The 72,089-nt window shown below is 45.8% G+C and overlaps 1 protein-coding gene across 4 annotated transcripts; it reads right to left on the minus strand.

Moving 5' to 3' along the window:
- Nucleotides 1-540: 540 nt before the first annotated feature.
- LOC147885394 (MICOS complex subunit) lies at nt 541-58,730 on the minus strand. Of its 4 annotated transcripts, none has more exons than XM_087396862.1 (12): nt 58,462-58,729; nt 58,157-58,326; nt 40,823-41,638; nt 40,461-40,619; nt 40,195-40,356; nt 39,996-40,073; nt 11,620-11,712; nt 11,407-11,526; nt 11,125-11,202; nt 10,563-10,742; nt 1,334-1,435; nt 541-952 (listed from the first exon to the last, which is right to left on the minus strand). In XM_087396862.1, exons 2-12 carry the CDS (start codon nt 58,319-58,321, stop codon nt 713-715), a joined length of 2,193 nt encoding a protein of 730 aa, XP_087252988.1. In that variant the 5' UTR covers nt 58,322-58,326; nt 58,462-58,729; the 3' UTR covers nt 541-712. The 4 variants fall into 4 exon arrangements, with proteins under 4 accessions (XP_087252988.1, XP_087252991.1, XP_087252990.1 ...); XM_087396865.1 differs by lacking the exons at nt 58,157-58,326; nt 58,462-58,729 and adding exons at nt 50,322-50,433; nt 50,639-50,764; XM_087396864.1 differs by lacking the exon at nt 11,620-11,712 and having other exon boundaries at nt 58,462-58,730.
- Between the last annotated feature and the right edge of the window lie 13,359 nt (nt 58,731-72,089).

A 72,089-nucleotide genomic window follows, 5' to 3' on the forward strand; every position in this document is an offset into this window, starting at 1 on the left:
TATAGGATCCCGTCGTGCAGAGAATTATACCCTAACCTTTCTCCAATAGTTGAATACAAAAAGAAAACTTAATCTTACACTCCGAAATCTAAAATGCATACCAAAAGTCAATCAAGGTAGGATTTATTTCTCTGCAGTTTCAGGACAAGCCCTTCTTGGAGTGATTTAATTCAAATGGGAAAAATGTGTTTGGAGTCAAAAACCCTAAAAGATCTAGCTTGATATTGGGTAAGGTATAAAAGGGGACATATATATATATATATATATTGGGTGGGCCGCGGGGGCGGGGGGGGGGAGAGAGAGAGAGAGAGAGAGAGAGATTTAATTAGAGGGGTATGGTTGGGGGGGACAATGCTAAGTTTTACTCAACAAAGAACTAATGGAGCAGCAAGCATTTTTGCCCTTGACTACTTTACTCTCATTAAAGCTTCATCCCCCTTTAATTCTATTAAATTATACCTGTCTCAATTAGGCACTGCAATTAGCCTTCAGCAAAAGCCTGTGCTCTAAACTAGTCTCCAAAGGAAATAAGTTGGTTGTGGTAGGAAATGACCAAAAAAGACATGAACTTGGATGGTTCCTCTCGCTGAAGGCAATTCTCATGAGGACAGAATTTCACTTTAATTTCACTTGAAGTACATCCTTTGAGAGCGAGGATGTACTTCAAGAAAATAGGCTCCGTCATCTTCTTGCTGAGCAAAGTTTCGGTCTTTTATGCCATACTAGACGCAACAGCAGTCGCATGAGCTTGCAACAATGATAGTACCTGCTCCATTGCTGCCCGATCTCGAGCATGCTTTATCCAATCTGCTACCAGATCTGCTGCCTTAGTTCCTTCCACACTTCTCTCCAATACATCAGCAGCATCTGCAAGCTTGCCATCGGCCAAATATCTTTGAACCTGGCTAATAACTGCCTCAATCCCATCTAAATAAATGCCTTGCTCCCTCACCTGGTCAGAAAAAAATTGCAAACATTATTACACAACTCTCTCTCTCCCTCTCTCTCAGAGCCTTGTTTAGTATGTAGTACTTCGTATGAAAAGTTCAACTCTCGGCACACCCTAAAATATTGTATCTGAATCAGTACCGTAAAGTGCTGGTCAAGCCTTGATGGCTTCCTTGATTTGAAGATTACATTAGTTCACACCTGAAATTTCTGAATTTCTATGCTTGACTATGCATGCACATCTAGCACTCAATAATTGGGGATTTGTTTGTTGCATCTTAAAACATTATTAGAGGACGACTTCTTGCGTTTTGCATGGTCGTGTATGAAGCTCCATGTAATAAATACTAGAAGTCAGTCCAGAAAACTTGAAGATAAAAGCTACCTTCAGCGCTGACACAATTTTGGCAGCTGCATGACTTAATAGACCACCACCTGCCGCTGGTATCAGTGACAGCGCCCGTAATGCTCCAGTCATTGTTTCAAACTAAAAAACGAAAATGCAGTCAATAAATCGAAACTCAATAAGAACTCTCTCTCTCTCTCTCTCTCTCTGCTTATTGTGATGTGTGCACACACGCGTGTGTAAATGAAACCAGCCTTCAGACTAACAAAAGGGCGGTAATTAACACTTAACCAGCCAACAACTGTCACCCCAAACCACTCAGCAAACACACAATTCACAGATTGGGAGCTAGATCGCCCCTGCACCAATGCAAAGACAGATTGGCCCCAAATCTTGGCGCACCTTTGGGTATTTCTTTCATTTCTTTATTTATTGGGAAATCTCTTTCAGCCCACTCTTGGCCACACAGTTCCCCACGGCCGCCATCAGTGCCCAGGTAGCCACCTAGCCGCTCAGAACTGAGAGAGGGTACCAACAAACACTTCCCGCATCAATCGGACCTTCAAAAAGAAACGACCTTCCTCTTCGTGTGCTCCATCAAACTGGTCACACAATGATACAAAAAGTCATTCTCCATGAGCTCCGCCACACCAGCCCAGTAAAAGAGAGAGAGAGAGAGTGTTCCTCTCCGAGTATTCCACTCCACCAGCCCGCGTTGAGCAAGAGTATCTCTCTGTGCACTCCACCACACCAGCCCGCAATGAGAAAGAAAGAGAGTGGCTCTCTATGATCAGCCCCGCCAGCCACCCAATGGGAGAGCCAGTAGCTCTCTGCTGCACCAAGACATGCGACAAAGGGATCCCACACGACGTGAAGACCTTGCGTTCCGCCAACACTCCCACAATCTCGAGTAGAGCCCCTGCTCCCTGAAGAAATAGCCACACGATGTGAAGATCGAATACCCCAAAATGCTCATTCCCTATCCAGCATGCACGCATTGAATCCTTGATTAGAATCCTGCCACATGGGCATATTTCACATGCCCCCCTTTTGACCATTCTATGAGCCTTCACAATTCTCCAAGGCACATTTAATTCACCGCAAGGCCCCCACTTAACTTTCCAAGGCCTTGCCCACATGCATGCTAAAGGTATTCACACGTAAATTTCACAATACTGAGTTAAAAATTCAAGTCCTCCTGACAGTAACTATAAATAAACATGTCCGTGACTGCATGTACATAATCATTACATCTATAACTACATGCACATGTTTACATACATATACATAAAAATATAACTCTACTTATCCATGTCCATGTGCACATGTGCGTACACGCACACACACGCGTGCACGAGCATCCCCTCTTGGTTGGGAATTGAAGTACCAATAAAAGCATCTAGATGACTTCAATTACTATTATCAGGCACTTACTCCTTCATAAAGAAAGGTCAGAGGACCATGGGATTGACATCATACCTGGCAATAGTCCACCCAATAGACCACCTTACAGAGTTAGTGCGGCGCAGCAGCAGGAGATCATGAGTCAGGTAAATGAACTTTTGGAGAAGGGGCTGATTCAGCCAAGTTCATCGCCTTATTGCTCTCCAGTTCTGTTGGTTCAAAAGAAGGATGGTTCTTGGCGTATGTGTATTGATTACCGCGCCTTGAATAAAATCACCATTAAGGATCGCTTCCCTATATCCAGGATAGATGATATTTTGGATAAATTGAAGGGGGGAGCTGTTTTCAGCCGCATTGATTTGAAGAGTGGGTACCATCAGGTTCGCATACATCCAGAGGATGTCCATAAGACGGCATTCAGGACTTCTTTTAGGTTGTATGAGTTTTTGCTTATGCCTTTCGGACTCACTAATGCTCCTACCACCTTCAATTGTATGACGGACACGATCTTTCGAGACCACAGAGCCTTTGTGCGTACTTTCTTTGATGACATGATTGTATTTTTGAAAGATGAGGACGAGCATCGGGAGCATCTCGCGATTGTGTTAGCTGAGCTCAGGAAGCAGAGGTTGCTCATAAAACCCAAGAAGAGTGAGTTTTTCATGGCTGAGATTCATTTTTTGGGGCCTATTGTTCCAAGGACGGGGTTCGTATGGATCTAGCTACAGTGGAAGCAATACGAGTTGGCCACAACCAAAGAATTTGCACGAGGTTCGTAGTTTCTTGGGTTTGTGTTTCTACTACCATCGTTTTATCCGTCACTTTGCAAAAATTGCAGCCCCTATGCATGCGCTTTCCAAGAAGGAGAGACCTTTCCAGTGAGCACAAGCGGAGAATGACTCTTTCAAGGAGTTGAAGCGCAAGCTTACAACAGATCCAGTGCTGGGTTTACCAGACTTGAGGAAGTCTTTTCATGTGCATGCGGATGCTTGTGGTAAAAATGGTATTGGAGCTGTTCTCACACAGGATGGGCATCCTGTAGCTTATGAGAGTCGCATTCTACCGCCAACTGAGTTGCCATTTACAGATTTATGAGAAGGAGATGTTGGCTGTCCTTCATGCTTTATCCACTTGGAAGCATTATTTATTTAGAGCTGATTTTACAGTACAAACAAATCATTAGTCTTTGCGCTACTTCTTGACGCAATCTAAGCTCTCGGAGAAGCACATGAGGTGGGCAAACTTCTCAATGTTTCATTTTCAGATTGTACGTGTTGAGGGCAAGAAGAATGTGGTTGCAAATGCCTTGTCTAGGAAGCCACAAGTTTCAGCTGTGACCATTGCTTATCACAATGAGTTGGATGAAATGAAGAATTTCTATGCGGAAGATGAACAATTTGCTGAAATCTATGACCAGCTTATTAATGGACAACGGCACGAGCATTATGTGCTTAAGGATGGGTTTATGATGATGCATGGAAAATTATGTGTAACTAAGCAGCTAAGGCAAAAGGTCATGAGGGAATGTTTACAGTATAGACGGATCATTAGTCTTTGCGCTACTTCTTGACGCAATCTAAGCTCTCTGAGAAGCACATGAGGTGGGCAAACTTCTCAATGTTTCATTTTCAGATTGTACATGTTGAGGGCAAGAAGAATATGGTTGCAAATGTCTTGTCCAGGAAGCCACAAGTTTCAGCTGTGACCATTGCTTATCACAATGAGTTGGATGAAATGAAGAATTTCTATGCGGAAGATGAGCAATTTGCTGAAATCTATGACCAGCTTATTAATGGACAACGGCACGAGCATTATGTGCTTAAGGATGGGTTTATGATGATGCATGGCAAATTATGTGTAACTAAGCAGCTAAGGCAAAAGGTCATGAGGGAATCTCATGATCCACCGTACGTAGGACATCGAGGTATTGATGCTATGGTTAAGGCGGTGGAGCATTTCTTTTATTGGCCTACGTTGCGTCGCGATGTTGATGAGTATGTCCGCACATGCCTAACTTGTCAGAAGGCGATGTATGATTGCAGGAAAACTCTTGGACTGTTACGTCCTTTGCCCATACCCGATGGACCATGGGAGAGCATAGCCATGGATTTTATTTGCCGAGGACACCTACAGGCATTGATCGCTTCAGTTAAGCCTTTTCAAGGTGATGTGCCTACGGATTTGCCTTCGGAGATTCAACCAGAGGTGGAAGACTTGGATGAGATCCTTATACCCGAGCAGATCCCATCACATAGGAAAAGGAAGGTAAAAGGTAAAGTTGTACGATGCTCTTTGGTGAAGTTTTGTAACTATTCATCATTGCATAGGAAGTGGATGGAGGAGGACGAGTTAGCCGATACTCCTCAGGTGTTACAGTTTTATCTTGAGGCTTTCCAATGGAGCCCACTTTACGTGGTACTCATTCAGGTTCAGTAGAGTGCCGGGTGTTTGTAGCATTACCTGATGCACAGGGGGGGAGTTAGCGCTTCCATTCTTGTTGTACAGACCCGCTCATGTATCTTAGAGGACACTTGGTGTTGCATTTTGTTTTACCCGAGGTACCAGTTACTGACAATATCTTCGCCGTGACGGCCTCTATGATTGGTGTGCTAGCCACTTGGTTTTGATGCATCTTATGTGCAATGTATTATGTATTTGTTACCTAGGCTCTACAGATACATATTCATTGTTGGTTTACCTGTTGGCGGCATTGATACGTTGTCCTTTCAAGTTTGGTTGGTCTGGTGGGTCGCTCCCATTTCAGACTTGATTGATCTGTTGATGGCATTGTTGGCTGTCTTTCAAATTCGGTTAATGTCGATTTTCGGTGCAGACAATGGGCAAAGAATCCCTCCAAAGGTTGGGCAGGATTTATATTGTTGAAGGCCAATTTAGAGGCCCCTCTACGAATAGGCGACATACTCCTGAATGGCAACGGTAGTTCGGAAGGTGATGGCTGCAGCTAAAGCTAGTGACGCGGCAGCATATCCTTCCCCCTCCCCAAATGAAGACGTCGAAAACCTGTGGAGGGTGCACACCAGGGCAGAGCAGGTCAAAACCCAAAGAGAGGGCAGCCACCAGCAAGAAACTTATCCATGTCTGAAGATGACGGTTGCAGCAGTAGCTCCCTCACCAAAATGTCAATGAAGAAAGATGTGTTTTCAGCGGACCTGAAACAGCTTAGATCCTGGAGAAAAATCGAGGTGGATGTTGAAGGCAAAATCCATGGGCTTGAACCAATGCTCTGATACCACTGTCGGGTTTGAGAGAGGATCAAGTCAAAGGTACGAACATGGAAGCAATGGATTGATGTAATTGCAAGTGTCAACCACACAAAAAGTACCAGGTACATCAGGTACCCTAGGGTTGTGTACTCTAGGCACACCCCTTCCATGGTTGAACGGTGTGTGCTTACTTAGCACAAATAGGAACAGGCGGAAAACCTCCACCGAGGGGCTTAGCACATGGGAAGAAATAGGATGGGAATGGGAAAAGGTGGTCCCAAGTGGTCCAATGCATATTTCTATCCTATTCCCATCCCACCATGTGCTAACAAAAAAAGAACTAGGGATGGGTTAAGGAGGAAGAGGACACATGGCATCATTTCATGTGTTTAAGAGGTGGGGACCTTGTGGGGACAAGGACACATGTCATCCTTCCATGTTTTTGAATCCCTAAAAAAGGGGAACCCATTTTGGCTGCCAGGGTCTAGAGGCCATGGTCCAGGATGGCAGAAAAAGTGGCTACTCCCATTCTAAATCCATCCTAGACGACTTGGTGTAAGATGGGAGTAATGATGACAAAAATATTCCCATCCTAAACCCATGCTAGCCCCATCCATGTGCTAAGGCCCTAACTGGCGTAAAAAGTGCCCTAGCTAGTATCCTAAATGAGCACCGAGAGCTCTTGTAACATAAATACCTTGTTAATTTTTGAAGGCGCACAGCCAGCTAGGCAGAATCTGAAACCGGCCTTCAATAAATTTAAAGGATAGTAGAACTGACAAATAACCAGCCAACACTGTTATATCAACAATTCAGCAAAGGTATAACTGGCAGATTGGGAGCTAGAGTGCCCCTGTACCAAGACAAAGACATAGATTGGCCCCAAACCTTGGTGCCCCTTTCGATATTTCTTTAATTAAGTGAGAGGCCCAGAATTCCAGGCTACATAAAGGATACATTCTTTCTTGCATCTAAGGCATGCCACATATACCTTTGTAAGAGTAGAATATATCCAATCATACAAATTTAGATTTTTTGTTCTTCTATTGAGACATTTTAGCTGTTAGGGCTTTTGCACCCACGTAAGATAAATCGATATAGTTGAATAGCGGATCACCACTTGGACGAAATTCAAAGAATTTGCATGTCCGCTAAGGTGATAGAAAAATATACCTTTGTAAAGACTAGAATATATCCAATCATACAAATTTAGCTTTTTTGTTGTTCTATTGAAAAATTTTAGTTGTTGGGGCTTCTACACCACGTAAAATAAATCCATATAGTTGAACAGTTGATCACCACTTGGACGAAATTCAAAGAATAGGTGATAGAAAAAAGTACCTTTGTAAGACTAGAATATATTCAATCATAAAATTTTAGATTTTTTGTTGTTCTATTGAGAAATTTTAGCCGTTGGGGCTTCTACACCCGCATAAGATAAATCGATGTAGTTGAACAGCCGATCACCAGTTGGACGAAAATTCAAAGAATTTGCATGCCGGTTAAGGTGATACAAATATATACCTTTGTGAGACTAGAATATATCCAATCATACAAATTTAGATTTCACTGCAAAGCCTTTACTGCTCACAGCTCTCACCAATCCTGGTAATAGGCCTCCATTTATATTCCAAAAAGCTTGCACACAGCGCGAAACTATCACTAGTAACCACACTTGGCCACACAGTCCCCCATGGCTGTCACTAGTGCCCAATTAGTCAACTATCTACTCAAAGCAGAAAAAGAAAGCATATAGGAGCTTTCTCCACTGTCCAGCACTGCCATGACCAACAGTCTCTCACCTTATGGGTTGCACATATCATGATATATCAACTTGTTATTTTTATATTATAGAGTCACAATCCCAAAGCAGGATGTGCTCAAGTCCATCAAGAAAAGATTTCAAGATATGACAAATATACATCATGATCAAAAGTCCCTGTTTGCAAGCAATTAAAAAAAGATTGTTGCAAAGAGTGCTTGAAGACGGAGTATAGGGACATACACTTGCATGAGGCTTGGAGTTGTTACTAGCAGCCCATCCCATACGGGGTCACTCAACTCCCCTCACTGCCATAGGTGTCCACGGACTCCCTGTAGCACCCAAGCAATGGGTAAGCGCATAGCTGATCAACCCACAACAAGGGAAGCTTCCCTATAATAGGAGTGACAGGAGTGCTAAACTCTGGATTTGCCATGCCAGCTTCACAACTCGGATATTCAGTCTTTGGTGGACAGCGAAGACTTCTATATTATGCCTCTCTCCGGTTGTGACGTTTTGTTGAGAATTCCATGGATGCACCGTTTGGATGCAGTGATAGAAGCCAAAAAGAGAAAAATTACAGTTTGTCATAAAGGGAAGACCCATGTAATCGATGCAAAATTGAAAGGGGAATCTGTCCCAGTTGTTAAGGCTTCAGCCATAAATTTTGTAATAAAAACTCATTTTTTTGCGTACATGGTTTTTGCTAGGGAGATTCCTCTAGTAAACGAAGGGCATACTGTTTCTTGTATGGACAAAGAAAGGGCTGTTTTTCTAAATCAGTTTTCAGATTGCTTTTCAAATGAATTGCCTAGTGAGCTTCCGCCAGAAAGGCCAGAGGACCATGGGATTCATATTATACCTAGCAATAGTCCACCTAATAAACCATCCTACAAGGTCAATGCTACGCAACAGGAGATTTTCAGATTGTACATGTTGAAGACAAGAAGAATGTGGTTGCAGATGCCTTGTCTCGAAAGCTGCAAGTTTCAGCTATGACAATAGCTTATCATAATGAGCTGGATGCTATGAAAGATCAGTATGCAGATGATGAGCAATTTTCTAGAATTTATGAACAGCTTACGAACGAGCAGAGACATGAGCATTATGTCTTAAGGATGGTTATATGATGATGCATGGCAGGCTATGTGTCACTTAGCAGTTGAGGCAAAAGGTCATGAGTGAATCTTTTATTGGCCTACACTGCCTCGTGATGTTGAAGAATATGTTCGTACATGCATGACATGTCAGAAGGTGAAGTATGATCGCCGGAAGACTCCAAGATTGTTACATCCTTTGCCCATCCCAAATAGATCGTGGGAAAGCATAGCCATGGACTTCATTTTTTATTTGCCCAGGACTGCTACAGGTAATGATGGAATATTGACGATCATTGATCGATTTAGTAAGCTAGGCACATTTCATTCTTGTGCGGAAGAAGATTGGGGCAGATCATATGGCGAAGTTGTTTATGCATGATATTTTTAAATATCATGTCATGCCTAAGTCTATCGTGAGTGATAGAGATCCTCGCATGACTAGCTTGTTTTGGCGAGGACTTTTTGATAATATGGCCAAAAATGCCAACACTTAGGTTGTGCGTGTGCTCACTGGCACTAGTCTTCAGTTTTCTTCTACTTTTCATCCGCAGTCAGATGGGCAATCGTAGGAGTGCCTTGCCGCTTTCATTCACGAGGTGATCCGACATAGAGAGCATCTCATCAAATCACAGAGACAGGGGCGGTAGGCCTTGTCTGGTCCATCCCAGAGTAAGATCACAGAGTTCTTCTTGCCAGAGCATGCTGCCCACCCCCCCCCCCAAATCACAGATAGCAAGAGAGGCAGAGACCCCAAGACCGAGATGTGACACACTCGACACAGGACAGACGCACGGATCACACTAGCTGGCATCTCATCTATTTTCAGACCTAGAGTGCGGCCAACAGGGGTTATTGTGGCGCTCGTCAGGCGGAGAGTAGCCGCCAAGAGGGCACAACGGACTACTCCCCCAGACAGCAGACACATCTATTACGCATAGGCTTCTTGCCTACATTGCCTAGTCCGTCATCAGGTGTACCTTGACGTTTCATGTGTGCGCTACTCTGTATTGTATTGTATTGGATCAGATTTCATCTATTGTGAGAGATGATGATGCCACAGATGACTATGACTATGGTGACATGCATGATGATAGCATTGACTATGTCTACACAGTTGTTAATCTAGCATGCGTTAGGATGCTCGCTTAGTAGCTCCACCCTTTTGCTCATTGTATCAGGTTTTCTATCAGTCCCATAGACCCATCAGTCTTTAGTAGACTTTAATAAACTTTCTTTCTTTCTTTCTTTCTCCCTTCCCAAGAGAGAGGAAGGGAGAGAAGGAAGGAGAAGGGGTAGAAGTAATCTGTCCCCTACCCCTTTTCTACGCTTTGTTTTATGTATGTGCCCAGACTAGGCACATTACAGGTAGGGAAACTAAGATTTGGAAGCATTTTCAAATTTGCCTCTTCAACTCTGGGTAGCAGACGTGTGATATTGCAGTCCAAGCAAATCCTTTAAATTATCATAGAGTACTTTGCTGACGTATGTTCTTCTGAGCACAATGCAGCTTTTGTAACAGATGTTCAAATGCAGAAGATTTCCCTATATATATAAAAGGCCCCATGGACATCCATTTCCATAGTGCAGATAAGTATTGCCTCCACTACTGCCTTGATATGGGCCAAACTGCTTGTTAGCATCTGCGCTTCCATCACTCGGCAATGCAGATTGTGATCTTTCATAAAATTTTCACATATGAAAAACCTTCTCTGCATGAATCACAAACGTGACTATTCTTACCAGAAACAAGGATAAGAATTCAATAAAATAGAACCTACCTTTTGATGCAATTGAGCAGGAGTTCGGGTTCCTTCTTTGATGACCTCCTGTGACAGAGACGATATAGCAGCATTTAGAAGAGGATCCGAAGCAGAGCCTCCCGCTGATGAAAGAATCAGGAAGACCTCCTTTTCAACTGGAGCACCCCTCATCATAGCATCTTCCATGGCAAAAGTCCCCTACATACAACATAAAGGATAATTCAAACCTTGTAGCAAGTCCCCATTTTATAGTTTGCACTATATCTAGAAGATTAAAAAACCAAGATTCTTTCAACAGCAAATCCATACACCTTGTCCACCTGAACATTCTGTACAATCAAGAGTACAGTTAGAGATTCTTTTGAAACATTACGAATCCACAAATCTCAAAGAGAGTGTACAATCATATCTTCATAAAACTAAAGACTACAATGCGCTGACAGACATATACTTCATGTACGAAAGAATAGCCAACATCATGTCTGTTTGCAATGCCACATACAAGTTCGTGTGCCTAAAATACCAAATATATAGACAAGATGATTGAAAAGAACAAAAGCAGCAGTAAGATGAGACTCACCACAGCAAGTTTATGAACTGTATGGCTTTGGCGGGCTTCCTCTGATCGCGTGTAAAAGGCCATGTTTAGAGCCTCAAGCTGGACATATTCTTGACGGGATTCAGGATTCGACCATTAAAATAATTTTAAAAGCCATCCCATCTATATTTATTGCATAATAAAGAAGCTCCGGTGTTCAACAGGAAAAATCTTAGCAAAATGCAGCAAGCCACAACACAAACACCACCTTCTCAATTAGGTTTTGCAAGCAAGACTAAATCCCGTTGAACATATAAAACATACCTGTAGTTTCACATCCTTCATGTCTTCCAAATAAGCTAGCTTCTCCTCTGCAATAGCTGTTGCCAATTGGGTCTTTCCAATCAGCTCTGTTTTGATGAGCTTCAGCTTGATCTCCTCTTCCTGGAGAGGTGGATCAAACAGGCATTCACTGCTGTTCAGTATTAAAAAATGTCCCAACAATAACAACTACATATCCCATAGAAGCCTGCATACCTTATGCTTTAGTTCTTTATTCAGTCTCTCATTCGCCTTTTCCTGTTCTAGCTTTAGCGCCACTCCACCTCTCTCTTTCTCGATTTCGACTTCCTTGCATATTGAAAGAGATACATCAGTCATGTCTTCATCAGATTCAAACACACCACACCTTGCAGATTCAGTGTAACATTAAGAAGGATTTTGTCTAGCCCATATAATAATTGAAAGCATCAAAAGCTCAACCTCAGTGCCTTAAACTCTGTGCAGCTATCATAGAGTGTTGATTCCTTCATTAACACGTAAATAAGAAGTATAAAGATTGCTGTAGAAAGCCCTCAACGATATGTGTGTAGCACTTACAGGTACTGTGTGTAAAATTTTAAAACTATTAGAGCTACAGAGGATCCCTAAGCAAGCCTAACGGAGTGGAGGTTGCCACAAAAAGGGAACAATTAAAACAGTACATTATGCATCAATACTGAAATGACATAACAATAGAGTGTGTTACTGGAAAGTTGAAGGTGTAAAACAAATCATATTTCTGCAAAATGAAGAAAAGCAAGGCTGCTATAAAAGAAAGGGATTAAGGGATTAACTGTACCAGAGGATACCTTTTATAATTAGTGAAGAGCTGTCAGTTTAGCTGTGTAGGGCTGAGAGAATAGATTAGCCTAGGGTACTCATATCTAAAAATCTGTTAGTTTAAGTGGAAGATATCTGACTTTTAGTGTATGTGGGTACCACGTGTACTGCTGGAACTATTGTCCCATATCCAATTGTGTCACAAATGGTGAGCTGAGATAAGCTGCCACATGTACATATACAAACATGGATGCTGATGGTTTCCAGTGTAAAAAGAAGGCATGCCCTACCATTTGTGCTCACCATAGCTTTATACAATTTAATGTACAATTCCAAACTCAGATTTCTTGACTAATCTTCACACTTGTTCCAAGCCTAAGGCTTTTGGCTAGCAGCCCTCCTAGTACTAGCCTATTAAAGCATAAAGCCTAATTCCCATCCAAGAGGTATTTTGGATGTTCAGTTCCTCAACGCAAGTTCTGGTTGCCACCTTCATGATGCTATGCTTTATTTGATCCAAGAACATGCCCAAACTCATCCTCTAAAATCACAATGCAGTGTGCAGTTTCCATCTGATTACAATCAAGGGCTGTGAGAAATAAAAGTATTGCTATTATCAGCTTCACATTGCAATACTAGCAACATTGAGGGATGGAGACTGACTCTAATGGGAATGCTCTCATCTCTCTCCCTTTCGACTTCAACAATGATGCTTCATCAGACTTAGGCAGCAAAAGGGACAAAGCCAGGCTTTGCATTGAAAGCAGAAATTGCTGGTAAAGTCCTGCTCTCCATCCCTCCATCCTTCTTCTCTCCATCCTCTCTTTAATCTTACTTGTAACCTCTCGAGTCTCCATCCTCCTCCTTGAGAGGGAGGAGTGTAGTGGAAGAGAGCAAGAGAGTGAGAGTGAGAGAGAGTGACACTCTAGTGCGGGTGTGAAGAATGATGAGCCACACCACAAACTCACTTATGTTTTATTAGGATTAGGTTTACCCTATGACTGTCTTAAGACAGTCATAGGTGTCCTATCTTTTAATGAAGGGTTGGCAATGTGCCTTTACCCCAACAACCTCCCACCTAAAGGCCAATGTGCCTAAAGGGGAGAAAAGAATAAAAATTACAGCAATATACAGTTACTGTATACAAGACCATAAAATAAGAATGGTCTCATCCTAATCCCATGATGTGGCGGCAATGTGCAAACCGCTCTGTAGGCAGGCTCTTAGTGAGCAAATCTGCAGGATTATCATCAGTATGCACTTTCACAAGCTCAAGTCGCTTGTCTTCCAGTACCTCCCTGATGAAATGATATTTCACTTCTATGTGCTTGGTCTTCTGATGAAAGACCGGATTCTTTGCCAACATGATAGCACTCTGACTATCACAATGCAAAACTGGCATATCTCCTGTAATGCCCAAATCTCCCACCAGCCGAGTAAGCCATATTGCTTCCTTGCAAGCCTCAGTGGCTGCAACATATTCAGCTTCTGTGGTTGACAGTGCAACGCATTTCTGCAACCGAGACACCCATGATATAGCACCTCCTGCAAATGTGAAAATATAACCGGTAGTAGACTTCCGGTTATCCGCATTCCCTGCATAGTCTGAATCTGTAAAACCATGCACCAATGCATCTTGCCTACCATAGCATATGCACAAGTCTTTGGTACCTTTGAGATACCTCAAGACACCTTTCACTGCTTCCCAATGCCGCTTGCCTGGATTTGCCATATACCTGCTGATGACTCCCACCGCAAAAGCAATATCCGGACGAGTGGCAACCATGGCATACATCAGAGATCCAACTGCAGATGCATACGGAACCTTGGCCATTTCAGCCGTATCATCATCTGATCTGGGGCTGTCCTTACTGCTGAGTTTTAAATGTGGAGGCAACGGGGTACTAATGGACTTCCCCCCCTCCATTTTAAACCTCTGCAGTACTTTGTCAATGTACTCTTTCTGTGACAAAAACAAAAGTCCCTTGGACCTGTCACGAGTAATACGCATGCCAAGAATATGATTTGCATCACCCAAGTCTTTCATGTCAAAAGACTTATGCAGTTGTTTCTTCAAAGCACTAATCTCATGCTGAGATTTACTGGCAATAAGCATGTCATCCACATATAGAATAAGTAGCATTAAAGTGCCATCCTTTGCCCGTTTGGTGTACAAGCAATGATCGGTCTCACACCGATGATACCCTTGGGACTGCATGAAGGCATCAAACTTCTTGTACCATTCCCTTGGCGCCTGCTTGAGTCCATACAAGCTCCTCTTGAGCTTACACACAAGCTGTTCTTTCCCTTTAACAGCATATCCCTCTGGCTGACTCATATAGATCTCATCATGAAGATCTCCGTGAAGAAAAGCTGTCTTCACATCCATCTGACATAAATCCATGTCGTCATGAGCAACAAGAGCTAACACTGCTCTCAAAGTAGTCATCTTGACTACAGGGGAAAAAATCTCATCAAAGTCAATGCCCTTTTCCTGCTTAAATCCCTTGGCAACCAATCTGGCCTTATACCGAGGTAAAGCATTTGAATCCACTTTGACTTTGTAAACCCACTTGCATGGCAAAACCTTTCTGCCTGCAGGTAACTGCACCAAATCCCATGTATCATTCTGAAGTAGGGAGTCCATTTCTGACTACATGGCTTTCTCCCACTTCTTTTTCTCTGTTCTTCCCATAGCTTCCTTGAAGCTGGAAGGCTCACCACAATCTGTCAGCATGATAAAATCAGCCACATTATTGGCTCCTGGAACAAACCTGGCAGGAGGCCGTTGTGCACGGGTGCTCCTCCTAACAAAATGTTCCGGATTAGGCTGCTGTCCAGCCTGTTCTTCATGCATGACGGGTGGCTGTACCACCATATCTGGCTGTACTACAGGCCCATCTGTTGGCACATCCAGTGGTGCATCATTGGCAAAATTATCTGGCTGATTTTCAGCCTGTATACCCTCTTGAACAGGGTGATCTGCAGCAGCCTGCTGCTGCATATAAATGGGCATTCTTTGCTGTCCAACATCATCATAAATAACCCTCCTGTATTCTACAGGTTGCACGGGTTCCTTGTGTACACTATCTTCTTTAAAGATGACATCATTGCTGCGTATAATCTTCCGTTTAACGGGATCCCATAACTTGTACCCCATTTCACCTTCGTCACCATAACCCATAAAGATGCATCTGATAGACTTTGGATCCAGTTTGGTGCGTAGATCTTTGCGTACATGAGCAAAGCACTCGCAGCCAAATACACGTAAGTGCTTATATGAGGGTGGCTTGCCAGACCACACCTCCTCTGGCACTTTCAACTCCAAAGCCTTATTTGGTGACCTGTTAATAATGTGAACTGCTGTTTGCACGGCTTCTGCCCAAAAGCCATGGGGTAATGCAGCATAAGACAACATACATCGAACCTTCTCCTGAATAGTTCGATTCATCCGCTCACTTGCACCATTTTGAGATGCATTATGAGGGGCTGTGAGTTCTTGTTTGATGCCCTTAGCTTGGCAAAACTGCACAAAAGCATGTGACACATACTCACCCCCATTATCGGATCTGAGGCATTTCAGCCTACGACCTGTCCGATTCTCAACCTGAGCGACAAACTTCTTGAAAGCATCTAAGGCATCTCCCTTATGCTTCAAGAAATAGACCCACACCTTACGTGTGGCATCATCAATGAAAATAATAAAATATTTTGCACCCCCTAGTGATAACTGTGGCATCTCACACAGATCAGTGTGCACTAGATCAAGTGGTGCTCTATTCTGAGGAGTTCTCCTCTTATGAGAAGTGACAGAGTGCTTGCCAAAAATACAATGATCACAAGTAGGCAAATCTGAGAAAGAGAGAGGCGGCAGATAACCCAAACGTGACAGTTCTTGCATTCCTTTAACAGACATGTGTCCCAACCGGCTATGCCACAATGAAACCTTTGGCAGCTCGGTTATGGCAACAACATGATTACCCACACTGGAAACATAAAGAGGGTACAAGGTATCACTTTTAAAACCCTCAGCCACTACAGTCTGGCCATCAGTAATCACCCATTTGGAATCCCCAAATGTGGTGTGGTAACCACTGTCATCCCCAATAAGCCAGTGCTAATCAGATTTTTCTTGATTTGCGGCACATGGCGAACACCATCAAGCATAAATGACTGTCCATCAGGAAATACTATCTGTATACTACCAATCCCTGCAATCTGACATGCATAGTTGTTCCCAAGATGAACAACTCCATGAGTACCTGTGTAGGAAGTAAACCACTCCCTATGAGGAGTAACATGAAAAGAGGCACCTGAATCCAAGAGCCAGGTGTGCATGTCATGGCCATCAATAACCAAAGCATGTGCTATTACAGCAGAAGAGCATAAAACATCATGTATGTCACTGTCACTGTCCTCTGCTGCAACATTCACTGCATCCAAGTCATCTGCCTTGGCCTTGCCTTTGCCTTTGCTTGCATTTCCTGCATCCTTTGTTTCAGCCTTCTTGGCTTTCTGATCCCGTATGAACTTGAAGCACTTCGACTTCACATGTCCCTTCTTGCCACAATAAAAGCATTCAATGTCCTTTTTGCCACGGGACTGACTGCGGGATTTGGACTTACTAGCAGATCTCCCCTTCTGCTGAGTCCTGCCTCTGTCCTGTACCTGCAAAGCATTTGAAGACTTGCTGCCTGCATTATTCTTCCTGCTCATCTCCTCCATAAGGAGAGAGCTCTCTACATCAGCATAAATAAGAGTGGCATTCGAGTTTGACAGGGTGGTCTTGAAAGTGTCCCAACTCTCGGGGAGGGTACACAGCAAGAAAGTAGCCTTGAACTCCTCATCAAGGTTCAACCCCTGTGCAATCAGCTGTGTAAAGATAGCATTGAACTCACTCAAGTGTGAGGTCATAGCTGTACCTTCCTTCATGCGAAGATCGACCAGCTTCTTCAGCCAATAAACCTTACTGGCTGAGCTCTTTTGGGCATACAATTCTTCTAGTCTTTGCCATAGACCATAAGAGGTCTTTTCAGCCTGTACATTGAACACAAGAGTGTCTGAAATAGTGAGCATGATAGCTGCCCTCGCCGACAAATCAAGCTCTTCCCAGTCATCAGCTGCCATATCAGATGGCTTGACACCCTTCACCCTTATGGGCTTAGCAATCTTCTTTAACAGAAGTACATTCAAGCACTGTTCTGCCCATAATGCATAGTTGTGTGCTCCTTCCAGTTTCTTTATGTTCAGAATTGAAGAATCACCTCCCCCTGATGCCATATCAGATGAGGAAAGTACCTGACTCCCTGGAAGTAAAAAGACTGAATAAAAATTCTGATTTCTCAGAAAAAACCTGCTCTATTCAAGAGCCAGAAGCACTCTCAATGGTGCTGTTTTTACTGTCAGTAAAATCTGCAGCAAAACAGTAAATGACCCTGCAAATACTGTACCTTCTGACAAACTGTTCTGAGCTCAAAGAGGCATAAAAACAGTAACTTCAGACTGCTGCTGCTGCTCAACAAGTGCTTAACAGTGCATAATCATCTGACGAAACCACAAACACTGCTGTAAACACTGCTGTACTGACTGTACTGATCACTTCTCCCACCTCAGATGAGGTATTGCACTGAGTTAAATTGCAGAAACCACTTGACAAACACCCCAAAAAAAACAGTAAATGACCCTTCAGCCTGTCACAAAACCTGCAACAGTAAATGGGATAAATCCCAAGCAATCACCCTTATACCAAGGGGAGAAAAAGCATCTGAAGATCTCTGTCGGTAACCCAAATGCTATCAAACAAAGTCTGGGCAAAAGCCCCTTGATCTGACACCTGAATCAAGTGGAGAACACCTCAACACTGAGGTAGCATACAATATGAAGTCTCTCTGACACTTGTACCTGACAATGTGCAATGCATAGACTGCCCCTGTGTACTCAGTAACAACACAAATCACAAAGTACAAACACCAAGAAGAAAATCTTTTGAGCACTGTCAACGATGGGCAGTTAGGGACCGAGTAAACTCGATGCGCCCTGACCAAGCGTGGCTCAACTGAGATTTTCAAAGTGCGTACAAAGAATGTGACCTGCAACAAATGTCACCAAATGCACTGCGGAAACAAAGCAAATGTGTGCTCCCTGGCTACACACTGCCTCAAGGCATATACTGCAAACACATCCAGGCAAAAGCCCTTTGAAATGGTCACCCAAAACTGAGAATTGCACTCAGTAAATGCATAGAAGCTTCTGCAAAACAAGCATCTGACCTTCCTGAAAGACAAGTAACTGCGCAAACACCACCACTGTGGTACAAGTCACCTCAAGCGTGAGTGACACAAGAGTATCTGCTGTACCTCAACAAATGCATAGTATACAGCTGAAATGCTTCAGGAATGCTTCATGTACTGCGCGTACATGCACAAAACAGAGTGCTTCAGAACTATTCCTCTTCCAACAAAAAAGGTGTGTCTGCTGTACTTTTCAGTACCTGCTGTACTTCTGTCCCTGCAGAGTACCTGTGTACTCTCTGTCCCTGTAGCAGGCACGCTTCCCCCCAAAAAGTCGAGTCTTTGCAGCAAAAACAAGCGAGTCCTGCAGGTGAGTGAAGGAGACACCCGTACACAGTCATACGGCAGCCGTACGGACTGTCGGGGAGGAGTGTAGTGGAAGAGAGCAAGAGAGTGAGAGTGAGAGAGAGTGACACTAGTGCGGGTGTGAAGAATGATGAGCCACACCACAAACTCACTTATGTTTTATTAGGATTAGGTTTACCCTATGACTGTCTTAAGACAGTCATAGGTGTCCTATCTTTTAATGAAGGGTTGGCAATGTGCCTTTACCCCAACACTCCTCTCCATCCTCCACTTCTACCTCTGATCCTCCAGGCTCCTTCCACCTCTCCATCCTCTTTTACCTCTGAGCTCTCCATCCTCCTTCTACCTCTCCATCCTTTCTCACTTGTGACCTCTCCATCCTCCTTCTCACCTCTCCATCCTCCTCAATGCCGAGAGATGCTTATTGGGTCCATGTCTCCCATCTGAATAGTTACAAAGGAGGCGGTGGCTCCAAGAAGTGGAGATGCAACTATTGCGGCATAAGCAAAACGGGGTCTGCCACATGGGTGAAAGACCATCTAGCAGGTGTTCCCAGTAAGGATGTAGGACCTTGTGAGTTCGTGCCTACTCCAGTGAAAGGTGGCCTAACAGAATGGAAGCGTGTGCGTATGGCAGCCTTGGCTGCAAAAAGTGGAGGGCAAGGGCTGCAAGATGAAGAAGAGGCTGCTGACACTGAGCCATTGGATGATGCCAGCACATTGGGTTCTGCGAAGAGAAGTAGAGGGGCATCAACTACATCGAGCACGGGTCCTAGTGCTATAAGAACACCCTTGCCACATGGATCAATTAGTGTGGATGCTAGTGCGGGAAAAAGAGGATCACTGCAAAGGTCTAGCATTCAAGCACGCTTGCAAAAGCAAGCAGTGAAGGAGGCCACTAGTGAGCTCACAAAGCTCTTCATACAATGTGCAATACCCTTTCATGTGGCAAAGACATGGATCTCAGTCGCTGCTCCTGCGAGCTTCCCCTCCCCCCCCTCGCCGTTAGCTCTACCTCCCCCTAGCTCCTCCCCTCGCCGCGACCATCCCCGCCCCCTCCCCCTCCGCCCTCGCCCCCCGCCCCCCCTCCTCCTCACCCGCCGCCCACCTCGCTGCGCCCTCGCCTCGCTCCCGCTCCCCCTCGCTGCTCTCTCGCCATCCGCTCCCCTCCAACCCGCCCCCTCGCTGCTCTCTCGCCCCGCCCCTCCGCTCCATCTCACCTCCACATCGCCGGCCCCCCCTCGCCTCCACTCCCCCCCCCTCTCCCTCGTCTCAGCCGCCCTCACCCCCCCCTCCGCTCTCTTCCACCCCGCCCCTCCGCCTCACCTCGCTTCACCTAACCCCCCCCCCTCGCTTCACCTCACCCCCCCCCCTCTCGCCGCTCCGCCTCACCCGCCGACCCCCCTCGCTTCACCCGCCCCCCCGCCTCCATTCCACTCTCCCCGCCCCCCGCTTCACCTCTCCGCCCCCTCCACTCCAACCCCGCCCCCCCGCCCTTCCGCGCCCCCCCGTATTCCCCGCACCCCGCACCCTTCACCCCGCCCTCCGTTCCGACCCCCCCGCCCCATCACTTCGCCTCGTCCGCCTCACTCCCAGGCTCCACCTCCCGCTTCGTCCCCCCTTCTTGGGTGGCAGCCTGTTCCTCATCGGAAGCTTGCAGTTAGTCTTGGCGGTATGGCGGCCCCCTGCCCGGATCCGGAGGCCCAGTCGGACCCTCCCTCTCCAGATGCCTACCGCGTTATCCTGACAGAGCAACAACCATCTCGTGTTCAGGAGGTTGCCATTGACTTTGCTCGTACCTCTGTTTACGGTAGGGTCATTGGACACTCCCCCTCCAGGTCTGCCATCAGGGACTGGCTCCAGTCCACTCTCCTGCTAGAGGATGGCCATATTGAGGAGGTGGCCCTTATGGGAAGGGGCATCTTCTGGCTCAAACTCTCCAGTGAGAAAGCTGCGAGCAACCTGATTGCCGGTTCCCCCACATCGGTGGATGGGAAGATTATCATGATAGTCCCGTGGTACCGTGGATTCAACGCAGCAGATTTCGATGTTCGGTTCCGTATACCTCGCCACCCAGTGACACTAGTCTTTCCAGGGCTTGCTGCTGAGTTGCGGCCGATTGTCAGGGACTTGGGCTCCCATTTTGGCTGGGTTATGCACGACACCTTTGCCGACGCGGTGACCACGGCAAGAGCTCCCCGAGTCCGTGTGGCTGTGGCGGATCCTGCGACTCTCCCTGCAGTGATCGAGATTGTGACAGGTGCCGGCAGCATCACCCAGAGCATGATAGTCACCGGACAGCCAGGTCAGTGCCTGCGGTGCCACGGCTTTGGGCACTTGGCGGCTGCTTGTCCACGCTTCGCCAGCTCGTCTCGACCCCCCCCGCCCCCGCCCCCTCCGCCCCCGCCTCCCCCCCGGACAGCCACGTCAGGAGGAGCCAAGGCAGCCGGTGTCTGGTCCAGAGGTAGTGGGCGGTTGGACCGAGGTTAGAAGGAAAAGAGGAAAGAACAAGAAGATTTCGGATAAAGGCAAGGAGGCAGAGGTTACCCTTCCTGCAGCAGCACCCCAGAGACCTGACAGGCAGCCGCCCCAGGGACCTGGGAGAGCTGCTTCTTCGACGGCAGCCCGCCCTCCACAGCCTCAGATTCCCCTCTCTCCCGCTCCCCCGCCTTCTCCCCAGTTTCCCCCCCCCTCGCCCGACCCGCAGCTCCAGCCCCCGCCTCCTCTTCCTCAGTCTCCTCATCCTCCCCCTCAGCCCCAGTTCCAGATGCATCCCCATCCCCCCCCCGTCCCCCTCGCCTCTCCTACAGAGTTAGCTGCACCGTCGGCTTTCCAGCCGAGTGCAGCCCCCGCTCCACCTCCTCCACCTTCTCCGCCAGTCGCCTCCGTGGAGTCCGAGTCGCCTATCCCTCAGCCTCCTCCCCCTCCCCCCCCCGCTGGCAGGACACCCGGAGTCTACACCACCACTGGAGCAGGCTTCCCTTCCCGCTAGCCCCTCAGTGGCAGACTCAGCTGGGTCTCAGCTCCAGGAGAGAGAGCTTCCTCGAGACTTTTACAGATCTGGCCCCTAGGACTACCTGGATGTGGCCGACCTTGGGACCTTCCCAGCTTGTCTCGACATTAGTATCTTCCTGCTCCGCAAAGGGGCGGACTTCGCTTTCACGTTCCTCAGCGATGGCACTGAGACCTGGACAGACGACTCGGTTTGGGAGGCTCTCAGAGAGCAGACACACGCCCAGGTTTGCTCCTGGATAGGCCCGTCCGGTGGGCAGCTTCTCGAGACTCAGTGGTCCGAGGGCGATGTGCGCCTGCGGTGGCGTTGCGCCGCCAAACGCTTCCGACTGATTGTGATCCTCAGACCCCCCCTGTCATGGCCTCTCCCCCAGGATGTCAGAGCTTGGTCCCATCAGAAACTCTGAACCTTCTACGGGATGACCACTTCAGAGATCTCGAGCTAGCTCGAGAAAGCTTTTGCTCATGGCACCAAAGGCCTCTCGCCATTGCTGAAGGTGTTGAAGAACGGGCAAGACGACCCCGTCTCCCCCTCCAAACCTTCTCATAAGCGGCAGCGCCTCCATTCCGATATGTCTGATTCTTCTTCGACTTCGACCGCGAGCAGACAATTGTTCGCAGCCCCACATCCCTCTCCATGAGCCTACACCTCGTATCCTGAAATGTGAACGGGTTTCACTCTTCTGGCACCCGTGGTCCCAGGAAGCTCATTTTGCGACAGGAACTTCAGCCTGCAGTGATTGGCCGATTGGATGTACTCTTGCTCCAGGAGCACAAGCTTTCTGCGGCTCATTCCCGTAGCTGCGGGAAGGTTCTCCCTGGACGTTCCTACACTTATTGGGAGCCCTCGATCGGCGCACAGGGGAGGAGTGGGGGTGTCTGTACCTCCGTGTGCGAGCAGTTAGCCCAGGGAGTTTTTGGTCACGGCACGTTGATCCCAGGCCGAGCCCTTTGGGTAGGCCTGGATTTGGAGGGATCCAAAATAGGAATCCTCAACATTTATGCTCCCACAGACCTCCGATGCAGAGCCACCTTCTGGAGGACACTTACAGGGATTCTTCCAGACATGGATTCCTGGATTGTTGGAGGAGACTTCAACAACCTGGAGACCATGGAGGACCAGCAGGGCAGAGGTCCGGAGTTCACAGGTATGGCTCAGGCAGAGCAGTCAGCTTGGGACTCTTTCATCTTCGCGACAGGAGGGAGGGACAGCTGGAGAGACCCGTCCTTCCGGCGTTGGCACGGGAGCCTGGACTTCTCTTGGGGCTTCCGCAGGGAAGGAGGCAGACTCCTGGAGAGGCTTGATAGATTTTATGTCAGTGATTGGGCCATCAGCAGAGGCGGCCAGGCGGGTATAGTTCCAGGGACGACACTCTCCGACCATGCGCCTGTGCTCCTATCATTAGATTCGGCAGCCCAGACCCTCCCCCCCCGATCATGCAGGATTCCCGACTCCATCTTCTCAAGGGTGGACGTGCGCAGCAGCATTTGCAGTCTTTGGGACAGAGACTGGGGGGAGGGCGTGGATCTGGTAGACTCGGTCGCGCAGGCTCTGCAGGAGTCCAGCCAGATCTGCCAGCTCACAGACCTACAGGTTCGACAGGATTGGTGGGGCAGAGAGAGAGCTCTTCGGAGGGACCTCGCCTCCATTCAGCGACTCCAGCAGGCTTCCCCGGGCTCGGAGGAGCTTCGGATCCAGGCCCTTCGAGCCAGAGCCCTCCTGGAGGAGACACTCCAGCGTCGCTCCGAGTTTTCCTATCACGCCTCTCTCTCCTTCTGGGCCCGGAAGGGTGACCGGATGTGCAGGGAGTTCTTCAGGACGCATGGCCAGAGAGCTGCAGGTGATCAGCTTCGGAGTCTCAGGACAGCGGATGGTCACATCGTTACGGATCCGGGGGAGGTCCTGGGGTTGGCCACTGACTTCTACAGGACCCTCTTCCAGCAGGAGCCGCTTGCCCCTCGTGCTAGTCGTGCCCGTGAGGAGGTGTGGAGGCACATTCCATCCCTGGTCCAGCCTAGCATGCAGGCGACGTTGTTGGCACCGTTCACCTCAGATGAGATGTTGGAGGCCTTGATGGCTATAGACGGACAGAAATGCCCAGGTGAGGATGGGCTATCCCGAGCATTCTTCACCTCCTTCTGGGACCAGATCCATCAGCCCCTCCTTGCAGCTCTGCAGGGGATTTTCAGCAGCGGTCAGATGCCAGAGAGCCTTTCCTCAGGACTGATTTGCCTCATCCTGAAGGGAGGAGATAGACAGGAGATCCGCCAGTGGCGTCCGATCACTCTCCTTACCACTGCCTACAAAATCCTCGCCAAGATGATCAGTGCCAGAGTTCGGCCTCTACTCCCAGACCTCGTCCATGACACTCAGACAGGCTTTGTCCAGGATCGCAGTATCCTGGATAATGTCTTCACCTTTTCAGAGGCGGCGGAGTGGGCTCAGCACAGCGGATCACACCTTGCCATTCTACTTCTCGACTTCGAGAAGGCCTACGATCGCGTGGACTGGTCCTTTTTGGAGGGGACTCTGGAGCGGCTAGGTTTCCCGGCAGGTTGGATTCAGGGTATCTCAGCTTTGTACAGGACAGCGTCTAGCAGAGTCATCATTGGAGGCAGGATGGGTGAGCGCTTTAGCTTGGAGAGATCAGTACGTCAGGGCTGCCCCCTGGCTCCTTACCTGTTTCTCTTCTTCGCCGAGGCCATGACTTACTACCTTCGGGCGAGGTCCACAGGGCTCAGGGGTGTTCGCCTTCCACTCCGGGAGGACACGGAGCTTTTGGACTCGGAGTACGCAGATGATACAGCCCTTTATGTCCAGGACGATGAGAGGATGCTAGAGAGGGTGCGGATGGCCCTGGAGGTTTTCTGCTCGGCCGCTGGTGCGAAAATCAACTGGAACAAATCAGTTGGTTTTCTCACAGACCCGGGGGCGTGTTCTCAGTGGGGGCGATTTCTGGGTTTCAGATGGATTCCACGTGGACAGACAGCTAGATACCTTGGCTTCCAGGTTGGCCTAGACATCACGCCAGCTCAGCAGTTTCTCCCGGTGCTAGACTCCATCCGACGGAAGCTGGCTTTCTGGAGCACTGCTAAGCTCTCCCTTGCAGGTCGTGCCTTGGTAGTTAACCAGGTCCTTCTAGCCACGGCTTGGTATGTGGCTTCCTGCTGGTGCTTCTCGAGATCCAGCGTGGCACAGCTCAGGAGATTGGTTCGGAACTTCCTTTGGTCTGGGGAGGATGGTCATAGAGATACCAGAGCTAGGGTTGCTTGGCAGACAGTCATTCTTCCGCAGGCTGAGGGTGGCCTGGGGGTCATTGATCCAGAGCTTCAGAGTCAGGCCTTGTTAGGCAAGCTTGTCATTCGCGGTTTGACCCCAGGGGGGCAGACGTGGAAGATGTTACTTCAGCAGGGAGTAGGCTCTTGTGTCCCGCGCCAAGGTGGAGAGTGGCTACCGTCCCTCAGGTGGATCTTCACCTCCGCCCCGCTCACTCAGCCCCGCTCCCCACTCGTTCGTAGCCTCCTCATGGTTTGGAGGCGGCTCCGCCTCAGTCTCATTCAGTCCCCTCCCAGCTGTCAGGAGGAGATCGATCGTCAGCCGCTTATCTGAAACGGTCAGGTCAGAGATGCCGAGGGCCTTCAGTTGGGGGAGAGATCACATATCAGGTGGGACGGCTGGATGAGGGGACCAGCCCGATCCCTGCGTGTGTGGAGGGATACGTACAGACATCTGGAGATGACTAATCTTGCAGACGCAGCTAGAGGTGCACGTGGAGCCCAGGCGAGACGCACGGAGATCGACGGTGCGATCCCAGCTGCTTGGTTGGTTCCACCTGAGCCTCAGATCCTCATGCCTGGTGACACCCGCTGGCTGGGACAGTTCACCCCCCGTGGCATTCCACTGGTGATCGCAGGACGTATGGATGACTCCTCTATCTCCTTCTTCGCGGTCTCTAGGGATGGACGACTCAGGAGAGAGGGTGCGCTCATCGACCCCCTACTCCCGTGGCAGAGGGTTCGGGTCGTAGGCCTCTTGGGGAAGATCTGGAGTACTGACCCTAGCATCGAGCAGGACCAGGTGCAGCTTTGGCGTCTTTGGCTCTGGGAGGGGCGGGCCTTGTCAGAGCTTGATTGGGACCCAGGAGAGTGGTGGTGGCCAGAGATTGTGACACGACAGGGGCCGACCTCCTTCTTCGCCTACAGTACGACTCTGGGCAGGCGAGTTCTCGGGAGGATGCAGAGCCGCCCCCCCACCCAGCGACCCAGCTGGTACGCACAGGGTATTTCCAGGTTCTTTTTGCAGGCATTCTGGAAGGCCTTGTGGGAGAGCTGGCGGCCGCGGAAGATCTCATACTTCCTGTGGCTTCTTGCCCACAAAGGTCTTCCAGTGGGGAGCTGGTTGAGGCAGATAGGCCAGGACGGATGTTGCCAGATTTGCCATGCGGATGAGGAGACACCAAAACACTGCCTGTGGAGCTGCACTCGCGCCCAGGAAGTGTGGAGGTGGACTTTTGGGATCCTTACTCGCGCAGCACCAGAGCTAGGATTGATCACTTCGGGCGCGTTTTGTTGGTGCAGCACCGCACCTGGTCTTCATCACTTATTCGAGGCATGCCAGCAGAACCCCACTTTCCTTATTACACAGGGGACGTGGGGACCGCTCGAGGGTATCCCACAGCACCTAGCAGAGGCTGATACAGGAGTTCGGGAGAGGCAGCCAGTCTGGGAGATTATTTGCAGCATCACAGGGTGGCACATCTGGACCTCGCGCTGCACGCAGATCCTAGGTGGCACCTCCTTATCGACTGCCCAGATCATGGCGGAGATTTGGAGTGAGATTATTCATACCCTCAGAGGCCAGTGGGACCAGATTCAGGGAGACTCCCCGGCCGGTCAGGAGAAGCGGAGACGCTTCCTCCGGGCTTGGGACACACAGGGCCTCTTCTTCGACGAGCAGACTACGCAGGGCCTTCAGTGGCATTACTCACCACCCCGATGGCTGTTCATTCATACTCGTCTTATCCCTCCGTGAGAGGATGGTTTATTTTGCTACCTTTTAGGGCTGTGTCCGATTTGTGAACGCGGCCGTTAGCTATAAGCTGACCTCTTGTATCTTGTTCTCGAAGTAATATAATTAGCACTGTTTTTCCGGAAAAAAAATACCCTTTCATGTGGCGAAGACTACACGATGGAGGAAGGCCATGAGAGCCGTAAGCCGCATTGGGTATGAATGGGAAGGGCCTACATATGAGGCCTTGCGGACAAGAGAGCTAAGAAGAGAGAGGGAATGTGTGGAAGACCAAATGAAGCCCTTGAAAGAGACTTGGAAAAAATATGGATGCACACTCTTATGCGATGGATGGTCAGATGCACGCAGGAGGAATGTGTACAATATTTTAGTGTCTTCTTGCAAGGGAACCATGTTCTTGAGAGCCATAGACGCTTCCACTGCAGGTACAGTGATTACAGGGTCGTATATTTACGGGCAGCCATTATGGAGATAGGTGTTGAGCATGTGGTGCAGGTGGTGACAGATAATGGCAGCAATTGTGTGTCAATGGGTGCCATGTTAGAAGATGAGTTCCCTAAGATTGTGTGCACACCCTGTGCCTCACATTGCCTTGATCTTTTGATCGAGGACCTAGGGAAGATACCTTGGATTGATGCCATCTTCTCCACAGCCCGCAGTATCGTGAAGTTTGTCACGAAGAGACCCAAAGTCCTCAGCATCTATCGGGCTTACAGTGACCTTGAGCTATTGAAACCTCCAACCACAAGGTTTGCTTACATGTTCATAGTGGTGGAGAGGCTTGTGCGAGTGCGCCAGGGCTTGTTGCGCACGGTTGTGTCTCGGGAGTGGGGAGATTGGGATGATAGAGGCCAAGAAAAGTCTATTAATTTTTTTCGCATGATCATGGATGAGTCTTGGTGGAATCAGGCGGAGGCATTAATCAAATCGATTAATCCTATCTACACAGTGCTTCGCATCACGAACATGGAGGGAAGCACATTAGGGCTCTTGTACGAGTTTATGGACAAGATTGGAGAGGCCCTCAATAGAAACACTTCCCTATCGCCTGATAAGTAAGACTTTTTACTTTTGTAATATGTATAATTATTGCAGTTACTAAATTGCAATTTGTTATCATGAAGCCTGGAATTTTCAGATATATATTATGTATGTACTATTATCTATAGTCTATGAATTTTGCATGCATAATGCATTCCAATTTCTTGTGGCATGATTTAGGGTTGAGTCCATCCGTGCTATATGGAATAAGCGGTGGAATTGGTTCCACCGCCCAATCCATGCGGTGGCACATGTATTGCATCCCCTCTAGCGCAGTCAAGAGCAATATGAGAATGACGAGTTGGAGGAGGGGATGCAACAGTATCTACAAAATTGGACGGGTGGTGACTTGGAGATGCAACGAAGAATGGAGGATAAACTTCTATTGTTCCGCAATCACAGCCTCTCCTTTGGTCGACCTACGGCTAGGCTCCGAGAGACACAATTGCAACCTGTCTCTTGGTGGGAGAAATATGGCAACTGTACTCCTACTTTGGTAAGAGACAAGTTACAACGCCACTAGTTAGAGCTTAGTCGTTAAGTAATTTGAAGTTTTATCTACTACAAATATGTTTAAAGTTATGAAGTTCCTGATACTTATCTCTGCTTAATTGGCTTATGGCAGAAACACCTTGCTATACGTGTTCTCTCACAGGACTGCAATTCCGGTCCTTGTGAGAGGAACTCGAGCACTTGGGCCCTCTTTCACACAAAGAAGAGGAACAGATTGAGCACGGCTCAATTGGAGCGGTTGGTGTTTTGTCATCGCAACCTCCGTCTCCTTGAGTTCGCCGCCGGCTGCCCCGAACCTCGCCAAGTGAATGTAGACAAGGTGGACGTGGAGAAGATGAAGGCCATACCAGATATCCCATGGGAGGAGCTGGACATATACACCATGTTGTATGAGGAGCTGTCAGCACCAGCACACCACACACGATCATACACTCAACCATCTGGAGATGGTGCTAGTACTTCGATTGCACCCGATGGTCCTCATCCTGATGTTGATGATTCTTCTTCAGACAGTGACACAGATGCCTCAAGCTCATCTGAGGAGGCAGAGGATGACGATGACGAGGAGTCCATGGATGATGCAGATGATCAGTAGTGATGTGCCTTGGTCCTTGTCACTTGACTACGACTGTACAGACTACAGTGCTAGCCTACTCCTAGTCATGACACTTCATATGCATCACGCATGCAGCCTGTAGGCTGCGGCATGATGCATCTTGATTCCTAGACTATGTTATTTCTTTTTTTATGATAGTAGATACAGTACTTACTACTGAGTATACTTTGGACCTTGGTGCCAGGTGGCAGCTGCTTTTTTTCATATCATCCATGGGTGCTTTTATTGTGAGTCTTGCATGACCATTGACTCATGAGTCATGATCATGAAATTTGTGGATCATGAATCATGATCATCTATGGAGTCTGGACATTGGATGCTTTCAAGTTTCAAGTTCCAACTTATGTGCTAAGTTTAAAGTACTTCAAACTTCTAAATTTCAGATTCTTGTAATGCCAAACTTGTTAGTCATGATACATGTTGATTTCAGATTATTGAAGCATCATTCAAGAATTTAGAATCATAGAGGCATGAATGCTGCATTGATGCTTGAAGCTTCAAGTATAGATAATTGTATTATGTATGATTTGCACTCTATTGATAATTATATTATGTATAAAAAATAAATTTTTATACATAAATTGTATCATATTGCCGTTTCTTCCGTTTCCGTTTTGGCGGGGGCCGGAAACTCCGTTTCTTTCGTTTCTTCCGTTTCCATTTCTTCCGTTTCCGTTTCGGCTGGTAACTATGGCCTCAAGCCCGCGTGCTCCACCTCGAGTGTCTGTAGACTTTCCGTCCAGCGTGTTCTTCTCCACCTTACTGCCTGTGAATAGCCTAGGTGGGCAGCCCCTGCCAAGCTTTGTCTGCAGCACACAGGTCCCCTTGGTCCTCCTAAATGTAGGCCCCAAGATAGCTGTTCCACTGCTCCAACCTGCTTGTGAATGGCTGCTCCAGAAGATGATGACCTCAGCAACCTTCTGCCCTAGAAGACAGTCTAGGTTCAGCCTCTCCCTGGAGCTAAGTCTGCAGCAACACCTCTCTCCTTCACTTCCTGTGTAGAGGCCCAAGGATGGTGGATATGCTGCTCCTTTCTGCTCCTCCCAAAGCTGCTTGGCTGGATATCAAATGAGGCCTGAAGCCTCTCCTTTTATAGGCCCCAAGGGGGCTGTCATAAAACTGACCAGCCTGCAGCAAACTGGCCGACCAGTCTGTGGCTGGTCCAGCCCTATAAGGGCTCACAAAACTAGGCCCCTTCAGGGCCATTTGCAGGGCCGACCTGCCACGTGGCACTGCACCACTGGCCAGGGCCCTACTGCCCTAGATTTAGGGCCTTTTGCAGGCCCCACACCTGCCCATAGCCTCTGCCATCTGCCCCGCATCTTTCTTCATGCAGGAGCCTTCCTGCTGGGTTACTTTCCAGGCCCCAAAGCGCTGCTGTTCCTGCTGATGTCATTGTGCCTCGTCCAGGGCTTGCTACAGGTCGAGATCCTGCCTACAACCCTTGCCATCCGGGTCGTCTATTACGTGACTGCATCCCGCCATGAAGGCACCTTGAGCTGCCTCTGCCAAGCCCTTCACTGGCACCTTGGTACCATGCTTTTGTGCTTAGGTTCACCCCCCCCCCCAAGCTCTCCTCATATGGGGGCTTACAGATGGGGAGGTGACCATTCCAACAGACTAGGCCTAGCAAAAAGCTAGGGCCTACTTTCTAAAAGCTATTTTTTACAAATTTTAGTCTTTTTCCTTCTAAATCTAATCTTGTGGGGCCTCCTTTTAATGAGGCGCCCCCTTGTCTTTACTTTTTGAGCCTTGTGAGACATGCTTTTTACACTTTTCTCCCCACTCTTGGGTCCTTTTTGCACTCTCTTGGGTCCTACACATGGCACAAACAAATTCCAACACTTTAACCCATTAAAGGTGAGCGAAATGCATGCACTCCTAGATCTTGGACAAATCCTAATCCCTTGTGGGCGTCCCCACAATTCTCTTTTATCAATGCAAAACAAAAGTAGTTAAACTTATTCTAGTGAACTAAGGTCAGTTTTTTTTAACCATAGTCAATCTAATAAAGACTCTTCTTTATTTCTTAGAGGAAATACCAATTGGTGGCATCCCCTCGACTTCTAATCAATTGTCCTCCACTAAAAAGCTTCTTGATATAGCTGTAAAACTTGGGAATACCACCTCTCTTAGCATCAATTGCCTAATAGTTCTGGTTGCCTCTTCTTCTTTGTGCAGTACACAGTCTGTGTTCTTATTGGAAGGTCTCCTCCATCTCTTCCACCTAGATCTTGGAATCTGGTAACTTCCGATCATTGACTTAGATCAATCTTGTGGCATTCTCTGCTCCTTTTGGCCGACTGGCCTTCCAGGGCACTTTGCATCTAAAACACTTCCTTTCCGCATGGAGATTCTTGCTTTTCTTTGGCATTTCCTGCTCTTTAAGAGCATTGAGCAGCCATAGGCCCTTTTTCTTGGTGTTTTGTGCTTTTTAAGAGCACTAGCAGCGATAGACCCTTTTTTTTCCTTCGCATTTCTTGCTCTTTAAGAGCATTGGGCAGCCATAGGCCCTTCTTTCTGATTCTGGATTGATTATTCCATCCAGGCATTTTCCATGCCACTGCTATGCAATAATCCTCTTGCTATGATCAGCCCACCTGAGTCCTTTCGATCTCGTGCCATTCTCGATCATATCAATATTCTTGGTCCAAATTCCTTGGAATGACAAAGCTCTTGACATCTCTGTTTCTAAGAATCAACACAATGTCTGTGGATACACTCAGAGAAGTATCCCATCCAGTACTTATAATGTCCTTCATTCTTGGCAAATCCATGCCCCTTTCACTTGGAGTTGATTGCTTCTTCTTTGACTTTCACAAGCTGGACTAGAGATAGTTGCTGAAATGATTGCTTCTACCAAGGGCTCTGTATTCCCCTCGGCTTCTTTGGCTGCAACTCCATCTTTAAATCCGAATAAAAAGGAAGCAATATTTGGGCATATCACACTCATTGACTTCTCATTCATGAGAGGTGTCTTCCTAAAACAAATTCAAGAAAACAGTCCACTTTTCTCCTTGTATTGCCATGCAAGGTTTAGATCTTCATAAGGCAAACTTTATCAACATGAAGGAGATACTCAGCCTCAATAAAACTGTTTCTTGGAATCTTTCCATATCCTCTTTCTTTGAGAATCCTCTCAAATCTTTCTGAATGAATGATAATCTCCATACCGATACTCATGCTGGTTAGACATAAACTTGGAGGGTTCTCAAACTTTCCAAAAGCACATATAACTGACAGATGAACTGTAAAATTCTTCAGTTTGGCCATAATAATCCATGAGAAACCATAAGAGTTCTTGTATAAAACAAACGCCAATGGAAACTATTGAATGATAGAATCTTGAAGAAAATACTGAGTCAATAATGACCATATATCGAGGGTTGGTACTCGGGCATGTCATGCTCCATAACAAGAAAATAACAAAACTGAATATCATGACTGAAACTCCTCTGGAACTGAGATAAAATAACTTGAAACTGAAATACTTGGTCAAAAATGACCGCATGGAATTCCGCCATAAAGAATCGGATACTTGATTATCTCATCATCCATAAGAGCATAACTAATAATCATGACTAGTTATCATAACTCAATTCCCTAATTGAAGATCTTAAAATCAGGCGTATGACTATCAAATCGCCAACTTTGAACATACTACCCTCAAATAGGGTCTGATCTTGAATCTGTCACAAATCTCACTCTTCAATTCATAGAAGATATACAAATAGTCTCTGACACTTCTCCTCTTTGGCATAAGCTGCTCAAAACCATAAACTGGATGTAATAACTTTGAGATTGGCACAAGTGGTTGCAAGGGATCTCCTGAAGTGGTGAGCTCCTACTCCTACTGCCCCCCCTCAGCCTTCTCTCCTCCTAGCAGTCCCCCCCGCCTCCCTCCCTTCTGCAACCTCCTCCCGCCCTCTCCTCCGCCTCTCCTCCCCCACTCCTCTCCTGCCTTCGCTGCCCCTCCTCCCCCACTTCTTCCCCTTGCCTTTGCTTCCCTCCGCCTGCCTCCTACCCCGCCTCCTCCGCCACCCCCGCCTCCGCCTCCGTCTCTGCTACCCCCTCCGCCCCTCTCACTGCCCTTTCCACCCCCGCCACTACTATCCCCGCCCCGCCTAACCCGTTGCCCTTTCCGCCCCCCCGTTGCTATCTCCTTCTCGCCTCCCCCCGTTGCTCCACGCCTCTTCCCACTTCTCTCCTACCTCCCTTATCCGCCTCCTCTCATCTCCTCCTCCTTTCCATCTCATCCCGCCCCCCTCTTCGCCTCGTCCCTTCCGGTTCTCCCTCTTCTTCCTCTACAACACGAGCATTTATGTTTGTTCGGAGGAGGATGATCTTGGTGGTGATAACTTTGAGATTGGCACAAGTGGTTGCAAGGGATCTCCTGAAGTGGTGAGCTACTACTCCTGCTGCCCCCCCTCAGCCTTCTCTCCTCCTGGCAGTCCCCCCCGCCTCCCTCCCTTCTGCAACCTCCTCCCGCCCTCTCCTCCGCCTCTCCTCCCCCACTCCTCTCCCGCCTTCGCTGCCCCTCCTCCCCCACTTCTTCCCCTTGCCTTCGCTTCCCTCCGCCCGCGCCTCCTACCCTGCCTCCTCCGCCACCCCCGCCTCCGCCTCCGTCTCTGCAACCCCCTCCGCCCCTCTCACTGCCCTTTCCACCCCCGCCACTACTATCCCCGCCCCGCCTAACCCGTTGCCCTTTCTGCCCCCCGTTGCTATCTCCTTCTCACCTCCCCCCGTTGCTCCACGCCTCTTCCCGCTTCTCTCCTACCTCCCTTATCCGCCTCCTCCATCCTGCCTCCTCTCATCTCCTCCTCCTTTCCGTCTCATCCCGCCCCCCTCTTCGCCTCGTCCCTTCCGGTTCTCCCTCCGTCTCATCCCGCCCCCCTCTTCGCCTCGTCCCTTCCGGTTCTCCCTCTTCTTCCTCTACAACACGAACATTTATGTTTGTTCGGAGGAGGATGATCTTGGTGGTGATCTTTGGTCTGGCCAAAGGGGCTCTATGACAACACCCTTAAATCCCACCATCGTTAAGGTCCTTCTTTCTCCAACCGACAAGCAGCATGTATAGCAAGCAGTTCAGTCCCTCCAGGACAAGGCGATTGTGGGCATAATTGTGGGCCTCACACCCACAAGGCGACAGGTGCGAGAGTGGATCCAGGCGATCTTGGCACTAGACGGTGACCACATTCAGGAGGTCACCATCTATGGAAGAGATATCTTCCTCATCCAACTGAGCTCCCCTGATACTGCCTCGACACTTGTGGAGTAGAGCCCCATCCTCCTTGGCCCGCATTTGGTGTACCTCTTCCCTTGGTACCATGGCTTTACAGTGGAGAACATGGACACGACTCACCATGTTCCCATTTTCCGGTTACGCTCTGCTTCCCAAGGCTCCCAAAGGAATATAGAGCCATCCTCCCCTCCATTGGTCGCACACACATCCAAAACCATGCCAAAAGGTCAAAATCAAAACCTAAGAAGATCAAAGTCTGAAACCAAAAAAAATAGTGCTCTATTTCCATTTATATGGGTGTCGGTAATAGGTATATATCAATGCCTATACTGATGGCCATATCAACATTGTGCTTTTTTTTAGTACAGACACCTTCATTAATGGCCATGCCAATAGTTTGGGAACCCCAAACAAAACCCAAAACACTTTTTTTCATCATTCTAAAATGTGATGCTTCCTCCACCTTGTTTCCTCCTACCAAGCTCCCTCTCCACATTGCTTCCCTCTCCATAAAGCTTCCTCTTGAACTTCCTTCAAGTTAGGTGATTCTTTCCCCCTATTTTGCTTTCTAAGTGCATGATTTTGGGTTATGTTCATGTGCTCCCTCTTTTTCTACATCTATCACTCTTTCTTCTCTCTTGCCTTCTCTTTTCATGATCCCTTCCCTCTCCTTGTTTCCTCCCACCAAGCTCCCTCTCCACATTGCTTCCTCTCCACCAAGCTTCCTCTTGAAGTTCCTTCAAGTTAGGTGATTCTTTCCCCCTATTTTGTTTTCTAAGTACATGATTTTGGGTTATGTTCATGTGCTTCCTCTTCCTCTTTTCTCTTTTCTACACCTATCACTCTTTCTTCTCTCTTGCCTTCTCTTTTCATGATCCCTTCCCTCTCCTTTCTTACATGCCATCCCTCTTTCCCTCTTCTTTTCCATCTCTCATCCTCTTCCTCTTTTCTACATCCATTCCTCTTTCTTCTCTCTTTCCTTTCTTTTCCACATCCCTTCTCATTTTGTCATTCTTCCCTCTCTTTTACTACATTCCATCCCTCGTTTGCTCTTCTTTTCCATCCCTCTTCCTCTTCTCTCTTTTCTTCCCTCTTTCTATATCCCTCTTCTCTTTCTGCTACATCCCTTTTTCATCTCTCTTTTCTTCTCTTTGTCACATCCTTCTCTTTTCAAAATCCTTTCGCTCTCTTTTCTAGATCCCTCTTTCTTCTCTTTTCAGATTTGTTTTCTTCTCTTTTTAGCCCTTTCCTCCTTGTTCTTCGGTTTTCTATATCCCTTCTCTTTCTCTTGCCCTTTCCTCTCTTTTCAGCCCTCCCCTTTCTCTTTCCCTTCCCTCTCTTTTCAGCCCCTCCCATATCCTCTTATTTTTCCCTTCCCCATATGTTTTCCTCCATCTTTCCTGCTTTTGCTCCCTTCTCTCTTTTTTTTGGATTCCATCTCTCTCTTCCACATTCCATCCCTCTTCTCTCTTTTTTCCACATCACATCCCTCTTCTGTCATTTTTCCGCATTCCATCCCTTTTATCTTTCCGCTTTTGGCATTCCGCATTCCCTCTTCTCTTCTCTTCTCTTTCCCTCTCTCCATGTTTCCTCTTCTTTTCTCTCTTTTTTTTTAACATTCCATCCCGGACTCTCTCCTCTCTTTCCACATTCCGCATTCCATCACTCTTACCCTCGTCTCTTTCCACATTCGCATTCCACATTCCACCCCTCTTTCCCTCTTCTCTTCTCTTCGTTTTTTGCTCGCTACATGTCTCCCTTACTAAGAAATCCAAAGGTTTCTACAAGTGATCTTGTCAAGTGGTTTAAACACCGTGACTTCACCTTGATCAATCTCATCCTCTTACCTTATCACTCTGAGTAAGTGAATAATACATTTTACTTCATTTCTTCTATCATCTGTTATTGTAATGTTGACTGATGTATCTGTCTTTTTTTTGCAGCAACCATTGGACCCTAGTGTGTATTGATCTTCAACAAAAACAAGCCTTTTGAATGAATTCTCTCTATGGAATACATAGGGAGCTTGATCTGTCTGTTTAATATAGCCCTATATAAATAAGGACCTGTTCGATAGTGTTCAGATTTTTTATTTAAAGGTAAGGACATTTCTGGATGTTCAATGATGTTTTTGGCCTCCTCAATTATAAACCATATCTTAAGGTTGTTAAGTTTATGTAGGCGCCACAACAAGATGATATGGGTGGAGGACAATGATCTATGGCAAGTATTTGTCATATGCATTTTGGAAAGATCAACAACCATACCATCCTTATATAACTTCACCAAACCTCCAAAGTTGAGGTGTCTGAACCTCTCATGCCACAAATGAGTATCTGCAATGGTAGAATCAAGAGCAAAGGCATGTGCATCTGCAAGTGCAGCATCATCCAAACACCTGTCATAGGCATCAAGTCTATAAAGACCTCTAGTCAATGTGCCAGTCAAGACCATGGTAAAGGCATGTGTAGCATCATACACTGCACAGCGAACACCATCAAAAAGAACCTGAAAGCCACATGTAGCTATGACTGAAAGAGAAATGAGGTGCTTGCGAATGTCGGGAACATAAAGCACATTCTCTAGAGTGACAATACCACCAGAGACAGAAGTAAGAGCAACTTGCCCAATACCTTTCATGGTATAGGATGCATTATTGGCACATGTGACACTGCCCCCTGAGATGTATGCTCTAATGAGCTGAATAATGAGATGTACTTGCTAGCACCACTATCAAAGAACCAGGCATCATGAACATCTGAAACTGCCATGCAAGCATCATGAACATCAGGATTATATTGACGTGTAATCAAGAAAGCCCAATGCTGGTCTTGTGCAAAATTAGCGGACTCATGTCGATCTTCTGCACTAGAAGAACCAGATACTGCAAGATCAGACTCTTTCTTCTTCTTTTCAGATGCAATCCGCTTCCTACATTCAGACATATCATGCTCAGGTTTCCTACAATAGTTACATCTCTTTTTCTTTTTATTATCCCCTGAAGAAGAGGCACCATGTGAATGATCAGCATGTGAATGAGAGTGTTTACCAACTGAAACCTTGCCTTTGCCTTTGTTTTTGTGTTGGGCAGCAAAGGCTTGGTCAATAGCCATAGAAGCATTACGATTCGCACGACTTTTCTCTTCCTGAAGAAGAAAAGCAACCAGTTGGTCAAATGAGAAATGGTTGGCATTGCCACCTACAACCAACCTCAATGTAGCAGCAAAGCCTTGATAAGAATCAGGCAACCCATCAAGGGTATTAGAAACAAGCTGAGAATTAGGCATAATTTTATTAATGTTGGCCAATTGCTCTTTCAAATCCTTCACATTAGTGAGATAGGCATCCATGTTACCACCCTCTTCAAGCTACAAGTCTTTCAACTGCTTGTGAAGATAGGCAACTCTCCCTCATTCCAAACCTAATACAAAGATGCAAGCTGATCCCATGCTTGCTTAGCTATCTTGCAAGACTGGATAATAGCCCGTTTTACTGAGAACCATCACCTGAAGTAGAACAAGAGGAAGTAGGTGCAACGCCAGAAGCGGCATTACGTGTAGGCCTGGACTCAGAACCTAAAACAATATGCCGTAAATTCTTGGCAACCAAAACATGTCCCATCATGTATGACCACATGGGATAATTGGTGACATCAAGCTTGTCATCAGCCCCAAGCATGCCAAAAAGATCCTCTTTGTTGCTAGCCATTGATGCAAATAGAGGAAAGCAAAGGAGAGAAGCAACTCTCAACTGCAAGAACTAATGATTGCACAAGCCTCAAGGCTTTCACTGCAAGAGTGCAATGACCAGTCCCAAAAGCTGAAATGTATGACCTTCAATGCACCAGAGTGCATCAACAAGGCCCAAACACGAAAATAGATGAAGAGAGTTGCTCCAAAAAAAGCCTTAGAAAGCTTTAAAACTGAGATTCAGTTGATGTATGTCCTTCAAAAGCTGGCACGCTTCACGAGGCAGCACCAAACTGCTCCGAACTGAAGAAAAGTGCAGATCGTACTGTTTTAAAAACTTGCTGCAGTTTCCATACAGTCAATAAATGGCCAGTACACAATCTGTACTGCAAGCAATGCTCCTGCAGCAGGTCCATACAGGTTCGTATGACCTGACAGCAGTCCCTACATGCTGTAAATGCGTGTTTCTGCAGTCCGTACTGCAATTAATGCTCTCTCTCTCTCTCTCTCTCTCTCTCTCTCTCTCTCTCTCTCCCTCTCCAACATGGAGTTCCCCAAAACGAAGCTATTTGCCTCTACCCAACCAACAGGTCCTCGTACTCAACTATTGCAGCTACACCCAGCCCCTTTGTGCTGACCTACAAGAGAAGGATCGGATCAGACCCCTAGGAACGCATTTATTATATGAAGAATCAAGTTAGAGAGATCAGGCTCCTGGTTGCAGCTCTTAGTAGAAAGGTGAATGAGATGGAGAGCAAAGGCAAGAAAGAAATCATTGCGGGAGTTATCGAGAAATGCAGCACATCTCCACCAGCACCAATACTTGTCTCCAAGGTGAAGGAAATGATCAATACTCAGGTCGGTTCAACCAAACAAGAGATGGCCATTGTTGCCGACAGCAAACTTAACAAGGCAGATCTTTACACAGAATAATAAGAAAATACTACACATTGGAGAACTCCCCAAGGATTGTCTTGGCTGCTTTAGTGTAGAAGAGTACACAGAAGATGAGAAGATTGCATGCCCCAAATACGAAATACCACAATGGTCATGATATCAAATCAATTGTGTCTCCCAAATGGGAATCCAGGTACAGGTGTTTTTAGAGAGGTCAGGAAGAACTAAGATTCTTCAACAAACACACAAGCTGAAGGGCACAAGGATTTGTCTCTCCGAGGCACTCACCCCAACTCAGCTAAAACAGAGGAATGTCAAGCTTACCAAAGTGAAAAATGCACGTAAAACTGGAAAAAGGGGCTGTGTATCAAGCTTCAATAGCTTTAATTAGAGATTTCAAATCTAAACCCAAAGACACTCAGTCTTAAACTGATGTTATGAAGGCCATTTTTATAGATTTAATATGTAGAGGTGTGTTATAATAACCGAGCTGAGATGCCATGTGCACTCCTTGACTCTCTAGTTTATCAAGATGATGTAAGTCATTTTGACATTTTGTCTTTTGTCCCATAGGCCCGTGAGGCCTCCATCAGACGTAAATATGACTTTCTTTCTTTCTCTCTCATGCATTTGGGAGGGATATAGCCAAGTTTTCCAAAGATCACACAACGATTTTTGCAGGTGACTTCAATGCAAGAACGGATTCGAGGCAAGGTATAGTGACAACAAAGGGGAGAAGAACCCGTATGGATGGATGAGTTGGATGAAGACAATGAGGAAAGGAAAGTGTAGAAAAGGACATCAATAGACACAAGAGAGGTCACCTAAATGGGGAGGCAATTACTCACATTGTGTGGTTGTGTTGGGCTGCAAATATGTAGTGGCACATCACTCTTCAAGGATATGACCCCAGGGTTATACTTGCAATACCCCACAACAAGAATTTCAGCTCATTCGCTGCTGATTTAGACTGCTGTCCCTGTCCCTCTTGTATCTCTTGTTGCCTTGCAACAACAGCAAGCCATGCCTATTCTTGAGCTAGCTGGGCTTTCTTTACATGTGCAAAATTCTTAGTTTACTCATGTAAAATGTGTTTTCCAAAGAAGAAATTGAAATTTTCAACCAACCTGCTATGACATTTTACGTTTGGATACTTTCGCTACACTTAATGATCTTACCTTTGCAAGACGATTAGCTTCCTCAGCATACATAAGCTCCCTTGCTTGCGCATCCTTTAGTTCTCGTTGAAACATTTCCTATAATATGACAGATTTGCTATGAGCCAAAATATTTACAATAAAACTCGATTTCATACGTCATCGTCCAAAAGGAACATAGGAAAAATACCAATTGAAGAGTTCTTTTATAGCACATTACCTTTAGTCTCCTTTGATCTTCTTCATAAAGTCGGGCATCTATCTCTGCTTGCCGCTGCTCAGCAGCATGAAGGACTTCCAATAAGTCAAATGCATCACTTACTGTTTCCAGCTTTTTTATTGTGGCCCCATGATCAAGATCTTTTTCGCCAGAATTTGGAGACTGTTAATGCGGCAAACAGTCATAATCAACAATCTATCAAGTCATTAAATCAGCTTCAGAATAAATTACAGAAGAGAGCAAGGGTACTTTTGCGATAAAGTTACCATCTTCCCATCCTCATGCTCAAGCGACCTTGATCCAGCTTCAGTTTCTTCAGTATATTCCTTCTGTAATCTATGAACACTATTCTCTTCTTCCTCTGGAAGACAATATGCTTTAGAAAGACTAGGTCTTTTACTAAGCTTCATTCCATCACCTAGAGCCTAGATGCCAAAAGCAAAGTTTATTAAGATAATAGTTGAGACTCTTGTATCTCCTCTCTACAAACAATTCATTGAGTTCAAAAGAGCAAACGGGTAGAGAAGGTTTTGGAAAGCTCAGTGCTGGTAAGTGCCAGAAAATTGCAGACAATGACGAGCAGTTCCTTAAAAATTGCAGCAGACTTTATAACTGCATGTAAACAGACCTTTTGTGTTGATTCTGGTGAAAAGGCCTCATTGAAAGCTCGTGTGGACAAGGTTCCATGTTCCTCAACTACAGAGCTTGAGGATTTCAGCAGCTCTGAGAGATCTTCATGCCCAACTTCAACTGTCTCACACATCCCTTCTTTTTGTGAACGATTCACAACAGCTGCAGAAGGTTCCTCATGCACATTATCAGTTCTTGAATGTACCACCGCATCTGACAGGGAAATCTGTTCATCCACCTGAGATGCAAGTGCATTGAACTCATCTTTTGAATCCTTGGACAGATCATCTCCTCTTATTGAAACAATATGTTCTATTTGCCTAGTTTCATCAGCAACTTTAACCTCAGAAACATCCTTTGTGTGTTCATGTTGTTCTTCATGTTGCAAATGCTTCACATCATTCAAAGAATCTAAAGCATCCCCTTTTGTATCCACAGATCGGCTATCCCTAATTGCAGCATCTTCTGAATCTTGCTGACCCACCCTTCCAGAGAATGTTTCTACAGTTTCTTCCGACTGTTTCTCCCGAAGGTTATTTTTTAGCCAATTTTCTTGATAAAATACAAGCAATGTGGCAACTATAGCAGAACAAGCCCCAATGACTATTAAATGATTTGTCAACCGTCTGCTCTGAGGCGGAATAGCCGCACTTTCTCCCCCGCTCTGGGTTTGAGAAACCTTGGAAGCTGGAGATGGAAAATGTGTACTTTTTCCAATGCTTTGCTTTTGGGAAACCGTGGGTGGAGTGGCTGTATGTTTCCCACCACTTTGCCTATGCGAAGCATTGGAAGCTGCAGAAAATCGTCTTGCCCCCTGCAGCATCCAAAATCAACCAGTATCAAGATCAAACCAAGCTAGTAAGTACCTTAAAAGAGAGCCTGCAGAAATTGCATATGTGGCTTCAATAGCTTCTAGTATTTTTAGAACACATTTGCATGATATATCTCAGACTTCAGCCATAGCAAACTAAATTCTTCTCTCTTTTTTTCAAAGAAAGGAACCTTCTATTAATGCTTGAAAGATTTCATACAAGACAGCGGCCCTGAAGGTGCTGAGTATGAAAAAAAACCGGAAAAGGCTGAAAGAAAGAAACCGGCCTGTTCCAGAGAAGCCCCCCTCACTGCCTAGGGGACCTCTGGAACAGGGGCTAACAGCCAAGTGGAGGGACTATACAGCCAGTGAATCCCTCGCGGTGTGAAGATGTAGAAAACACCTGCAGGCCAAGCCTTGCAGAAACGAGCACGCCTCTCAATAGTCGCCCTGGAGCCTGGAGTCCCACACTCCCACGTGGACCGTAGAGTGTAAATGATATCCTACCAGATGGCAACCAAGGTAGCCGAGGGTGGAACCGGGTGCTCTCCCATCACAAGACTGCAACGAGCCACCTAAATGTTCCAAGCCGTGATGCTAGCTACCACCTCCCAAACACTGTCCTCCCTAGGAGAAGGAGGAGCTAGGGTGTCAGGGGGGACTGCCTCGTGGAGTGCAATCCTCTGAATGCTCTGACCCTGTATCCAGTAGGCTGGGGAGATCTCATCAATCTGAAACGCGTGTCCTCCCTCTGTCAACAAAAACACCATCCCCCACGTGTAGTCTCTGTGAAGACTCTGCATACGCGTCATGATCCTGAGGGCTCTCATCCAGATCCTCACTACACTACAACAGCTCCATAGGCAATGCGGGATAGTCTCCAGAACACCATCTCAGCAACAATGGCACTGCCCCTCCACTCGCATCTGCTCCAACCACGGGCCGATGGGCAAGCCTCGGTGGGCTGCCAGCCAAAGGAAGTATGAAATCTTCCTCGCCCGCAAGCTGGACCACAACCGCGTCCACAACCTGGAGCGAACATCCCGGGGCACTCTCTGAATATAATTCTAACTTAATCCAGGGATAAAAGAGACTATGTTTATGTCATATGCTGAACACAGCTGTTTCCCTATGCGTGAATGGACATGTCAAAGTCCTAACAAATGTGCTCTATGATTGGGAAAACCTTTCATCGTTTTACATTTATACAAATTGTCATGAATACCATTCAAATCGAAACATCTGCCATGTACACCACCAGCTTGCTCTACACTTTAAGAAGATCTAGAATACAGATGTGATACATATGTTAATCACATGGATGTTGTATATGCCTGAGGATATCTATGCAAGTGGATGGAATGTCATCTTAAAGAAACAAGATTAGCTTTCTAAGAGCCTAACCTCACAGCAGAAACAAACTTTTCCCAGAGTGGGTTCATGAAGGTGTGTGCCAACAATGATTTAAACGTCAACACTCGGATCTATAGCATGTGAGACAGCCAAAAGTACCAAGTATGTTGCAAGCAAGATGGATAAATCTTTACATACACGTGTGGTCTTCTGATGGCACACCCTGCAGCAGCTGCTGCAGTCTCCTAGTCAAAACAAAGCACCACTGCTGCTCCAAAACTGTCTCACTCTCTCTTTCTATTGTGTGCTCTTTGAAGAGCTTCAGTGGCCATCCAGTGAATGAGGAGACTAGCCCCAAGTGGCCCTTTTATAAACGTGGAGCTGGCTGCCCCCAACCCTGGAACAGGCCGTCTTCTACCTCCCATTTTGAGGCCCTCTGTTGGGGCTTAAGATCCATCAGGAAAATCCTCTGCGTCAACTGCCTTCATCCAACATCATGCCCATGATCCATCTGGAAAACCCTCAATGTCAACTGCCTCTGTCAAAATCACCATCTACACAGAGTCCATACCAACATATTTAACCCCAAGCAAACGGCTCAAAATGCCTTTGCCATAGGAATTCTCCCTTTGTCATCTCAAGGCTTTCACCGTCCACCTGAACTAATATTGTGACCAAAGCATTTTAACAGATATTAATTTTTGAAACCGTAATCAACGCTGAAACTCAATTAGTCTAACCTAACCAAACCATAACTTAGCCCAACCCTAGTTAGATTGACCTAACCTAACCACAGTAACTAACTAAAGCTAACCTAACTAACTAGACCTAACCCAATAACCAACCTGCAGTGAAACTAACCTAAGAAATTAATCAAAAGAACCTAAGACTAAGCGACGGACAATGGCGTATGGACGGCGGCGCGGCGAGGCAAGCACCGAGCAGCACATAGTGAATCTGGGCGGAATTCCATGGCGCGGAGTAGATAGGATTAGATGTCACATCAAAAAAAGTATACAATGAGTGGTCGATGCCCCGCCTAGGTATTTATTGCAATAGAAATATCTTGTACAAGGTGGCTCACAAGGGAGCAAAGTCTAGGTACAATTCTCAATACCATTGAGAGCCTAGGGGCCCTTAATTTATAGACTAGGGTGGTAGCTGGGAGGCACTTAAGTGCTTTCTAAAAGCTGCTGTCCCTACTTTCCAAAAGCTGGAGCTTTCTTGGCTTTCCCAAAAGCAGGCTTTAGAGCTTTTCTTCAAAAGGGCATTTTCTTCTAGACGTGGGGCTCTTCATTAAATGGGGCTCCACTTGTTTTCCCCCTTAAAATGTGGCACTCTCCAAGTGCTACACCTTGCACAAACAATATAGGTTAGCCAAATGCATGCATTCTAATTCTTGGACTATCCCTAGTCTCTTGTGGGCGTCCCCACAATGCCTTTTTTTTTAACAAAGAAAAAAACCTTATATTAATGCTTGAAAAAACCTCAAACAATATAGCAAGCCCGAAGGTGCTGTGTATGGAAAAATCGGATAACGGCTGAAAGAAGAAATCAACCTATTCCAGAGAAACCCAGCTCACTACCCAGGGGCTAACAACCAAGTAGGGGGACTATACAACGAGCGAATCCCTCGCGGAGTGAATGTATAGAAAACGCGTGCAAGCCAAGCCTTGCAGAAACATGCACGCCTCGCAACGGTCGCCCTAGAGTCTAGGGTCCCACGCTCCCAAGTTGAGCGCAGGGTGTAAATGATATCCTACCAGATAGCGACCAAGGTAGCCGAGGGTGGAACCGAATGCTCACCCATCATCAAACTACAGCGAGCAACCCAAATGTTCCAGGCTGTGACACTGGGTACTATCTCCCACAGACTATCATCTAGGAGGATCTGTGCTATCAGGAGGAACCGCCTCCTAGAGCTCTATCCTATGAATGCTCTGACCCTGCATCCGATAACCTGGGGAGACCTCATCAGTCTGGAACGTGTGACCTCCCTCAATCAACTAGGCCACCATCCCCCAGGTGTAGTCCCTCTGAAGACTCTGCAAAAGGACAATCCTGAGGGCTCCCCCAAATCCTCACTGCACTACGACAGCTCCAAAGGCAGTGGGGAGATCGTCTCAAGAACTCCAGCAAAGCAGTAGTGGCACTGCCCCTCCACCCGCATCTGCTCCAACTATGGGTCTCTCTCAGTGAGTGCCTGAAGCAAGCATTCCAAGCCCAACATTGAAGAAACCGGGCTGATTGCTGCCTCGCTAGATCATCATCCTCAAGGGAACCCCAGTACGAGAAAACTGACCCAACCAACTGCTGTCCATCCACGTGCGGAGTCCCTCCCACCAAGACTCAGGGATGGCGAGGTCAATCTCCCTCATCCGCTACCATGCCCCTCGCAAATGCATTAAGGCTCCAAGCCTCGCCTTTGCCTCCAAGGGTAATCTACTCCATCTGCTAAAGGAGCAAGCCGGGCGATTGTCCCACTGTTCCCATCCAATGTGAGTCCGTTGTCCCAACATACATCCATCCTAATCTCTAATATCTGGGTGCCACATGAGAGGTTGTCGCTCAAACTCCCCCCTGCAACGGGGCTGAGCACAGATGAGGCCACCTGATAATCTCTACCACACCCTATGTAGGCTCCTCATCATGGGGGAACCCTTCCCTGTAAGGGGGGGCCCTAAGAAGATCCATCTGTGAGATTGCTACCACTTCCCCCCCATGCGTGGGATGTTTCTGAGAAGCCCTCACTGTAAGAGGAGCTTCCAAAGCTCTGCAACAAGGGTGAGGGTGAGGCCGTGCACAACCAGCTTGCCCAGGAGGAGGCTCTGCTCTGCATCTCCGGATCAATGATTTCCCAAGCCTCCAAATGCCTACGGCAAAACGGCATGATCACCGTCTACCAAGCACCCCGGGCTCTTGTATCCGCGTGCTGTAAATTCTAAACAAAACGTCGGAGTTGTCCAATGCACCCTCTGTGAAAACACTAGCAGGAGGCAATGTACCAAGCCGTGGCAAGAACGACCTAGTTTGCCACTAAGGCTTGGCCCGCTAGGGAGAGTTTGGCCGAGCTCCAGTAGAGAAGCTTGCGCCGAACACTCTCAAGGACCGGGGCGATCTACTGCTTTGCTGTAATATCAATACCCACCTGGCATCCGAGGTACCTCACTGTCTAACCCCGCGGTATCCAAAGGAAGCCAAAGGCACTTCCCCACTCTCGAAACCCCTGTGTCTCCTCAAAGCCTGTGAAGAAACCGATGGATTTTGTTCAGTTGATCCGTGCACCCGAGACCTCGTAATAGATAGCTAGGGCTCCCCTGACTCTCTCCAAGCGCCCTCTACGTACAAGGCTGTGTCAAATGCAAACTCTGAGTCTAGCAGCTCATCCTGTCTTATTGGGAGCCTCAACCCTCTAAGGCTGGCCACCTGCGATTTCAAGTAGTAGCCCAATGCCATCGCCACAAAAAGAAAAAGAAAGGGAGCTAGGGGGACAGCCCTGACGGACCAAGCGAGAGAGAGGAAAGGCTTCGCCTGTGTGTCCACAAGCAAGCATCTGACCAGAGCTCCCCACATAAAGCGCAGAGACTCCTCTAATCCGTCTATCGGAGAAACCCAACCTCTGCATAGTGCCCTCCAGGAAAGACCACTCCACCCTGTCATAAGCCTTCTCAAAATTCAAGAGAAGGATGGCCAAAGGCTGTGACTCCTCCATGGCCCAATCCACTGCCTCTCAGAACGTGAAAATGTGCTCCTGAACAAAGCCGGTCTGCGTGTCATGGATTATGTCGGTGAGATGAGGCCGCAACCGCAAACTCAAGACCTTAGCGAGGATCTTGTATGCAATGTCAAGCAGGGTGATCGGTCTCCACTGTCAAATGTCTGACCTATCTCCCCCTTTCGGGATCATACAAATCCACCCCCTGCTCAGGGACTGAGGAAGGGAGCCCGTGTCAAAGATCTCCTAGCAGGCTAAGCAGAAAGGGGTGGAAATGATCTCCCAGAAGTTCCGAAGAAGGCCAGAGTCAAGCCATCTTCGCCAAGACACTGGGTAGGGAGGGCCTTGAGGGTTTCCCAGAGCTCCTCATCCTTAGACTACATAGAAGTGCACATATTGGACAAACCCTTGAAGCATTCACAACACAGCAGTTCGGGCCAAAGTCTACTATTTGTTCGTAACATATCAAAAGAATCCTTTGTGGCAGGCTTAGCAGAGCGTGTCGCACACCCATTGCTATTAAACCGGACCAAGACCATGGGTGTATGCATGTTTGGCTAGACTAAAAAGGCAATGTCCATGGACAATTCTTTTTGAGTGCCTATAAAAGTACCTTGCAAGTGTATATTTGCAAGTGATAAGTGATAAAAAACTAACATCCCACGTCCTGTCTCATAATGACCTTGTAATTGCCTCTTCTCCCTTGGTTATGATCTTTGGCTACTCTCCTCTCCCTTGATTGTGTCTCCTTGATTTGTCTCGTGTCTTCTAGCCTGCAAGCTCAGTCTTGTCTCTCTTGGCCTACCTGTCCCTTCCATTACTGCAAGCTCTGTGTGTGTGCGCGCGCGCACACGCATAGAGAGAGAGAGAGAGAGCTTGCAGTCTCTGTGTGTGTGTGCGTGTGTGTGTGCACGCACGCGCAGGCACACACAAACACACAGAGCTTGCAGTAGTGGAAGGTGCACACACGTGCTCGCGTGCGTGCACACACACACACGGAGGGGAGGGCTATAAATACACCCAGCCTCTCCCTGGTCGGTCAGCAAGAAGGGGAGCCCACCAGCTGCTCTCCCTGGCTGACTCATATGCCTCTGCCCTCTATAAAGGGCTGGCTGGCAGTCCTACTACACCTCCTAGAGGGCTGACCACTGCCCTGCTCATGGCACACAGCCCTATAAGAAGGCGCACACCTCTATGCCTAGAGGGGGGGCGACTCAACAAGCTCTACATGAGCCAACCAGGCCTGTTGCACCCCTACAAAGGGCTCACCTCCTCCAGCATACAAGGAGACTACCTAGCAGACTAGATCTACTCTCACGGGAAGGGCACACCCACAGCACCAGCCCTCTCTCTCCCTACCCTAGCCTCACACTGGGCGGGCACACCCACAAACACTCACCCTCTCTCATCAAGAGATGTTAATCTCTAACACCCTCTCTCAACTGGGTGTGCCACTGGAACAATTGAAGGAATCCATCGTGTGATGCTCCACCGCTGAAGACCACCACAGGTACTGTCGAAGAAGTCCCCTCGTGGCTTGAACCGCCTCAGCATGATCACACGAAACCTGGAACTGTTCCTAAGCCACAGGTGCTAGGTACACTCCTTTGGTCTGGTATTGATATACTGGGTCAACCGGTACAACAATCCAACTGTTGGTACTTGTACATGACTCCAACAGAGGATCCTGGAACAAAAAATCCAACTGATACTGCCTCCGATGCAAGGCCTGCTTCCCTGCATGGGCACCTGTATCTCAAAGCTAGATAGCCCCCTCTCAAGTCCAAACTGGTAGACTGTCACCCGATCGATGAACTTCAGTGCTCCAATGGCAATGGGCATATAACAGCTCACAAGGATCAATCAACTGTGTCTGGGTTTCCGCACAGGTAACCTACTAACCCATCCGGATCTCCAATAGCATCAGACAATAGCTACAGCAGAACACTAGGAGACCCCCTCTATATCTACCAGGTCATAACGTCCAAACAAAATAGAAACTGGTAACAAACTGCCGCCTAAGTCAGTGGGAAAACTCCTCGTGGCTTGAGGTCATGCCTGAAAGGCTGCCTTGGTAAATGACTCCCTATTCGGTGCACCTGATTGGTAGGTCCAACTGCCAAAAACAAGCAAGAAATCCTCCAAGTGGATCCAAAAAGCCTACTGGCAACGCCTGCCTCGTGCTACTAGAAGGCTGGAGTAAATGTGGTCGCAACGGTCACACTATTGGCTACCTGGTTACCGGATCCCTCTTCATTCCTTTGGGGACACTGACGCCAATAATGACCTTTCTGACCACACAATTACACGTACGGGATGCCTTGAGAGCTTCTTGTTCCTCAACTGTCAACTACTTTCTTCCTCTTTGAGTAGCTGTCAAAGCCTCACGCTGACTGTGATAGGTACGATCGACAAAGCACTCCTCTTGGTCAAGCACCATGGGGACCAATTCCTCCCAAGTCAACTCAGTCACCCTACCACTAGTGATCAGGGATGAATAGAAGGCCCCATACTGAGAGGATAACTGGGACAGGAGAGTTATGGCCATGCCTGCTGATGAAATCTGCTTCCTTGCCTGAAGGATCTCCTACTGAAGTTCCTGTAACTTTTTGATGTGTTCTGGCATCGACAAAGATTTATTGGGATCCAACAACCTCTTCTAGGCCTCCAATGAGACCCTCTTCATGAGAGAGGTTCGGTTATACATGGACGCCAAATGCACCGCCATGTGCTTCACGTGATTAATCACCTAAGGAGTACAATTTAAGAAATATAAAGGATCTTACCTTGGCATTAACACGGTCCCACAGATGGGACAGAGTCTCGGCCTCCTTCTGAGCAAGGCTACCAAGGGATCTGGTCGGACAACACCTATCAAGACGAAGTCTGCCATGTCATATGACTATAGCACAGATTCCATCATCACCCGCCAAATGCCGTAATTGAGCCCATCTAACTGCCATTCAACCGAGAATGTAGGCAACACTGTGGAGAGGATGATATAGTGAAAGAGAACGTGGATGGGATGGAAGGGATCTGAGGGTTGAAGAAAGGAGAAGACAGAACAAGAGGATGAAGGGACTGACAGCCCAATGTACCTTCACACCTCGCTTTCCGTCCCAAGCATTGTGAATCTTCCAATTTTGTGGTAGTTCTAGTCAATGCATGACTTTCTTTATAGGTTCATTAACCTGAAATAGTCCGAAGACAGCTTTCGATAAGGCTCTTCTTTTTCTTTCATTTTTCTGAGTCTCACTTCCTCAAACTTGAGGAGTACCCAATCACCTTCTTTGAGATTCATCTCTCTTCTGCTGCCCTTTTGTCCTTGGTCTTGAGAATGGGTGGTAAAATCATCTTTCCATAAATCACTTCAATAGACCTTTTCTTGTGGAACTGAGTCGTATTATTATACACATTCCACTAAAGAAAGGTACTTTTACCACTCAGCTTTTTGCTCGATCACATAGCATTTCAAAAGATCTAGCACAATGGAATTGGCAATCTCAATTTGATCGTTTGACTGGGAGTGAAAAGAAAAAGAAAAATCAAACTTTGTCCCATGATGTCAAATAAAGCTCTCCAAAACAAGCTGGTCATCAAGGGGTCTCGGTCACTTACTATTGATTTGGGCATCCCATGGTACTTGAAGATCTGCGCCATAAACAACTTTGCCATGTGACTCGCTTTGATGGTCCTCTCGACAGGAATGAATTGAGCTCACTTACTGAACCTGTTAATAATAGTCCAAATCTTGTCATTTCCATGCTTTGATCTTGGTAGACCAAAGATGAAATCCATGACTATGCTTTACCATGAAGCTGAGGCGTTGGAATAGCCTTGGGATCTTCAATCTATGGCACTTTACTTTTTGGCAAGTAATGCATTCCGTCATAGATTTGTGGATGTCCTTCCACATACCTAGCCAAAAGAAGTACCTTTCAATAGCTTGGGTTGTGGTGGAGATGACTCGATGTCCTACATACGGTGGTGCATGAGATTCCTCCATTAGTTTCATCCGCATGTCACGGGTCACACATGGATGATCATCTTTCAAGAGATACCCATCCTTGTGAGAATACTGGCTGGTCGACTGGGCTTGCTGAATATTTTCCATGATCTTCCGAAAGTCTAAGTCCTGTAAATAGCACTCTTTAATGTTTTCAAGGTCCATATGATGAGAGATGGTGACATTATTTGCTTAGGGCCCACTAGAAAGGGCCTCTACTAAACGCTTCTGTGCTCCTGAAGTATGGACAATCTGAAAATGGAATATGGACAGAAAGTTTGTCCATCTCAAGTGTTTTTCTGAGAGCTTGGTTTCGGTGAAGAAGTACCTGAGATTTTGGTGATCTATCTGAAATTAGCCCCCAAAAGATAGTGTTTCTAGATGGTAAGAGCATGAATTACTACCAACAGCTCTTTCTCATAAGTCCCCATCTGTCGAGCACATGTCCATTTTGATGAAAAATAGTTCCAGCACACTCTCCGCATCAAAGAGCTGGTATAAATCGGGAACAATAAGAGTCAGTTCCATGGTTAACTTCTCCTTCAAAGTATTAAAAAATGTCCTTTGCCGCTCTCCCCATCCGAATACTGCAAATTACTTGGTCAAGTTACAAGTAACATAGCCCTAAAAAATTGCACACTTCATCCACCATTCGCAACTCGGGCCATTCCTGCTACGAAGCTACAGGGCAAGGGTATTAGTAAATACATACCCAATGAATCCTTTCTCTCTCATTTCTTATACTCATGGCAATTTGTCCTGAGTGAAAACACTTTGCGTTAAATAAATTTGATATTTGCGGGGTCCATGCGTATGCCATTCTTGTGGCCAAGATCATGGATTTTCATCCCCAAAAAAATGACTTTTCTTTCCATTAATAAAAAAATTATTGTCTCTGAGTTCTTGAAACATTGTGGGTAGATGTCTTCTGACTTAGAAAACACAAGGATGTCATTAAAAAAAGTACCTATAAAGTTTCTATAAGGTCAGAAAATCCAGTCCATCATTCTATTGAAAGTAGCTGGATCATTCGTCAAGCCAAAAGGCTTATATGACTAAGAACTCGTACAACCAAATGTCGTCCGAAAAGCAGTCTTATGAATGTCCTGGGGATGGATCCTGATCTGAGAATCGCCACTTTCCAAAGTCAGTCCTGATCGATCCAACACATCATCAAATCCATCGATTCGGGAAGCTGTTTTTAACAGTCATCTTGCTGAGGGCTCTATATCCACGCACATTCTAGAAGACCCATCTTTCGTCTGGACTAATAGCACAAGTGAGCAAAAAGGAGAAGAACTACATCGGATGAATCCTTTGAAAAACAATATTTAAAGCATCTAGACACTGAAATTTTTCTTGATCTAGAGAGTCCATCTCAACTTTTGTTTCATTCTCTTTTTCTTTAACATAAATCATGTAAGCTGAAAAGGAACACTTTAATAATTTTCCAACGGAAACACTGAGGAATAGTTTCTCCTTTCCCCTTAGCAACAATACAATTTTCTCTTCCTCTATGATTGAAAACAAGGGTCTTTTCAGGCATCTTGAGATGCACTTCTTTCCAATAGAACCAAGGCATTCCCAAAACTACATTGTATTATTCCAAAGGTGAAACCATAAAGTCCTCGTGATTCACATAATCCTGAATATGGATCCTAAGCTTCCCAATGAGCGGTGTCCCTGTTAGTGACTGTCCCTCGAAAATCTATCAGGCATGACGAGACTACCCTAGCTCTTCAGCCTTAATTCCTAACCGCATGGTGAGGTCATGAGAAATAAAGTTATCTATTGCTCCAAGATACTAGACTAGGGGAACAACCCCAGATTACTTCTTAGGAGCAATTATTTGCTTGGTCAAGTGTGGGTCGAAAAGATGCTGAAATCTTCAAAACTTCCAATCTTCGAAATGACTTTTGTAGTCTCTGATACCAAATCAAAGACTACAAACGTCATCATAGAGGAACTCTCCATGGTCAAGATACTAAGAGGTGTTCATCAATTGCAATGATAGATAGAGGAGATGATTGGAATGCCAACAATAGCCTCAAAGCACATGTCAAAGACTTTCAAGAACCTAGCTAGCGTTAGTATATGTGACAGTCAAAGCTACCCAATCCAAGGTATTGGGAGCATTCCACTCAAAACAAGTACAAGTGAGGATAAGGTATACACCTGATTTATGTAAAAAATTAATTTCTATCAATTAATTGGCTAAGAGCAAGATGAGAGTCATTCTTCAATATGAGGACGAAATGATCATACAATCCAAAGCGACAAATAAGGGGATTGCTCAAGGCATTAAAGAAGAGGGACTCTACAAGATTTATGAAATGATGGTATAAGGAGACTCAAGAATGTCCAAACTATGGCATGAGAGGTTTGGGCACATCGGTTACACAGCTCTAGAAGACATGCAGAAAGCCGGCATGCTGAGGGGACTTTCATAACTAACAATCAAACAAGACGTTTGCAGAGCTTGCATGGACGACAAGCAACACCGCGCATCATTCCCAAAGGAGGCCACAATGAGCCACTAGAGTTGGTTCATTCGGATATTTAAGGGCCCATGTCTACAAAATCACTTCCTGGGTCAGAATATTTCCTAACCTTTATTGATGAGTGTAACAGAATGACTTCAGTCTACTATTTGTCTAAGAAGTCACAAGCTATTTTGAGAAATTCAAAGAATGGAGGGCTATGGTGGAAAAGGAGACAAGAAAGAAACTTCAGGCTTTCAGAGCAGCCAGAGGCGGAGAATTCAAATCATATGATTTCAATGCATATTGCAAGAAGAATGGCATCAAACCTTAGTTAACAACAGCACAGAGATCCTAGCAAAACAGGGTAGCAGAAAAGCAAGAATCAATTGTGGAGATGGGCTTGAGCATGCTAAGAGGCCCTTCTAGACAGAGGAAGTCTATAAGGTTGTCCACATCCTGGATAGGACAATGAGTAAAGCAGTCATGGGAGAGACCACTGGAGACATACTCAAGTAAGATGCCTGTTGTAAAGCATTTAAGATTTTTCTGTTCTGACGTATGGGTACATGTCCATAAAACAGTAGGAAAAAAGTGGATTCAAGAAGCAAAAAGTGCACGTTTGTCAGATAAAGTGACGAGCTCAAAGCTTATCGACTGTATGACAAGAAGTCACAAAAGGTTTGTTCAGTAGCGACGTCTTCCAAGAGACTAAGCCCGATCTTGACAATGAAACAGTCCCAGCACCTACATTACCCCCAATGGTGCCCAAGCTCAAGGCAAAGGAAGCAAAAGCAAGTTCAGCAAGTTTGAAATCAGATTCAGAAGAAACAGAGCCAGAATCGCCTAAGAAAAAACTCCTGCAAGACAGAAAATAGTATAATGCTTGTACATGAAGAACCTGGAGTACTCAGGGGTTACAGGATTCCCTGAAGCGATTCCATAGGTAAAGAACTTCTCAACGGACCCACAAGGCTCTAACAATGAACTACACGCTAATGGCTCAAATCAAGATGAATCCTGAGCCAAAGACCTTTGAAGAAGCGAGTGATGTCACTGAGTGGGGGGACGCAATTGAAAAGGTGGATCTTGTGGCTGCCATTGAAAAGAACTGCACGTGGGATCTGGCACGTGATCTGGTGCCCAGACCTACCAAAAGGAAGAATAGTGGGACCAAATGGATTTACAAAGCTAAGTACAAGTCAGATGGTATCTCTAGACAGCTTGCATGGAGTCTATTCAGACAGCAATAGCATTCACAGCTCACTATGAGGCCCCAAGACTTTCTTACAGATGAGGGGCTGGCTGCAGCCTGCCCCCCCCTCCCTCACCCTCTCCCCCCCCCCTCTTTGAACAAGCCAACTGACCCTGAAATAGGCCGACCAGATGGCCGACTTGGTAGACCCCTTCTGGCCCTCAACATACCTATAGATGACCTAGCAGACCAGCAGGTCTGCCGACCAGATCTAGGCCTATATCAGGCCCTTCTGCCTCCCATCTTAAGGCCCTTTGCTGGGCTCCTTCAATGCCCAAGCCCTGACCTTGCCTTGCGTCAGATCCATCTTAAGGGACAGATTGCTGTTTCATCTGACGCAGTCGCTCATGCAGCCCGTGCATCTGCTCCCCATACTGCCCATCTGGCAGATCTACATGTTGATGTGCCCATGTGGCACCTACAGGTTGCGCCCACATGACCGCTCTCTCAACCATGTAACCTACACAGGAGTCAAGCCCCTGGGTCTTCCCTGTATGGGGAGCTCAGAGTCAGCACTTTTACTGCCTCTAATGCAAACTGGCCATCGACCTGTTGAAATATGAAAAAGAACTAGAACTAGAAACTGGAAATGGAAATGAGATGACAAGACTGAAAGATAAGAAATACCTTGAGAAGAGTGTAGACAAGACACAAGCTAGACAGATAGATTAGAATGATGTGACCCATTGAATATATGGGCCAAAGTACAAGACATAATGCAAGAGTGTTTATGGGATAATTGTAGAAGTGCCACATGGCACACACTCAAGACATAAAGACTAGACTTAGACTTAGACTAGGAAATAGTACACTTAGTGTGCACTTATCTCCAACACCCTCCTTAAGTGGACACTAGGAGTAAGACAGAAAGACAAGACTAGAGGACAGACATAAAGACTGATAGACTGAGAGACAAGATAGAAGACATGACAGACAAAAGATCCTGAGACACCCCTCCTCAAGTGATATCCTCATATGGGTCCACAAGGGTAGGGACAAGATGGATCTAAAACATAGTCAGATTGATAGACAAATAGACAGACAGAAGACTGACTGTAGACAAATAGAAAGACCAAGACACTAGAACCCCTTGACCTACATCATCGGTGGTCAAGGTGGTAGACAAAACATAGAAGTAATCAGAAAGCCCACTTTTCATCATGTAAGGAAGGAATAGCAGGATCAGCTGATGGAGATGTTGCAGCAACATGGGCTGAGGTAGATGCAGGAGCTGATGTAGAGGTTTTGGAGTAGCAGTCCCTCTCCCGGTGATTATCACGGCCACAAATGGTGCATGGATGAGCCTTGAAACAGTCCTTCTCCACATGATTAGTCTTGCCACAATGGGTGCAAGGCTTTCTTACCTTAGAACTGCCTTTCTTTGCTAAAAATGCAGTGTCAGTTACCTTGCGTTGTTGAGTTCTTTCTTCCTCTTGGAGAGCATTGATGATACCCTCAAGAGAAGGATTATTATGATACTTGAAGGTAGTGACAAGAGTAGCATAGGAGTCAGGTAAGCTTTTGAGAAGCACAGCAATAGCAATATCTTCGGAGATGGGAGACTTGACTGACGCAAGCTGAACCATAAGACTGCGAAGATAATTAACATGAGAGGCTATAGTAGCTCCTTCCTGCATATGTAGATCAAAGAATGAGATCATAAGTGCAATTTTAGAGTTTTTAGATCGGGCTCCAAAAAGAGTATCCAGAGTGATCCATGCTTGAGGAGCAGACTGTATGTCGGAGATGTGATGAATGCAATCATCTCCAAGGCCAAGCAATATGATAGCATAGGCTTTGTCGTTCTTGGCAGTAACAACTTCCTCAGATGGACCTTCGGGGGCATCACGGTGAACAATGTCCCAAAGGCCTTCTTTCATAAGATGGCACTTGATTTTGATCTGCCAAGTATGAAAGTTGGACCCATTGAATTTGTCGATAGACATGAGAGAATGAGAGGAGGATGCCATGTGGGAAGGTCTTACCTCTTGCTAGGATGCAAGGGCAGTGTCTATTCCCTTACAATATTGTAGAAAATAAATGAGAAGGAGAGATCCCAGAAGCCGGTTCTCTCTCCACTTTGTCAGGGCCATAGCATATGACAGCCCATCGAAGTAGGAGGAACCAGCAAAAAAGGAGACTGTTCTGCAAACTGAAAGAGGCAGATGAAGTCGAAGAAGTCTTCAGCCTGTACGGATTCCGTACAGTCGTACGGACTGTACGGACGATGGTGCAGAATACTGACGACGGAGTACGGACAAAGACGAACGAAGTACGGCGGCGTACAGCAGCGGTCGTACGGAGAGGAGAGATAGATGCTGCGCAGAATTATCGGTGGCAGCAGATCTGGCGCTCAGATCTGGCTGAGCGACAGCAGGAGCGGAAGCAGCGCCAGATCTGCGCAGATCTGACGTGCAGATCTGGAACTGCGCAACAGATCTGGCAGCGCAATGGCGTGCAGATCTGGAACTGCGCAACAGATCTGAAAGACGCGCAGATCGGGAAGAGAGATGGCGGGCAGTTTTACAGCGGCAGCGAAGTACGGCGTGGAGAAGACGGGAAGAAGAGGAAGATGGCGACCAGCTGAGCGGGGGAGAAATCTGAGAAGGGGCAGCTATGGCTACAGCAGACTGAGGGGGGAGAAGAGGGATCAAGCTGGCTCTGATACCATGTTGAAATATGAAAAAGAACTAGAACTAGAAACTGGAAATGGAAATGAGATGACAAGACTGAAAGATAAGAAATACCTTGAGAAGAGTGTAGACAAGACACAAGCTAGACAGATAGATTAGAATGATGTGACCCATTGAATATATGGGCCAAAGTACAAGACATAATGCAAGAGTGTTTATGGGATAATTGTAGAAGTGCCACATGGCACACACTCAAGACATAAAGACTAGACTTAGACTTAGACTAGGAAATAGTACACTTAGTGTGCACTTATCTCCAACACGACCTCATTTTCTACATACCTCAGCAGTTCCCCAATCTGTGTCCTGCCACACCTCTAGAAAGGCTTAGCCCCCCAGCACATATGTGCCAAAAGCAGCTTGAGAAAGCCCCTCTTGGTTGTGATCTCCAAAAACTTTGTCTTCCACATGCGCATTCTCGAACCAAGGACTCTACATAGGTCCACGGACCTGGTCAGAACTTTATACCTTGACCATGACAGCCCCTCCTCTTTCAGTATACCTTCTATCACAGTGGAGCACAGGCTTCTAAAGGTCGTCCCTTGCAGGTTAAAAAGAAATTGGTGTGTCTGGATGCCAGCTTTACGTCCATCAGCACTGGCATTTAAACTGTATTTCATAAGAGTTTGAGATCAGAATAACTATTATACTCTATTCAAATATCATGGAATCAAACAAAGAAAAGGGTACTATCCTGAACGCTTGAGCACGGAGTCCATGGACGTCATGTCATGGTAGGGGTCCGATGTTTTAAGTTTGCTGAAAGTGCGTGCTATTGCCCGGTTTATTTGGCCTTTTTGAACGCTATTTTGACAATAGCCCGGTCTATTTGGCCTTTTTTAACGCTGGTAACATCGTATATCATGGATCCTAGGTACGAGCTTAGAACATGAAAGGACAGGAACATAACGTATTTGGATTTAACATACGGACGGGGAAAGAACACATGCATGTAATACTTAAGTGACAGCTTAATGACCAAATAAAAAAGCGCGTTCAGCAGACAAAGATAAGCAAACCAGAAATCGAAGCGAGGAATAGAATCCATCAACAGGTTTCCGATGTGATCCAGCGGTAAAAGTTGATCTCGATTCAGCAAAATGATTTTGCGGTCTCTCCCAACGCAATGCAGTCGAGCGACATGAAGAGCTTTGACGCTTCAATCGGAAGAGTACCTTATGCATATTTCCTAATGTATACACAGCAATAGAACTGAATAAATTCCTCTGAGGTCAGCTCCTGTCCAGGGACCTCCCATCAACAAGAGACCCTAATGCATATACATACACTTGCACCTGTTTTTGGGCATGCTTATTAGTCAAACCTAAAATTTAAGTCGAACTCGAGTTCTGAGTAGCTCGCTCGCGCTCTCCTCTGTCTTTGTGCAACTAGTCCGCTACAAAAGCTCACACACCCAAATCTCATAGCATTACTTACATTTACTACCGCTAGCAACCACCACCCTCTCTCTCTCTCTCTCTCTCTCTCTCTCTCTCTTTCTTTGTGATGGTTGAAATTGTTGTCCGCTACAAAAGCTATCACACACAAATCTCATAGCATTGCTTACATTTACTATCCACTAGCAACCACTCACCCCCCCCCCTCCTCCCCCCCCCCCTCTCTCTCTCTCTCTCTCTCTCTCTCTCTCTCACACACATACTTTTAGTCTCTAGTGGAAACACAACCATCATCTCTCTCTCTCTCTCTCATATTCTCAAGAGCAAATAGATTGAGAGCTTTTAGGAGCTGAAACAAAACCCCATAAATTGCATGGCATCAAACCTCAAGAGAGAAAATCACAATGGGAAGACATGATACGGTTTGTCAAAAACCTTTACAAAAGAGATAGGGAAGAGAAAGTCAACAACAACTACTATCAAAGCAGCAAATTGAATCATAACTGAGGAAGATGTGGGTAAAGGCCTTAAAAAGCAATGAGAAAGCTCCAAACACACAAGGGCTAGTAGGAGAAATGTTTAAAAAAAGCTTGGGATGCCAATAAACAAACCATTATGTTCTATCTCTATTGACACAGGTGATATGGATGCAATTAAACGTCTTGAAAAGCTACAAGTAGTATTACATTCAATCGACAAAATTCTTGGCTACAATTATAGTGTCATTCTTCATGGTGGCCATAGCTTTAGGCATTTAGTGAAATAATCTATTATGTTCCCATGGCAATTGGGAAGTAAGAGAAATGGGATCAACAAAGCCAATACCCCATTTTTCAAATGGCAACAATGTTAGAATGGGAATTAATGGTCGAATTCAATTATTTACTCAACCCACCCTCTAACAAGCCTCGCAAGTCTTCACATGCTCATGACTATCTTGATGAATGAAGAATACTAATAACTAGCCAATTGGCTAGATATTGATAACTAGCCAATTGGACTATCATTTGGCTAGCAAAGTGGGTGCCACAAGCCAACCCATGAAACTCTTATGGTATGAAGGGACTCTTGATTGAGGTAACACAACTATAGTACATGCCCTCAAGACCTTTCTTGTATGAGTCGTATCACAGGCTACACCTTTGTGCTTTGATAATCAATTTGTGCTTTTGATTTCTATCATAATTATATGAAGAGGCTCACAATTTTGAAGCATGAGTGTGTATAACTCTAAGATTATGTCAATCTTAGAAATTCTTGCCTGGGCATGTAGGCTCTTCACTGGTGGAATATGTTGAATTTTATATTTTCACAAGGGGTCATTGCCCATCGATATTACAAAATGATTCACTCCTCAAAAATAGTGTTCTAATTATTCAATGGAGTTTGCAAAGCATTGCCACAAACATTGCCATAGAAACTAGGGATTTTGCTAGGACGTTAGTAACATGAGATGGTCAGAATCAAGTTAATGGCTTCCCAATATAGGTAAACTTTTGACCCTCATGCCTAGTTCTTTGATGATCTTTATTCTATTTGGGTTTTTCTTCAATCGTTAGAGGCTTTGTCTCCTTTGAATCCAATGATGGGTTGAGTTTGAGCTTATTATACTCCTCTATAGGTAGCTAGCTCTTCAATAGCAAACCCTTTATATTTTATTAATAATTTCTATTGGTTTTTCATCAAAAGAGACTTCCTTTTCATTTTTTCTCTTAGAGCTAGATTGGCTCATTATGTATGCTTGCTTAATGTGCATGGGTAATAGGGAGTCACATCCAATGAAACTACTAGTAGCTGACTCCAATGTGGATGCCATCTCTATTGCTTTTTGCATGAAATTGTTTGACCTTTGTCACGTGAGTCTATAGGTTTCAATCGATGGTTGATAGGACCTACTTCACTCTTTGTAATGTCATCGAGATTTTCTTGACATATTTCTTATTCGCGGCACAATTTTATATAGAATTCATAGGAAGTATTAGGAAATCGTAGCTATAGTGTTGAACATCTTTATAGGTTTTACAACCCCCTCCCACATTAGGGGTGTCTGGTTTCGTTTGAGTGACTTAACATATTATGGTCCTTCTTGAGGACGTATACATCCATGACAAAATGTTTAAATCTATTGTTAATTGTTTAGTGAAAGTTTGTAATCATGTCTTTGAATCATTAAATGAGTTATTGTCTAGAAATCTAGATGTATGTTGTGGGTACTAAATCATTGAATTTACCATAGTGAGAGGTGTAAGGGGCAAGAACTAGAGTGGGAGTTCCAATTGAGTAGTCACTCACTCCCATCATCTGCCGATTGTAATGATGTTGTCATGCCACTATAGTCACAATAGCCTATACTAAAGAGGGAGGGCTCTCTCATGTGACAAACATTTGTATTTGCATTTTTAGCCTTGTGATAAATGGTTTGATGATTGTGGCAAAGTAACTGGAAACAAAACATGCAAGAAGTCATGGATATTGGAACAACTATAGTTTGTACAAGAACTGCAAAAAAAATATACTAGGTTAAGTAAGATGGTCCTTTAGAGAGAGAAGAGAGCTTCAAAGATGGACTTCTAGAAGTAATTCGCACTTATAGACAAAGAAATGGAAATAGAATAACTAATATCTTTCAAAGAAGTAGTTAAAGTTTTTATAAAAGAAACATAACCTATTGATTGAAATGGGTACACCAAGTTACTTCATTAACATGGAGCAACTGACAAATACACTGCCTATAATAAGGAATAGAGTATGAAAGAATTTATGCCATAGTTGACAAATGCACTCCCTAGAGTATAGAATAGAGTCAGGAGAACCTAATGCTCTAATTGCAAAGCTGACCACAATTAAATCTATCATTGCATTAGCTTCTCATTTTGATTGGTTGTCCATCAAATGGATGTGAAAGGTGCATTATTAAATGGTTATTTGGATAAGGAAGGGATCTGTTATCAAATGATAAGAAAACAAGGTATGCAAACTGCAAAGGTTTTGTACGGATTTACCATTGGGCATAGAATGTCACAACCCTATTTATTTTATTCACAAGGGATTTCAACAATTGATTTTGTTACATCACTATAGATAAAGAAGTTAAAACGGACATGCATATAGAAAGACTTACACACTCATAGAGAGAGAGAGAGAGAGAGAGAGAGAGAGAGAGAGAGAGAGAGAGAGAGAATTTGATATGATTGTTTTAGAGTTCACTTGAGACACTTCAAGATCCATGGGACTTGTAACCAGTGTTAGTTAAGAGTGGTTATTTTCATCAAAATTTTGGGAAAAAATATTTATAGAACTTACTATGTTGTAACTTTTTGCATATTAACTTTTGTGCCAACCCAAGGACTTTGTTGCGGTTAAGCCTTCTAGAATCCTCCTCTCTACACATGCATTCCATTTGTAGTTGTCCGTGGATTCTAGTCCTAGATATTTATATGTGAATTCCAATCCATGATATTTAAATGCGTTGAGAATTTCCAAGGGCTCTCCTTTTAAAGGTGACATCAACTTGTTTATTACTTGTCCCAATCACCACTAATTTCGTCTTATCTACATTGACATACATTCCTGAGTGTTCTCTTAGTGCATCCAAACGTGCTTGCAAGTTGTCTTTGCTGTTTGCAAAGAATACCACATCATCCGCGTAGATAACCATTAGCAAAGTGTATCTTGCAATCTGAACACCCTCTTGTGTATTCTCACCCACTTTTCCAAATCATTGATAAAGAGGCCAAAAAGAGTTGGCGAGAAGGGAAAGCCTTGCATAACCCCTATGTCATTGCTTATGACATTTTTTCCCTTATAACATGAACCATCCACTAGCAGCCATGCCAAACTCTCCTAGAACTCTCTCATCGTGTTGGTATGTGTCTTGTCTAAGTTCTTGGGGGACTTGAAGCTCTTCGAGTCTTTCCCACATCTACTTACGTGGAACCATATCGAAGGCTTTCTTAAAATCTACATAGCAACAGTAGATAACTTCTTCCTTATGTTTGGCTCCTTCTGTTGTAGCAACCAAATGATCAACAGTTGAGTGTTTGGGACGAATCCCTGCTTATGATGGTGCCCTGACTCTTTGTTCCTCTATCCATTTGCATATTTTTTGTTCAAGGATAGTGCCATATAGCTTTATCATCAGGCTCCTCACCATGATTGTCCAATAATTCATTGTCATCTTGCTATCTCCGCCCTTATGAATTGGTACAATCCTACTAAGCTGCCATTCTGAGGGGAACCCTACCTCTAGAGCCATATTCATAAGCTTGGTAAGCATTTTCTTAGTTGAACACAATGGCTAATTTAATGGTCTCTCAATCATTATTTGGTTTTATTGGCCTCCTAATAACATTGTATAGCTTAAATTAATTCACTTAAGAAAAACGTTTTCATGTCCCAAAGAGCAATCACAGTTTCGATTGAAGAACATGATTGAGATCTTATTGCATGAGGTAAAGACTATCTTTCAAGTACAAGACACAGTTTGGGTGGCTAAAGACTTGCTGAAAGGGATTTCTCCTAAGCAATCATTCGCCCATCAATTCTCATGAGACTCGCCTGTAGAGTGCATTGTTTTTTTAATTGATTGGTGGTGGGCAGTGCACTTTTTTTAAGGGGCCCTCCTTAGAAAAATGTCAAACATTTGGTGACAATCCATAAATCTTTTGGAGGAAGTTTCATGATATTTTAAACAATTTTTTATATAATTATGCCTAATAAAATCCAACCTAGTACTGTTGTTGGTGATAGCTTGTAAAAAAAAGGCAATAAATTTCAGCTTACTTAAATCTTTTGTGATTTTTCAAATTTTGGAGCCAAAATTTTGCCCAAAATCCTTGGGGGTGCCAATTTTTTGCCAAATTGGTAAAATTTCCCCCAAAAAAATTATTCTACTCCCTGGATGCACTTATTGAAGATTTATTTCAAGGATGACCATTTATGGTCATGTGAAGTTGTGAGTGTGAAAAAGACTAGGTCCAATTTGAGGTGGTCCTATGCCTAAGTAAAGACCTCGATTTCAGAGCTCAAGATGACCTTATCTAGCTCAAAGTCACCAAATGTTGAAAACATTTCAACCACGTGCATCTTTCAAAGGTGCAAAAAGATTATGACTTATTTCATTTCTCAAAATGCCACTTGTTCACTCATGAAAATCACAAAAAATAGATAATGTATAATTACAAGACTGCTACAGTCCAACCAAGTATAAACAATGGCTTGTCTCCATTTGAGACCTGCCACAATGGGAAATTCTTAGGGACATTGGAGCCTCATTTAAACAACCTTGATTGTCAAATGGGAAGGTTGGCCAAGAATGAGTATAGAGAGTGAGACACATGATGCAAAGATTCACCATCTCAATTGTGGGCATTGTATAAAGCATCTTGATGTACAATTCAAATATACACAACAAGCTTAACTAAAGTAATTATTCTCATAGATTTGGTAACAAGAGCGATTTATGAAGAGGTAACAACACTAACTCCAAATGCATGGACGTGAATATTCTATGATCAACCTCCTTCAGATGGGGAGAGCAACAAAAAGACAGCTTTAATCACTCTTAGGCATACATAATAATCAATAAAGCTAAAGCAAGGTTAGCTGATAAGAGGTAACAATAGGAACTCCAAAAGTCATGGACTCATAAAGTTTCTACTATAAGAAGAGGACCACAAAGATGTATAATTCAAGCATACACAATCACCAACAAGCAAAAGTTAGAGGCAATTATTATGATAGCTTTGGTAGACAACCTCATCTTCATCCTCATCTTTATGTGATCAACCTAATCAAGATTCTACTAGCTAGATAGGGCATAGAACCGAGAGACAAAGGTAATTCCAAGAAAGTAAATTATCAAAATAATAATGATCAAAACACTACCCAAACAAGTCATGCAATTACAATTATTGTAGAAATTTCCATTGTTGGAAACTTTAGTGTAGAAAGAAACAAAAAGATATTGCATCTGGACAATTCAACAAAGATTAGAAATCAACATCAACATAGACACAAAATTCAAACTCAACTGCAAAGCAAAAGCAAGATCAAGATCAAGATTAGTATCATCAACATGGGTAGTTTGCACACTATACAAATCTTCCACACATGCCCATGCCCATGCACACCCTACCATGGATGAATCTTGATACTAGAATTATACAAGAAGACGTATAAGAAAGGGAAACATCTAGTAGAGGTAGAGGAATAAATAGTATTGGAGTTATAGAGAGAATTAGTGCAAGTGTTGGAAGAGCATGCCAAGGACTAGGCCTTGTAGGTAATTTCGAATGGAGAGAATCCAATCCCATCTATAGAAGTACAACAAGGGTTTTAAAGGGGGAAAGGACATAGTGGAAAAAGTGATGCTATAGACTCCTTGTGGCTTATTACAAAAAATAAGGAATATTCCTTTCTCATAGATGCATGGACAATGCTGAGAAAAGAGTACTTTGTTTTGAAGTTTATTGTCTTGTGGCTAAATTTCATTCTTTAAATCTATTTGTGTAGTAATTCTTATGTGTTTGGCATATGTTTTTGTATATGAGTCAAAACTAAATATGCTATAAAGTTGCAATGATTAGAAAAGCATTATCATATGTTTTTATATATAGATATATATATATATATATATATATATATATATATATATATATATATTTTTTTTTTTTTTTTTTGTGGACTAGAAAACATGGCCTTATTGCATCGATTCTTCAACAATGCATGCAACTTAAGAATTTATAAAACTATTTCATAATGTCCTCTCTTCCATGTATGTGAGCACAAATTTTTTAACTTGATGGTCTTAGAACCTTTTGAAATTCAAATTATACATAATCTATGATAAAAACATATTTTATACTATGAAAGATATCCAAATGATAATATGATTTTCACTTACTTCCAAGGAAGATGGACCTCATGCTTGTATATACTAGTGCGTTGTTATGTCTTTTGCCCCAAAATCTATTTCTTTCGTCTTTATTAAAAAACTTCACCGCTACATCTCCACATATTTGGCTTATATGCCCCTTAAGAAGGGTAAGATAGGTAGGGTCTCCAACAAGGGTGTCACCACATGAACTCGTAAGAGTGCCATTATTGGCAATATGAGGAGTAGGTAGAGTAGGGGAAGAACCTAATTGGGTGGAAAGGGTATGGGAGGAGCACGCACTCCCATTTGCAAAGTTGTTGTGGATTTCTAGTTTTGAATGCCTTTCCTCAATTTCTTTACTCTCTTCCTTTTTTCCCAAGAAACGATAAATTCTATTAATGCTTTGAAAACAACCATACAAACAGCTTCCAAAACGAGATGTCTCTGCAAGTGCAAAAGAGAAACAAGTTGCCAGCTGTGAGAAAGCCACCTGTTTTCAGATCTCTTGGTTCAAGCTATAGAGATTTTGAAACAAGAGCTAGCAACCAAGGTGGTGGTCCATACATCCAATGAATACCCTTCGCAGAAAGGGCGTAAAAGATTCCTATTAGCCATGCCTAGCAGAAATGCTCTCGCCTTTCGGCAGTCACTCTCGAGCCTGGAGTACCACGCTCCCAAATGGCGAGCGTGAAAATGATATGCTACTAGATGGCTACTAGAGGAGTTGTCAGGGAAGTTGACAGGCCCCCCATCACTCAACTGCATCGAGCAGCCCACATGTTCCATGGAGTGATGATGGAAACTATCTCCCACACACCACCCAATGGTAGAAGTGGTGGGCATGAGTGGGAGGGTTGAACTGCATCATGAATCTTAATCTGGAAGACCTGTTGCCCAGGTATCCTATAAGTTGGAGAGACCACATCAATTGCAAAGGCGTGTCCTCCCTCGGTGAGCTAGGTTGCCATCCCCCAAGTGAAATCCCTGCTCATCCTCTGTGTACTAGCCACAATCCTGAAGGATGATAGCCATATGCATTGAGTGACAGAGCGACCCCATAAGCAGTGAGGGATTGTCTCCAAAACTCCATCTGCATAGCCAGTGCATCTGCCGTCTAGCTACATCTACTCTAGCCAAGGGTTGATGGTCAGACCCCCATGAGCCATCAGCCAAAAAAAGAGGGAAATCTTGCGTGGGTGCAAGGTCATCCAAAGACGAGACCAGAAATGGGCTGTGACCTCTCTCAGGACATCATGCTCTAACCAATGACGTTTCCTCAAGGGAGACCATGCTACTGCCTTGAGCTATAAACACCATCCGATGCGAGTAGTGTAAGAAAAGAAGGAGACCTCCACCACTCGGACTGAATGCCCTATGCGGGTGGACTAGAACCACTCGCCTAGATCCCCTTGAATGTCACATAAGGGTATGCCCTCCCAAATCCATAGGCGCCACACTGCTCCCTCTGGGGTCGATAAGACTATGGAGGGGTCAATGTACCAAGTCCTGCCCAACTGGCCCACTATTCTGACTCCCTGCCACTCTAGGTCCTCCAAGTCCACCTTTATCTCATCCTCCAATCAGACTCTATCTATAGGCAACGAGCCTCCCGGTCCCACCCTATAAAAACGAGACTGATGGGATCCGAGGGACTTAGAAAAGAAGCGTATCCGGAGTGGTATCCCCATTCGCTGACCAACAGTTGGGGGTCCAAGAACTTTGCAATCCCTCCCACGAAGAGTCCGGGATCACCACCTTGATCTTCAGCATCCTATTGCCTACTTCTCAAAGGTGAGAGAGGGCCTGTATGCGAGCCTGTGTCTTTCGAGAAAGCCATCTCCATGCCCCAAAGGATCTAGCCAGTCCACTATCCCACTGTGCCCATCTGATATGAATCCGCTCCCCAAGCATGCATCCCTACGAATCTCTGATCTCCAAGTCCAAATGAGTGGCTGTCTCTCAAACTTCTCTCTATAAGATGGCCTAGCCCTTATGAGTCCTCCTGCCAATCACTACCACACTCGATAAAGGCTCCTCATCAATGGAGAGCATGTGCCTATCAAAGGAGCCTCAGAGAAGATCCACCTGTAGGACTGCTGTTAATGCTCGCATGTGCGAGGAACGTTCCCAAGAAGCCTCTGCTGGAGTTGAAGCTTCGATGGTTTCGCTCCTCGAGTGAGGCCCTCTCACTACCAACTTGCCCAAAAGGACTCTGCTCTGCATCTCTAGATTAACAATGCCCAATCCACCTTGCGCCTAGGGCAAAATCACTGTCTGCCAGGCCACCCAAGCTCTGATGTTGCACGTGCCGTCCGATCCCGACCAAAGGAAGTTTCGCAACAAGCGTCGTAGCTACCCCATGCAGCCCTAGTGAAAACACCAGCACGAGGCAATGTACAAGGCTGTGGCTAGGAGTACCTAGTTAACCACTACTGCTTGGCCCCGCTAATGAGAGTTTGGCAGACCTTCAAAACAAGGGCTTCTGCCTAACACTCTTTAGGACTGGGCTAAACTGCTGCTCCATCGAGATGTCAATGCCTACCTAGTAGCCCAGGTATCTTGCCGTCTCCCCTCTCATGATCCACCGAAAGCCAAAATCAGCTCCCCAATCTCGAACCTCCGGATCTCCTTCATGTGCCTGTGAAGAAACCGATAGACCTGGCTCGTTGAATCCTCTCAGCCACCCATGCCACCCACCTCTTATCGAGTCTACTCTCGAGCTTGGGAGAATCCGTGCGATGGGGCTACCCCAAGTAAAGAGCCACTGAAGAGTGGTTTGACATCGTATTACGTGCTAGAATGTCGATGGAGCCACCACAGAGTAGAGCCCAATCACCAATATAAAATTTGTCCAAGCACTCTAGCAACCATCATGCCAAAAGAGAAACACAGGCTACCCGGAAGCCTGGTAAACTCAGGCTCTTGCTATGGATTCCTACCCTGCTCATCGCAAAAATGAACTACTGCCATGTACTCCTAACTCCAGCTGGCATCTTTGTGAAAGAGGCTCCTCCCTGCTTATCCTCCATGAACTCTAGATTGGTGAAGTCCCCTCCAACAATCCATGAGCCCACCTCTGGGAGGCGATCTGTGAGTTGCCGCCAGAAAGCCAGTCGGTGCTACTTGCAAAGCGGGTGCATACAGACTCAAGATACCGATCTGGGCCTCTCCCACCTGAAGGCCCATCCACACTATGTGGCTTGGGATGAGCTCGCCTTGCGCAAAGACATCTTGGGCGATTGCTTGGGATATCGAGATGCATACCCCTCCGCTCCAGACAACTATAGGAGGCCAATACCCTAGTCCCCTCCCAAGGAGAAGGCGGTGTTGGTGTGTGATGTCTGCTGCAGAGAACATGTGCTCCTTGAGCAAGAGAAAGTCAACTCGTCTACCTACCAGAGCCCATTGCAATTATTGACAAAGAATCGTGTACTGCGATTGGCTGTGCACACGGTCATGAAGTCCATGCACTTTCCAAGCCACCACTGTCAAGCTTATGGAGAAGGGATGGCAATGAACAAAGCTTGCCTGTGCATGGAAGCCTACTCTAAGAAATCGAATTTTAGCAACTTCGCCTGTGGTTTGGAGGGAAAGTAATATGTGTCCATGTGCCAACGGACTAGTGTTGCCACTGCCTCAATCCTTACACTCCGTGCTCAATATTGCATGAAAAAAAAAAGGCCGGTGCACTATTGAATTGTCCAGTAGTAGAGCTGTGAGAGAACCATCTCTGGTGGCAAGCGGATCATTGCTACTGCCAAACCTGACCCTGGCTTCGCTGGGGAAAAGGCAAGCTGAAAGTACGTGGAACCACCGTGAGTGAGCCAGAGATCCATGCCCTGAGGTCCCATCCACTCCTCCATCATCTAGTATAATAGATCATTGCGTCGAAGAGCTCTAGGGACCGATTCTCCACCCATGTGGAGGAAAAATGGAGGAATTCCAGGGGTATGGGGTATGAATCCATGATCTCCAAATAGCTCCAAGGTCCCAAACTCTGCCAAAACTCCTCCCAACCTGCATGTGGAGGCCCGAGGACTCAGCATCGGAGCCCCTCTCCCCAAAAGTGAGAGAAGAAGAGGCTGAGTCCTATGTGCCCAAAGTGTTGACTTGTTGGGCAGAGGTCGACGGGAGAGCTTTTGCCTTGCCCTTGCTCGCAGATGAGGGGTCTATTGTTGTACCTCGCGGGGTGCGAAAGGAAGAGGCCTTAGGCAAGATTGCTACTGTTTGAGGGGAAGGAGAGACAGCTAAAGGGGAAGGGCAGGTGGGGAGGGGAATCATCGTAGGAGGAGAGGCGACGGAGGCGAGGGTGGGTGAGACGCAGAAGGGGACAACAAATAGGGGCCCATTAGCCACCACTGTCCCAATAGAAGATCATTGCAATGATGGCACCTGCATCCTCTAAGGCTCCTTTTCCAAACTCTGAGGGGGGTAAGTCAAGGGGTACTGAGCATTGGTGCTCTGGGGGTCTCTGGTGCCTGCTCTTGCTGCTGTTAGAGGATCCAGCATGGGCGAGAAGTCTCTCCTCAGGAGGGGCCTGAAGAATGTCCTAAGGTCGAAGGCTCGCTCTCCTAATATCATGGTATGCCTACCTGTGGGCCACCAATTGGATCTCTATGTGACTGTGTAGCTACCTATGCTCGCCTCTTACGATTGGTGCACTATTGTTGGTTCTTTCTAGCCCATTACTTCGCTCCTTTTTCCCTATCTTGGTCCAAGTTCCCTCCGAAGGCTCAACCCAGGGGGTGTGCGACTCTGCCTATTGTCATTGAGACTACTACTGTGTCTACGGTTCTGTATTCCCTCGAAAGCCCCAGAAAGCGAAGCGTCACTAGGAGCCGAAAAACATGGTGAGTTGAGTCCATGTTCTCACCGTGAATCCATGATACCAAGGGATGTGGTACACCAAATGAAGACCCAGGAGGATAGGGCTTCTCTCCATGAGAATCGAAGCAGTATTCAAGGAGCCTAGCTGGAGGAGGAAAACACCGCATCCATAGATTGTGACCTCCTGAATGTGGTCACTGTGTATTGCAAGATGACCTGGATCCAATCCCTAATATGCCTCCTCGAGGAAGTTAGACCAACTATCCTGCCTATGACTTCCCTATCCTGTAAGAGATTCACTGCCTACTATACCTGTTGCAAATCTGCTGGTGACAGTTCATAACTTTAGCAATTGGGGGGGTCGAGGGTGCTACCATAGAGCCTCTATGGGGTCGCCACCAAAGTCCCAATCACTAACAATAAGCAATAAACTGCACCACCCACAAAAGGCGGGAAAAAGGAGAAGAAGAAAGAAGCAAAAAGGCGCCCACAAGAGAGTAGACTGCCAAGAAGCCCGCTAAGCCACGAAGTAAAATAACCCCGGATCTCTTCCACAAGCAAGCTCTCGAACTTGGAGAGGAAAGTGAACTACATGAAGGCAGTTGCCATGAGGGAGAGTAAGCCAGAAAGAAACTTTGAAGCTTTCCTCAAACTCGGGAATAGCTTCAACTCTTCTTCTTCTTGAGGGGGCTGGACAGACTATTGAAAGAAGGCTTGAAAGTTGGACGTACAATGCAAGCCCCTAAAACATGAGCTGCTTGTTGCCTCCTTTGGTCCGTCAAGATGCATCTTGGAATCGAAGTGTGCCAGAGAGAGGGCTGGATGACCCACAGCGGGCTGGGGGTTTGCTTCCTACTTGAAAGCAGCTTCACGTCGAGCTGAATGGCGAGGGCTAATGCGTGCTGCACATGAAGGGCCGAGCTGGAGAAGTGACCCCGAAATACAGGAGCTGCGTCGGGCGCCATACTGTGGCAATAGCCCATACGGTGGGCTGTGGCGGAGGAAAATGAAAGGAGGCGGAACGCACGGGAGCATGAGTAGGCTTTGAAGTGGCTGGCTCACCACTTGATGGTCAAATTTGTAAAATTTAGTTTAGAATTAGACCCTTCTTGTGCTAATTTAGCGTGCATTAAATTAGCCTTAATTCAGCGTGAATTGTTAATTCAAGGTGCACTAAATTAAGAGTTTGCCCTTCTACCCCTCTTTAGCTCTAGATCATGCGAGCTGGTTCGGTTTTTGCTGTGAGAGTCCAAGTGTTCACTATAAATCTGGAGAAGCTTATGCGGATCTTAGGTAACCACACTAGGCTCATTGATAAAAAAATGTGTAGGGGATTCATTCATACTTGCATCTCTTGCATCAATGAGAATGTGTAGGGGATTCATTCATACTTGCATCTCTTGCTCAAGATAACAGGATGGAGATGAAGTAATGAAGGGTGATATAAGTTGAGGGGATGGTATTAATGTGCCAATATTGTGGAAAATTATTGCCAAGAGTGCCTTAAGACACTACACTATATGGGATGGTTGGTAGCGCATGTCATAGCAAATGATGTGATAATTGAAAAATAGGAAGCAATTAGCTTAATGCGTAGCATTACTAGAGCATCACAAAGTTAAAATAGAGCATTACTAGAGCATCACAAAGTTGAAATAGAAGGTGATCAAGAAAATGCACCCCTAGATGTTCTAGGAGAGAATGTAGTCATCATAGAGTTAGCGCATTTGTTAAGAGAGAGTTACAAACTAGAAAAAAATCAAAAGCACTAAGAAAACAATCACAAGAGTGCTTGAGATGACAAATTCATAAGGCGATATGGTGTGCTTAGTATACTCCAGCCCATTTTAC

Source organism: Dipteris shenzhenensis, chromosome 25 (genome assembly GCF_047967505.1).
Source record: "Dipteris shenzhenensis isolate YYH24624 ecotype China chromosome 25, Dip_SZ_1.0, whole genome shotgun sequence".
NCBI lineage: Eukaryota > Viridiplantae > Streptophyta > Polypodiopsida > Gleicheniales > Dipteridaceae > Dipteris > Dipteris shenzhenensis.

What these genes read in the sequence shown, in the direction of transcription:
- LOC147885394 (XM_087396862.1), bottom strand. Translation starts at nt 58,321, where the DNA reads ATGCATAAGGTACTCTTCCGATTGAAGCGTCAAAGCTCTTCATGTCGC. An exon ending in AGCATGAGGATGGGAAGATG is followed by an intron (nt 40,357 to 40,460) that starts GTAACTTTATCG and finishes CCGCATTAACAG; the next exon opens with TCTCCAAATTCTGGCGAAAA. An exon ending in CTGCTCAATTGCATCAAAAG is followed by an intron (nt 1,436 to 10,562) that starts GTAGGTTCTATT and finishes TTCGTTTTTTAG; the next exon opens with TTTGAAACAATGACTGGAGC.